Genomic DNA, 72,089 nt, shown 5'->3' with positions numbered 1-72,089 from the left:
GGCTAAGCTGCCTGCCATCCAGGACCTCTACACCAGGCGGTGTCAGAGGAAGGCCCTAAAAATTGTCAAAGACCCCAGCCACCCCAGTCATAGACTGTTTTCTCTACTACCGCATGGCAAGCGGTACCGGAGTGCCAAGTCTAGGACAAAAAGGTTCTCAACAGTTTTTACCCCCAAGCCATAAGACTCCTGAACAGGTAATCAAATGGCTACCCGGACTATTTGCATTGTGTGCCCCCCCAACCCCTCTTTTTATGCTGCTGCTACTCTCTGTTTATCATATATGCATAGTCACTTTAACTATACATTCATGTACATACTACCTCAATTGGGCCGACCAACCAGTGCTCCTGCATATTGGCTAACCGGGCTATCTGCATTGTGTCCCACTCACCACCCACCAACCCCTCTTTTACGCTACTGCTACTCTCTGTTCGTCATATATGCATGGTCACTTTAACCATATCTACATGTACCTACTACCTCAATCAGCTTGACTAACCGGTGTCTGTATGTAGCCTCGCTACTTTTATAGCCTCGCTACTGTATATAGCCTGTCTTTTTACTGTTGTTTTATTTCTTTACATACCTATTGTTCACCTAATACCTTTTTTACACTAATGGTTAGAGCCTGTAAGTAAGCATTTCACTGTAAGGTCTACACCTGTTGTATTCAGCGCACGTGACAAATACAATTTGATTTGATTTGAAGTAAAAGTAGCCAAAAATATAAAATAGTAAAGTAATGTACGGATACCACAAAAAAGTACTTAAGTAGTACTTTTAAGTATTTTTACACCACTGCACAAATGCCTTCCCACCAGTACATTAGCATACTTTACATACTGTTACACATGCACTTACCACATAGTATTCCATACATAAGTTAAGGCCATGCAACCTGAGTGAAGAACACATGTACAGTACATAAACAGATGCATGCCTCATATACAGTTGAAGTCGGAAGTTTACATACACTTAGGTTGGAGTCATTAAAACTCATTTTTCAACCACTCCACAAATTTCGTGTTAACAAACTATAGTTTTGACAAGTCGGTTAGGACATCTACTTTGTGCATGACACAAGTAATTTTTCCAACAATTGTTTACAGACGGATTATTTCACTAATAATTCACTAAATCACAATTCCAGTGGGTCAGAAGTTTACATACACTAAATTGACTGTGCCTTTAAACAGCTTGAACATTCCAGAAAATTATGTCTTGGCTTTAGAAACTTCTGATAGGCTAATTGACATCATTTGAGTCAATCGGAGGTGTACCTGTGGATGAATTTCAAGGCCTACCTTCAAACTCAGTGCCTCTTTGTTTGACATGATGGCCAAGACCTCAGAAAACAAATTGTAGACCTCCACAAGTCTGGTTCATCCATGGGAGCAATTTCCAAATGACTGAAGGTACCACGTTCATCTGTACAAGCAATAGTACGCAAGTATAAACACCATGGGACCACGCAGCCGTCATACCGCTCAGGACGGAGATGTGTTCTGTCTCCTAGAGATGAACGTACTTTGGTGCGAAAAGTGCAAATCAATCCCAGAACAACAGCAAAGGACATTGTGAAGATGCTGGAGGAAACAGGTACAAAAGTATCTATATCTACAGTAAAACGAGTCCTATATTGACATAACCTGAAAGGCCGCTCAGCAAGGAAGAAGCCACTGCTCCAAAACCACCATAAAAATGCCAGACTACGGTTTGCAACTGTACATGGGGACAAAAATTGTACTTTTTGGAGAAATGTCCTCTGGTCTGATGAAACAAAAATATAACTATTTGGCCATAATAACCATCTTTATGTTCGGAGGAAAAAGCAAGCCGAAGAACACCATCCCAACCGTGAAGCACGGGCGTGGCAGCATCATGTTGTGGGGGTGCTTTGCTGCAGGAGGGACTGGCATCATGAGGGAGGAAAATTACGTGGATATATTGAAGCAACATCTCAAGACATCAGTCAGGAAGTTAAATCTTGGTCGCAAATGGGTCTTCCAAATGGACAATGACCCCAAACATTCTTCCAAAGTTGTGGCAAAATGGCTTAAGGACAACAAAGTCCATCACAAAGCCCTGACCTCAATCCTATAGAACATTTGTGGGTAGAACTGAAAAAGCGTGTGCGAGCAAGGAGGCCTACAAACCTGACTCAGTTACACCAGCTCTGTCAGGAGGAATGGGCCAAAATTCACCCAACTTATTGTGGGAAGCTTGTGGAAGGCTACCTGACACGCTTGACCAATTTACAGGCAATGTTACCAAATACTAATTGAGTGTATGTAAACTTCTGACCCACTGGAAATGTGATGAAAGAAATAAAAGCTGAAATAAATCGTTCTCTCTACTATTATTCTGACATTTCACACTCTTAAAATAAAGTGGTGATAATAACTGACCTGAGATTGAATATTTACGAGGATTAAATGTCAGGAATTGTGAAAAACTGAGTTTAAATGTATTTGGCTAAGGTGTATGTAAACTTCCGACTTCAACTGTATTTATGTGGTGGACACTTTATACGGTCACATGATATTGTTGTGGTATGTCACAAAATCATGTTACGACCACACATCAATATTTATTATATATCAATATTTTGCTTAGTGGATGGGTCTCTACAGAACGTCTAAACGGTAGAGCCAAATGGTTACCTGCATAGTAGCAATATCAGAAATAGATAGTGTCAATATAAATAACATACAGTATGTATAAGTATAAGTATAAGAACAATATAAACGATATCAGTGATAGACGAGGTAGTTATATGTACTGTATATAATCAGGGGTAAATGGCTGAGCAGCAGGATAAAACAAAATTGTAGCATGGCGTGTGTGTTAGGAGAGAGTCATGTGAATAAAGGCACTGCAAACCACACATGAACAAGGGAATCTATATTCGGAGAGCCTGTTTCTGTCCTGCCCTTGACTTTGGTGCATGTGATGTCCATAGCCTCTTCGTCACAAAACTCCCTGATCTTGTCAAAAAGATAGTTTGTCTAGCTGTGTCCAGTCATCTCGTGGGTTTACTATCTACTGAAAGTCGCATGTATGGAAAGAGCACATTATAGTGTTTTGATGTTGTGAATGTGCTAACTAATGACCTTTTACGCACTATTTGCTGACTGACACATATACAGAAAGGGGTTGTATGTATTTTCTCTATAAAAGCAGAGACGCGGCTATGTTTGTTAAGCTTTCAACTCTGAACCATTCTTGATGATGTTGATTGCTTCATTTTTGCAAATCTTATGATAAAGTGTTGTTTGAAAGCATCTGCAGTCTCTCTTCCCTTTGATTAGATATCCCACGACAACTTCCAGTCTGACTCAGTAGGCGGGCACACCATCCACTGCTTCCAAGTATATGACTCGCTACTGTTCAGTCTCTGGACAATAAAGTAGACGAGCTCAGGGCGAGGATCTCCTTCCAGAGAGACATCAGGGACTGTAACATACTCTGTTTCACAGAATCATGGCTCTCTTCACATATACTGTCCCTGTCGATACAGACAGCAGGGTTTTCAGTACATCACACAGACAGGAATAAATAACTCTCTGGGAAGAAGAAGGGCGGTGGTGTATGTTTCATGATTAACCACTCATGGTGTGATTGTGATAACGTACAGAAACTCAAGTCCTTTTGTTCATCCATCCTAGAATACCTCACAATCAAATGCCAACCGGATTACGTCCCAAAATAATTATCTTCTGTTTTAGTCACAGCCGTGTATATTCTCCCTCAAGCCGATACCACGACGGCCCTCAAGGAACTACACTGGACTTTATGCAAACTGGAAACCACATATCCTAAGGCAGCATTTATTGTAGCTGGGGATTTTCACAAAGCAAAATTGAGATAAACGCTACCGAAGTTCTATCAACACACTGACTGAAGTACTCGCACTGGGAAAACACTCGACCACTGCTACTTTTTACGGATGCACAATTGAGAGCATCCCGTTGGGCTGTATCACCGCCTGGTACGGCAACTGCACCGCCCGCAACCGCAGGGATCTCCAGAGGGTGGTGCGGTCTGCCCTAAGCATCACCGGGGGCACACTGCATGCCCTCCAGGTCACCTACAGCACCCCCGATGTCACAGGAGGACCAAACAAATCATCAAGGACATCAACCACCTGAGCCACGGCCTGTTCACCCCGTTATCATCCAGAAGGGGAGGTCAGTACAGGTGCATCAAAGCTGGAACCGAGAGCTTCTATCTCAAGGCCATCACTGTTAAATAGCCATCATTAGCCGGCTACCACCCGGCTACTCAACCCTGCATCTTAGAGGCTGCTGCCATATATACATAGACATGGAACCACTGGTCACTTTAATAATGGAACACTAGTCACTTTAATAATATTTACATACTGCTTTACTCATTTCATATGTATATACTGTATTATGTTCTACTGTATTTTAGTCAATGCCACTCTGACATTGCTCGTCCTAATATTTAGATATTTCTTAATTCCGGTATTTTACTTTTAGATTTGTGTGTTTTGTTGTCAATTGTTAGATATTACTGTATTGTTGGAGCTAGGTACACAAGCATTTCGCTACACCCGCAATAACATCTGCTAAATATGTGTATGTGACCAATACAATTTGATGTGATTTGATTTGTGTTATTTCATAGTTTAGATGTCTTCACTATTATTCCACAAAGTATAAAATAGTAAAATAAAGAAAAACCCTTGAATGAGTGGGTGTGTTCAAACTTTTGACTGGTAACTGTATATATATACACGTATATACAGTGTATTAATGGAAACTGAAGATGTCGTACAATGCTGTGTACTACTTGTAACGCTTGTCGTCTGGAGGAGAAGAAGAGGACCAAGGTGCAGCGTAGTAAGTGTTCATATCATTTAATAAAATATGCAACACTAAACCAAACAACAAACACGACAAACGCACAGTCCTGAAAGGTGACACAAACACTAAACCGGAAACAACCACCCACAAACACAGGTGGGAACAGGCTACCTAAATATGATTCTCAATCAGAGACAATGATAGACAGCTGCCTCTGATTGAGAACCATATCAGGCCAGACATAGAAATACAACACAAGGACAACATAGAACACCAGACATAGAATGCCCACCCAAACTCACGCCCTGACCAACCAAAACAGAGACATAAAAAGGATCTCTAAGGTCAGGACGTGACACTACTCCCTTCACAGAACAGCACAAACTGGCTCTAACCAGAATAGAAAGAGGAGTGGGAGGCCCCGCTGTACAACTGAGGAAGAGGACAAGTACATTGGAGTGTCTAGTTTGAGAAACAGACGCCTCACAAGTCCTCAACTGGCAGCTTCCTTAAATAGTACCCGCAAAATACCAGTCTCAACGTCAACAGTGAAGAGCGACTCCTGAATGCTGGCCTTCTAGGCAGAGTTGCAAAGAAAATCCATATCTCAGATTGGCCAATAAAAAGAAAAGATTAAGATGGGCAAAAGAACACAGACATTGGATGGAGGAACTCTGCCAGAGGAACTCTAAGTGTCCCCGAACTGTTGAACTGTAGTATATATATTTATATACTTGTCAGTGTTCCAAATGGGACATTATTTGTCTTTTTACCTACGCAAAGTACTTGAGTTTGGCAGGAGCTCACCAGAACTGAGCACGGGCACCTCAAATTTTCTTCAAATTTTCTTCTGTTTTCTTCTGCACCTCCTATAGAATATTAGCTGAAAATAATTGAGGAGTTCCTTCACCTACATATAAATGGTACCGGCCCCCAAAATGAGTACCGGCACCTATTTCAGTACAAGTCAAGCACTGGCCTAAACATGCATACACCATCAGATGGAATTCGTACAAGGCAGTAGGGAGGGGGTGGGACCGGGAAATGGGATATATATTGACAATAATGAACATTTGATTTGGCACATGCCTTTCTCAGACATCTTACATCAGATCTAGTGCTGACATAAGATCTATTTCATTTAGGCCTAAGCAATGAATTTGATTTATGCTTGATCATTTACAACAACAACAAAAAACTATGAAAACAAGTTGTAAAAAAAATCAGCTTATCCATTTCTAAATGATGGGTGGGTTCTGGCACATGTGTCACTTCGCACTGATACCATGTACGGTAAACAGTAGCTATCGCTATGTAGGCTAGGCTACACTGTGTAGGCTACTCGCCGTTAGCTAGATTGCTAAGACTCACTAGCCAACTTGGCTAGCAAAATAACTGAAATGGCCAAGTAGATGAGAGATGTTGGAGCATTTGCCAAGCTATTTGGTATCAGCGACTTCTCCATGAAAGCGCACTTGATCTCCCGGCCCAGCAGAGAATTACACTCAGCTTCTATTTTGACCCATAACGTGATCTGGACTAATAAAAGGTTGGTGACCACTGTTCTAGTCTATATAGGTTATTACTGTTCTATCAGGGCTTTATGTTCTAGTCAATATAGGTTATTACTGCCTATTGTGATTATTACTGTTCTATCAGGGCTTTATGTTCTAGTCTATATAGGTTATTACTGCCTATTGTGATTATTACTGTTCTATCAGGACATTATGTTCTAGTCTATATAGGTTATTACTGCCTATTGTGATTATTACTGTTCTATCAGGGCTTTATGTTCTAGTCTATATAGGTCATTACTGCCTGTTGTGATTATTACTGTTCTATCAGGACATTATGTTCTAGTCTATATAGGCTGTTACTGCCTATTGTGATTATTACTGTTCTATCAGGACATTATGTTCTAGTCTATATAGGTTATTACTGCCTATTGTGATTATTACTGTTCTATCAGGGCTTTATGTTCTAGTCTATATAGGTTATTACTGCCTGTTGTGATTATTACTGTTCTATCAGGACATTATGTTCTAGTCTATATAGGCTATTACTGCCTATCGTGATTATTACTGTTCTATCAGGGCTTTATGTTCTAGTCTATATAGGTTATTACTGCCTATTGTGATTATTACTGTTCTATCAGGACATTATGTTCTAGTCTATATAGGCTATTACTGCCTATTGTGATTATTACTGTTCTATCAGGGCTTTATGTTCTAGTCTATATAGGCTATTACTGCCTATTGTGATTATTACTGTTCTATCAGGGCATTATGTTCTAGTCTATATAGGTTATTACTGCCTATTGTGATTATTACTGTTCTATCAGGGCATTATGTTCTAGTCTATATAGGTTATTACTGCCTATTGTGATTATTACTGTTCTATCAGGACATTATGTTCTAGTCTATATAGGTTATTACTGCCTATTGTGATGATTACTGTTCTATCAGGGCTTTATGTTCTAGTCTATATAGGTTATTACTGCCTGTTGTGATTATTACTGTTCTATCAGGGCATTATGTTCTAGTCTATATAGGCTATTACTGCCTATTGTGATTATTACTGTTCTATCAGGACATTATGTTGTAGTCTATATAGGTTATTACTGCCTATTGTGATTATTACTGTTCTATCAGGGCTTTATGTTCTAGTCTATATAGGCTATTACTGCCTATTGTGATTATTACTGTTCTATCAGGGCTTTATGTTCTAGTCTATATAGGCTATTACTGCCTATTGTGATTATTACTGTTCTATCAGGACATTATGTTGTAGTCTATATAGGTTATTACTGCCTATTGTGATTATTACTGTTCTATCAGGACATTATGTTCTAGTCTATATAGGTTATTACTGCCTATTGTGATTATTACTGTTCTATCAGGGCGTTATGTTCTAGTCTAGCTATTAATTACAGGCCTATGGGTTATTATGTGTAGGTCTATGTGAGTCATGGATTTACATAGGCCTGCAAGACTATTTCATCTGTAATGTGAAATCACATGTTAGATGGTTTGGTGTGTGCAGTCAATTTCAGTAGGATGTAGTGTAGGCTATGCTTTTATGATCATTTCATGATGATCTGAGCCCCTTAATTTGGGCACACCTACATTTTTGCAGGCCCTGCCATCAATGGATTTCTGCCCACGCCACTGCTTGACAGACTGTTAAATGCAGCTGGGACAGAGGCCACATGTACTGAGTGTCAGAATGCTAACCTCATTAAGTATCTGTCTTCAGAACTTGTCTCTGTCACCAAACATTCTAGTAATGCAATGTAGGCAGGGTATGGAGAGAGGAATCTGAAAGTCATTTTGGTAAACTGTCATTCCCCAAGTCCTGATGAGCAAGAAAAAACGGATTATGTCTCATCTGCATGTAAAACCCAAATAATGTGAAGGAAATATTCTATCAGAAACCTTTCGGGTGGGAGATTATCATAATAGCACAGTAAGAATCTGTCATATGAATGTTCAGTTCATCATAATTTCTTAATCAATTTAATTATTTCAAATGACTGAGCAGGTGAATGACAGAGCTTTATGGTAAATGGTGGAGTAGGGATGAGACATATTTACATTGATATTATAGTCTCCTCCCACATGAGTTTGGCATAGCGAGCCTTACATGGATATACACTACTGTTCAAATGTTTGCGGTCACTTAGAAATGTCCTTGTTTTTTGTTTTTTTTGTTTTGTCCATTAAAATAACAACATCAAATTGATCAGAAATACAGTGTTGACATTGTTAATGTTGCAACTCTGTGTACTACTCCCTTCACAGAACAGCGCAAACTGGCTCTAACCAGAATAGAAAGAGGAGTGGGAGGCCCCGGTGCACAACTGAGCAAGAGGACAAGTACATTAGAGTGTCTAGTTTGAGAAACAGACGCCTCACAAGTCCTCAACTGGCAGCTTGCCACCGGGGCCCGCCGGTGTAACTGCTTACTGACTGTACACTGTAACGTTACTGCATGATTGTAGAGGATTTACTAACGCTTTAGAATGATTTGCTATGCTGACTATGACGTTACTTAGCTAATATGGTGCCGACGATGTGTTGTCCACAAGTGAAGGGAAGAGGTGAGAAGAGGAGAGCGCATGGATGCGAGAAGGAATACAACGTGGCTGTGTGTTTACTCGTGATCCGTGGTGTATTAATTCCGCCTATTCTGTTGAAAAACGTTTCTTAAACAGAAGCAAAATGGGGATAAACATACTTGAATTTGTCCAATATAAACTCTCGTTTGCAACTGTTGGACTAATGATTACATCCTATATCAGCTAGATTGAGGCAAGAGTGTGCAAGGCGGTGTTGAATGTCACTGTCCGTCCATGTGTCACTGTCTGTCACCTCAAATTTGTCTCTCGACCTGTGTGCTAGGTTGTAGCAACCTCATGATGGTTCTAGGGAAAATTTGAGTATCATGTAGTAGCCTAAACCTATCGCTGTTACATTGGACTGGATGAATGGAATATGAATGACAGTCATCCAATATGCTGTAATAGAAACAAGGCCATGCTCATGAAAAAAAAACGTCCTCCCTCATCTTAAATGAGTACTGACCGCCACTGACGTGGTTATAACTTCATCTTATTGGGAGACATTAACTAGCTCTTTTAGACAAAGAGATGTGGATAGAGAACGCATTAACAATCAGACTGATTGCCTGGCAATGAACTGCATGTGAAATCAAGATGTAATAAATGAAATGGAGCCGTCTGTGCATCCAAAGCAGGTGGAATCTAACGAGCAAGCCAATTACAGAGCAGTGCAATGTGATGTGCTGTTCTCACCAGGCACAGAGTTTAATCAAGAATCATTCAATTAAATGCTCAACACACTCAAGTCAGTACCGCTGTGCTGTAAATGAATGTGAATAGTAAATCTAACATCCCTGCATTTTAACAAATGAAGAGATTGAGGAAAGCAATCTATTTAATCGACCACTTTGAACATATATTGTCAGTGAGTGTAAGTGGATTTTCCTTTACATTATCTGTTGTGCTTTTTAAATCAACACACAATGTGTGTTTAGGATCCATGGAGGCATTTTGATTATTCTGTTTGAAAATGGGTTAAACTAAAGGTCATTTTGAAAGGGGAGAGCAATATACCTATCAGTTTTGAGTGTGCCATTTTCAATGTGGGAGAAGTCTGGGATGGACATTTATTTGGTTGCTTTGTACTTTTTGTTGTATTTATGCCAATGTTATTGTATATATAGCATGTGACCTGTAGCAATTATGGGATATTGTGTGTAGATTGATGAAATGAATTTAATACAGTTTAGAATAAGGCTGTAAGGTAAGAAAATGTGGAAAAGTGAAGGTGTCTGAATACTTTCTGAATTCAACGTATATGTAGCAAGGCCCATTAATGTTATAGTATATATAGCATGTGGCCTGTAGCAAGGCCCATCAATGTTATAGTATATATAGCATGTGGCCTGTAGCAAGGCCCATTAATGTTATAGTATATATAGCATGGGGCCTGTAGCAAGGCCCATTAATGTTATAGTATATATAGCATGTGGCCTATAGCAAGGCCCATTAATGTTATAGTATATATAGCATGTGGCCTGTAGCAAGGCCCATTAATGTTATAGTATATATGGCATGTGGCCTGTAGCAAGGCCCATTAATGTTATAGTATATATAGCATGTGGCCTGTAGCAAGGCCCATTAATGTTATAGTATATATGGCATGTGGCCTGTAGCAAGGCCCATCAATGTTATAGTATATATAGCATGTGGACTGTAGCAAGGCCCATTAATGTTATAGTATATATAGCATGTGGCCTGTAGCAAGGCCCATTAATGTTATAGTATATATGGCATGTGGCCTGTAGCAAGGCCCATTAATGTTATAGTATATATGGCATGTGGCCTGTAGCAAGGCCCATCAATGTTATAGTATATATAGCATGTGGCCTGTAGCAAGGCCCATTAATCTTATAGTATATATGGCATGTGGCCTGTAGCAAGGCCCATCAATGTTATAGTATATATAGCATGTGGCCTGTAGCAAGGCCCATTAATGTTATAGTATATATAGCATGTGGCCTGTAGCAAGGCCCATTAATGTTATAGTATATATGGCATGTGGCCTGTAGCAAGGCCCATTAATGTTATAGTATATATAGCATGTGGCCTGTAGCAAGGCCCGTCAATGTTATAGTATATATAGCATGTGGCCTGTAGCAAGGCCCATTAATGTTATAGTATATATAGCATGTGGCCTGTAGCAAGGCCCATCAATGTTATAGTATATATAGCATGTGGCTTGTAGCAAGGCCCGTCAATGTTATAGTATATATAGCATGTGGCCTGTAGCAAGGCCCATCAATGTTATAGTATATATAGCATGTGGCCTGTAACAAGGCCCTTCAATGTTATAGTATATATAGCATGTGGCCTGTAGCAAGGCCCGTCAATGTTATAGTATATATGGCATGTGGCTTGTAGCAAGGCCCATTAATGTTATAGTATATATAGCATGTGGCTTGTAGCAAGGCCCGTCAATGTTATAGTATATATAGCATGTGGCCTGTAGCAAGGCCCATCAATGTTATAGTATATATAGCATGTGGCCTGTAGCAAGGCCCATTAATGTTATAGTATATATAGCATGTGGCTTGTAGCAAGGCCCGTCAATGTTATAGTATATATAGCATGTGGCCTGTAGCAAGGCCCATCAATGTTATAGTATATATAGCATGTGGCTTGTAGCAAGGCCCATCAATGTTATAGTATATATGGCATGTGGCCTGTAGTAAGGCCCGTCAATGTTATAGTATATATAGCATGTGGCCTGTAGCAAGGCCCATCAATGTTATAGTATATATAGCATGTGGCCTGTAGCAAGGCCCATCAATGTTATAGTATATATAGCATGTGGCCTGTAGCAAGGCCCGTCAATGTTATAGTATATATAGCATGTGGCCTGTAGCAAGGCCCGTCAATGTTATAGTATATATAGCATGTGGCCTGTAGCAAGGCCCGTCAATGTTATAGTATATGGCATGTGGCCTGTAGCAAGGCCCGTCAATGTTATAGTATATATAGCATGTGGCCTGTAGCAAGGCCCGTCAATGTTATAGTATATATGGCATGTGGCTTGTAGCAAGGCCCGTCAATGTTATAGTATATGTAGCATGTGGCCTGTAGCAAGGCCCGTCAATGTTATAGTATATATAGCATGTGGCCTGTAACAAGGCCCGTCAATGTTATATTATTTATAGCATGTGGCCTGTAGCAAGGCCCATCAATGTTATAGTATATATGGCATGTGGCCTGTAGCAAGGCCCATTAATGTTATAGTATATATAGCATGTGGCCTGTAGCAAGGCCCATCAATGTTATAGTATATATAGCATGTGGCCTGTAGCAAGGCCCGTCAATGTTATAGTATTTATAGCATGTGGCCTGTAGCAAGGCCCGTCAATGTTATAGTATATATAGCATGTGGCCTGTAGCAAGGCCCATCAATGTTATAGTATATATGGCATGTGGCTTGTAGCAAGGCCCATTAATGTTATAGTATATATAGCATGTGGCTTGCAGCAAGGCCCGTCAATGTTATAGTATATATAGCATGTGGCCTGTAGCAAGGCCCATCAATGTTATAGTATATATAGCATGTGGCCTGTAGCAAGGCCCGTCAATGTTATAGTATATATAGCATGTGGCCTGTAGCAAGGCCCATCAATGTTATAGTATATACAGCATGTGGCCTGTAGCAAGGCCCGTCAATGTTATAGTATATATAGCATGTGGCCTGTAGCAAGGCCCATCAATGTTATAGTATATATAGCATGTGGCCTGTAGCAAGGCCCGTCAATGTTATAGTATATATAGCATGTGGCCTGTAGCAAGGCCCGTCAATGTTATAGTATATATAGCATGTGGCCTGTAGCAAGGCCCATTCATGTTATAGTATTTATGGCATGTGGCCTGTAGCAAGGCCCATTCATGTTATAGTATATATAGCATGTGGCCTGTAGCAAGGCCCATCAATGTTATAGTATATATAGCATGTGGCCTGTAGCAAGGCCCGTCAATGTTATAGTATATATAGCATGTGGCCTGTAGCAAGGCCCATCAATGTTATAGTATATATAGCATGTGGCCTGTAGCAAGGCCCATCAATGTTATAGTATTTATGGCATGTGGCCTGTAGCAAGGCCCATTCATGTTATAGTATATATAGCATGTGGCCTGTAGCAAGGCCCATCAATGTTATAGTATATATAGCATGTGGCCTGTAGCAAGGCCCGTCAATGTTATAGTATATATGGCATGTGGCCTATAGCAAGGCCCATCAATGTTATAGTATATATGGCATGTGGCCTGTAGCAAGGCCCATTAATGTTATAGTATATATGGCATGTGGCCTGTAGCAAGGCCCGTCAATGTTATAGTATATATAGCATGTGGCCTGTAGCAAGGCCCGTCAATGTCATAGTATATATAGCATGTGGCCTGTAGCAAGGCCCGTCAATGTTATAGTATATATAGCATGTGGCCTGTAGCAAGGCCCGTCAATGTTATAGTATATATGGCATGTGGCCTGTAGCAAGGCCCATCAATGTTATAGTATATATAGCATGTGGCCTGTAGCAAGGCCCGTCAATATTATAGTATATATAGCATGTGGCCTGTAGCAAGGCCCGTCAATGTTATAGTATATATAGCATGTGGCCTGTAGCAAGGCCCGTCAATGTTATAGTATATATAGCATGTGGCCTGTAGCAAGGCCCGTCAATGTTATAGTATATATAGCATGTGGCCTGTAGCAAGGCCCGTCAATGTTATAGTATATATGGCATGTGGCCTGTAGCAAGGCCCATCAATGTTATAGTATATATAGCATGTGGCCTGTAGCAAGGCCCGTCAATGTTATAGTATATGGCATGTGGCTTGTAGCAAGGCCCGTCAATGTTATAGTATATATAGCATGTGGCCTGTAGCAAGGCCCGTCAATGTTATAGTATATATAGCATGTGGCCTGTAGCAAGGCCCGTCAATGTTATAGTATATATAGCATGTGGCCTGTAGCAAGGCCCGTCAATGTTATAGTATATATAGCATGTGGCCTGTAGCAAGGCCCATTAATGTTATAGTATATATAGCATGTGGCCTGTAGCAAGGCCCGTCAATGTTATAGTATATGGCATGTGGCTTGTAGCAAGGCCCGTCAATGTTATAGTATATATAGCATGTGGCCTGTAGCAAGGCCCGTCAATGTTATAGTATATGGCATGTGGCTTGTAGCAAGGCCCGTCAATGTTATAGTATATATAGCATGTGGCCTGTAGCAAGGCCCGTCAATGTTATAGTATATATAGCATGTGGCCTGTAGCAAGGCCCATCAATGTTATAGTATATATAGCATGTGGCCTGTAGCAAGGCCCGTCAATGTTATAGTATATATAGCATGTGGCCTGTAGCATGGCCCGTCAATGTTATAGTATATATAGCATGTGGCCTGTAGCAAGGCCCGTCAATGTTATAGTATATATAGCATGTGGCCTGTAGCAAGGCCCATCAATGTTATAGTATATATAGCATGTGGCCTGTAGCAAGGCCCGTCAATGTTATAGTATATGGCATGTGGCTTGTAGCAAGGCCCGTCAATGTTATAGTATATATAGCATGTGGCCTGTAGCAAGGCCCGTCAATGTTATAGTATATGGCATGTGGCTTGTAGCAAGGCCCGTCAATGTTATAGTATATTATAGCATGTGGCCTGTAGCAAGGCCCGTCAATGTTATAGTATATATAGCATGTGGCCTGTAGCAAGGCCCGTCAATGTTATAGTATTTATAGCATGTGGCCTGTAGCAAGGCCCGTCAATGTTATAGTATATATAGCATGTGGCCTGTAGCAAGGCCCATCAATGTTATAGTATATATGGCATGTGGCCTGTAGCAAGGCCCATTAATGTTATAGTATATATGGCATGTGGCCTGTAGCAAGGCCCGTCAATGTTATAGTATATATAGCATGTGGCCTGTAGCAAGGCCCGTCAATGTTATAGTATTTATAGCATGTGGCCTGTAGCAAGGCCCGTCAATGTTATAGTATATATAGCATGTGGCCTGTAGCAAGGCCCATCAATGTTATAGTATATATGGCATGTGGCCTGTAGCAAGGCCCATTAATGTTATAGTATATATAGCATGTGGCCTGTAGCAAGGCCCATCAATGTTATAGTATATATGGCATGTGGCCTGTAGCAAGGCCCATTAATGTTATAGTATATAAGGCATGTGGCCTGTAGCAAGGCCCATCAATGTTATAGTATATATAGCATGTGGCCTGTAGCAAGGCCCGTCAATGTTATAGTATTTATAGCATGTGGCCTGTAGCAAGGCCCGTCAATGTTATAGTATATATAGCATGTGGCCTGTAGCAAGGCCCATTAATGTTATAGTATTTATAGCATGTGGCCTGTAGCAAGGCCCATTAATGTTATAGTATATATGGCATGTGGCCTGTAGCAAGGCCCGTCAATGTTATAGTATTTATAGCATGTGGCCTGTAGCAAGGCCCATCAATGTTATAGTATATATGGCATGTGGCCTGTAGCAAGGCCCATCAATGTTATAGTATATATAGCATGTGGCCTGTAGCAAGGCCCATCAATGTTATAGTATATATGGCATGTGGCCTGTAGCAAGGCCCATCAATGTTATAGTATATATAGCATGTGGCCTGTAGCAAGGCCCATTAATGTTATAGTATATATAGCATGTGGCCTGTAGCAAGGCCCATCAATGTTATAGTATATATAGCATGTGGCCTGTAGCAAGGCCCATCAATGTTATAGTATATATAGCATGTGCCCTGTAGCAAGGCCCGTCAATGTTATAGTATATAGCATGTGGCCTGTAGCAAGGCCCATTAATGTTATAGTATATATAGCATGTGGCCTGTAGCAAGGCCCATTAATGTTATAGTATATATAGCATGTGGCCTGTAGCAAGGCCCATTAATGTTATAGTATATATAGCATGTGGCCTGTAGCAAGGCCCATTAATGTTATAGTATATATGGCATGTGGCCTGTAGCAAGGCCCATTAATTTTATAGTATATATAGCATGTGGCCTGTAGCAAGGCCCATTAATGTTATAGTATATATAGCATGTGGCCTGTAGCAAGGCCCATTAATGTTATAGTATATATGGCATGTGGCCTGTAGCAAGGCCCATTAATGTTATAGTATATATGGCATGTGGCCTGTAGCAAGGCCCATTAATGTTATAGTATATATAGCATGTGGCCTGTAGCAAGGCCCATTAATGTTATAGTAGATATGGCATGTGGCCTGTAGCAAGGCCCATTAATGTTATAGTATATATAGCATGTGGCCTGTAGCAAGGTCCATTAATGTTATAGTATATATAGCATGTGGCCCGTAGCAAGGCCCATCAATGTTATAGTATATATAGCATGTGGCCTGTAGCAAGGCCCATCAATGTTATAGTATATATGGCATGTGGCCTGTAGCAAGGCCATCAATGTTATAGTATATATGGCATGTGGCCTGTAGCAAGGCCCATTAATGTTATAGTATATATGGCATGTGGCCTGTAGCAAGGCCCGTCAATGTTATAGTATATATAGCATGTGGCCTGTAGCAAGGCCCATCAATGTTATAGTAATATAGCATGTGGCCTGTAGCAAGGCCCGTCAATGTTATAGTATATATAGCATGTGGCCTGTAGCAAGGCCCGTCAATGTTATAGTATATATAGCATGTGGCCTGTAGCAAGGCCCGTCAATGTTATAGTATATATGTCATGTGGCCTGTAGCAAGGCCCATCAATTGTTATAGTATATATAGCATGTGGCCTGCAGCAAGGCCCGTCAATGTTATAGTATATATAGCATGTGGCCTGTAGCAAGGCCCGTCAATGTTATAGTATATATAGCATGTGGCCTGTAGCAAGGCCCGTCAATGTTATAGTATATATAGCATGTGGCCTGTATCAAGGCCCGTCATGTTATAGTATATATGGCATGTGGCCTGTAGCAAGGCCCATCAATGTTATAGTATATATAGCATGTGGCCTGTAGCAAGGCCGTCAATGTTATAGTATATGGCATGTGGCTTGTAGCAAGGCCCGTCAATGTTATAGTATATATAGCATGTGGCCTGTAGCATGGCCCGTCAATGTATAGTATATATAGCATGTGGCCTGTAGCAAGGCCCGTCAATGTTATAGTATATATAGCATGTGGCCTGTAGCAAGGCCCATCAATGTTATAGTATATATAGCATGTGGCCTGTAGCAAGGCCCGTCAATGTTATAGTATATGGCATGTGGCTTGTAGCAAAGCCCGTCAATGTTATAGTATATATAGCATGTGGCCTGTAGCAAGGCCCGTCAATGTTATAGTATATATAGCATGTGGCCTGTAGCAAGGCCCATCAATGTTATAGTATATATAGCATGTGGCCTGTAGCAAGGCCCGTCAATGTTATAGTATATATGGCATGTGGCCTATAGCAAGGCCCATCAATGTTATAGTATATATGGCATGTGGCCTGTAGCAAGGCCCATTAATGTTATAGTATATATGGCATGTGGCCTGTAGCAAGGCCCGTCAATGTTATAGTATATATAGCATGTGGCCTGTAGCAAGGCCCGTCAATGTCATAGTATATATAGCATGTGGCCTGTAGCAAGGCCCGTCAATGTTATAGTATATATAGCATGTGGCCTGTAGCAAGGCCCGTCAATGTTATAGTATATATGGCATGTGGCCTGTAGCAAGGCCCATCAATGTTATAGTATATATAGCATGTGGCCTGTAGCAAGGCCCGTCAATATTATAGTATATATAGCATGTGGCCTGTAGCAAGGCCCGTCAATGTTATAGTATATATAGCATGTGGCCTGTAGCAAGGCCCGTCAATGTTATAGTATATATAGCATGTGGCCTGTAGCAAGGCCCGTCAATGTTATAGTATATATAGCATGTGGCCTGTAGCAAGGCCCGTCAATGTTATAGTATATATGGCATGTGGCCTGTAGCAAGGCCCATCAATGTTATAGTATATATAGCATGTGGCCTGTAGCAAGGCCCGTCAATGTTATAGTATATGGCATGTGGCTTGTAGCAAGGCCCGTCAATGTTATAGTATATATAGCATGTGGCCTGTAGCAAGGCCCGTCAATGTTATAGTATATATAGCATGTGGCCTGTAGCAAGGCCCGTCAATGTTATAGTATATATAGCATGTGGCCTGTAGCAAGGCCCGTCAATGTTATAGTATATATAGCATGTGGCCTGTAGCAAGGCCCGTCAATGTTATAGTATATATAGCATGTGGCCTGTAGCAAGGCCCATTCAATGTTATAGTATATATAGCATGTGGCCTGTAGCAAGGCCCGTCAATGTTATAGTATATGGCATGTGGCTTGTAGCAAGGCCCGTCAATGTTATAGTATATATAGCATGTGGCCTGTAGCAAGGCCCGTCAATGTTATAGTATATGGCATGTGGCTTGTAGCAAGGCCCGTCAATGTTATAGTATATAGCATGTGGCCTGTAGCAAGGCCCGTCAATGTTATAGTATATATAGCATGTGGCCTGTAGCAAGGCCCGTCAATGTTATAGTATATATAGCATGTGGCCTGTAGCAAGGCCCGTCAATGTTATAGTATATATAGCATGTGGCCTGTAGCATAGGCCCGTCAATGTTATAGTATATATAGCATGTGGCCTGTAGCAAGGCCCGTCAATGTTATAGTATATATAGCATGTGGCCTGTAGCAAGGCCCATCAATGTATAGTATATATAGCATGTGGCCTGTAGCAAGGCCCGTCAATGTTATAGTATATGGCATGTGGCTTGTAGCAAGGCCCGTCAATGTTATAGTATATATAGCATGTGGCCTGTAGCAAGGCCCGTCAATGTTATAGTATATGGCATGTGGCTTGTAGCAAGGCCCGTCAATGTTATAGTATATATAGCATGTGGCCTGTAGCAAGGCCCGTCAATGTTATAGTATATATAGCATGTGGCCTGTAGCAAGGCCCGTCAATGTTATAGTATTTATAGCATGTGGCCTGTAGCAAGGCCCGTCAATGTTATAGTATATATAGCATGTGGCCTGTAGCAAGGCCCATCAATGTTATAGTATATATGGCATGTGGCCTGTAGCAAGGCCCATTAATGTTATAGTATATATGGCATGTGGCCTGTAGCAAGGCCCGTCAATGTTATAGTATATATAGCATGTGGCCTGTAGCAAGGCCCGTCAATGTTATAGTATTTATAGCATGTGGCCTGTAGCAAGGCCCGTCAATGTTATAGTATATATAGCATGTGGCCTGTAGCAAGGCCCATCAATGTTATAGTATATATGGCATGTGGCCTGTAGCAAGGCCCATTAATGTTATAGTATATATAGCATGTGGCCTGTAGCAAGGCCCATCAATGTTATAGTATATATGGCATGTGGCCTGTAGCAAGGCCCATTAATGTTATAGTATATAAGGCATGTGGCCTGTAGCAAGGCCCATCAATGTTATAGTATATATAGCATGTGGCCTGTAGCAAGGCCCGTCAATGTTATAGTATTTATAGCATGTGGCCTGTAGCAAGGCCCGTCAATGTTATAGTATATATAGCATGTGGCCTGTAGCAAGGCCCATTAATGTTATAGTATTTATAGCATGTGGCCTGTAGCAAGGCCCATTAATGTTATAGTATATATGGCATGTGGCCTGTAGCAAGGCCCGTCAATGTTATAGTATTTATAGCATGTGGCCTGTAGCAAGGCCCATCAATGTTATAGTATATATGGCATGTGGCCTGTAGCAAGGCCCATCAATGTTATAGTATATATAGCATGTGGCCTGTAGCAAGGCCCATTAATGTTATAGTATATATAGCATGTGGCCTGTAGCAAGGCCCATCAATGTTATAGTATATATAGCATGTGCCCTGTAGCAAGGCCCGTCAATGTTATAGTATATATAGCATGTGGCCTGTAGCAAGGCCCATTAATGTTATAGTATATATAGCATGTGGCCTGTAGCAAGGCCCATTAATGTTATAGTATATATAGCATGTGGCCTGTAGCAAGGCCCATTAATGTTATAGTATATATAGCATGTGGCCTGTAGCAAGGCCCATTAATGTTATAGTATATATGGCATGTGGCCTGTAGCAAGGCCCATTAATGTTATAGTATATATAGCATGTGGCCTGTAGCAAGGCCCATTAATGTTATAGTATATATAGCATGTGGCCTGTAGCAAGGCCCATTAATGTTATAGTATATATGGCATGTGGCCTGTAGCAAGGCCCATTAATGTTATAGTATATATGGCATGTGGCCTGTAGCAAGGCCCATTAATGTTATAGTATATATAGCATGTGGCCTGTAGCAAGGCCCATTAATGTTATAGTATATATGGCATGTGGCCTGTAGCAAGGCCCATTAATGTTATAGTATATATAGCATGTGGCCTGTAGCAAGGTCCATTAATGTTATAGTATATATAGCATGTGGCCCGTAGCAAGGCCCATCAATGTTATAGTATATATAGCATGTGGCCTGTAGCAAGGCCCATCAATGTTATAGTATATATAGCATGTGGCCTGTAGCAAGGCCCGTCAATGTTATAGTATATATAGCATGTGGCCTGTAGCAAGGCCCGTCAATGTTATAGTATATATAGCATGTGGCCTGTAGCAAGGCCCATCAATGTTATAGTATATATAGCATGTGGCCTGTAGCAAGGCCCGTCAATGTTATAGTATATGGCATGTGGCTTGTAGCAAGGCCCGTCAATGTTATAGTATATATAGCATGTGGCCTGTAGCAAGGCCCGTCAATGTTATAGTATATATAGCATGTGGCCTGTAGCAAGGCCCATCAATGTTATAGTATATATAGCATGTGGCCTGTAGCAAGGCCCGTCAATGTTATAGTATATATGGCATGTGGCCTATAGCAAGGCCCATCAATGTTATAGTATATATAGCATGTGGCCTGTAGCAAGGCCCATTAATGTTATAGTATATATGGCATGTGGCCTGTAGCAAGGCCCGTCAATGTTATAGTATATATAGCATGTGGCCTGTAGCAAGGCCCGTCAATGTCATAGTATATATAGCATGTGGCCTGTAGCAAGGCCCGTCAATGTTATAGTATATATAGCATGTGGCCTGTAGCAAGGCCCGTCAATGTTATAGTATATATGGCATGTGGCCTGTAGCAAGGCCCATCAATGTTATAGTATATATAGCATGTGGCCTGTAGCAAGGCCCGTCAATATTATAGTATATATAGCATGTGGCCTGTAGCAAGGCCCGTCAATGTTATAGTATATATAGCATGTGGCCTGTAGCAAGGCCCGTCAATGTTATAGTATATATAGCATGTGGCCTGTAGCAAGGCCCGTCAATGTTATAGTATATATAGCATGTGGCCTGTAGCAAGGCCCGTCAATGTTATAGTATATATGACATGTGGCCTGTAGCAAGGCCCATCAATGTTATAGTATATATAGCATGTGGCCTGTAGCAAGGCCCGTCAATGTTATAGTATATGGCATGTGGCTTGTAGCAAGGCCCGTCAATGTTATAGTATATATAGCATGTGGCCTGTAGCAAGGCCCGTCAATGTTATAGTATATATAGCATGTGGCCTGTAGCAAGGCCCGTCAATGTTATAGTATATATAGCATGTGGCCTGTAGCAAGGCCCGTCAATGTTATAGTATATATAGCATGTGGCCTGTAGCAAGGCCCATTAATGTTATAGTATATATAGCATGTGGCCTGTAGCAAGGCCCGTCAATGTTATAGTATATGGCATGTGGCTTGTAGCAAGGCCCGTCAATGTTATAGTATATATAGCATGTGGCCTGTAGCAAGGCCCGTCAATGTTATAGTATATGGCATGTGGCTTGTAGCAAGGCCCGTCAATGTTATAGTATATATAGCATGTGGCCTGTAGCAAGGCCCGTCAATGTTATAGTATATATAGCATGTGGCCTGTAGCAAGGCCCATCAATGTTATAGTATATATAGCATGTGGCCTGTAGCAAGGCCCGTCAATGTTATAGTATATATAGCATGTGGCCTGTAGCATGGCCCGTCAATGTTATAGTATATATAGCATGTGGCCTGTAGCAAGGCCCGTCAATGTTATAGTATATATAGCATGTGGCCTGTAGCAAGGCCCATCAATGTTATAGTATATATAGCATGTGGCCTGTAGCAAGGCCCGTCAATGTTATAGTATATGGCATGTGGCTTGTAGCAAGGCCCGTCAATGTTATAGTATATATAGCATGTGGCCTGTAGCAAGGCCCGTCAATGTTATAGTATATGGCATGTGGCTTGTAGCAAGGCCCGTCAATGTTATAGTATATATAGCATGTGGCCTGTAGCAAGGCCCGTCAATGTTATAGTATATATAGCATGTGGCCTGTAGCAAGGCCCGTCAATGTTATAGTATTTATAGCATGTGGCCTGTAGCAAGGCCCGTCAATGTTATAGTATATATAGCATGTGGCCTGTAGCAAGGCCCATCAATGTTATAGTATATATGGCATGTGGCCTGTAGCAAGGCCCATTAATGTTATAGTATATATGGCATGTGGCCTGTAGCAAGGCCCGTCAATGTTATAGTATATATAGCATGTGGCCTGTAGCAAGGCCCGTCAATGTTATAGTATTTATAGCATGTGGCCTGTAGCAAGGCCCGTCAATGTTATAGTATATATAGCATGTGGCCTGTAGCAAGGCCCATCAATGTTATAGTATATATGGCATGTGGCCTGTAGCAAGGCCCATTAATGTTATAGTATATATAGCATGTGGCCTGTAGCAAGGCCCATCAATGTTATAGTATATATGGCATGTGGCCTGTAGCAAGGCCCATTAATGTTATAGTATATAAGGCATGTGGCCTGTAGCAAGGCCCATCAATGTTATAGTATATATAGCATGTGGCCTGTAGCAAGGCCCGTCAATGTTATAGTATTTATAGCATGTGGCCTGTAGCAAGGCCCGTCAATGTTATAGTATATATAGCATGTGGCCTGTAGCAAGGCCCATTAATGTTATAGTATTTATAGCATGTGGCCTGTAGCAAGGCCCATTAATGTTATAGTATATATGGCATGTGGCCTGTAGCAAGGCCCGTCAATGTTATAGTATTTATAGCATGTGGCCTGTAGCAAGGCCCATCAATGTTATAGTATATATGGCATGTGGCCTGTAGCAAGGCCCATCAATGTTATAGTATATATAGCATGTGGCCTGTAGCAAGGCCCATTAATGTTATAGTATATATAGCATGTGGCCTGTAGCAAGGCCCATCAATGTTATAGTATATATAGCATGTGGCCTGTAGCAAGGCCCATCAATGTTATAGTATATATAGCATGTGCCCTGTAGCAAGGCCCGTCAATGTTATAGTATATATAGCATGTGGCCTGTAGCAAGGCCCATTAATGTTATAGTATATATAGCATGTGGCCTGTAGCAAGGCCCATTAATGTTATAGTATATATAGCATGTGGCCTGTAGCAAGGCCCATTAATGTTATAGTATATATAGCATGTGGCCTGTAGCAAGGCCCATTAATGTTATAGTATATATGGCATGTGGCCTGTAGCAAGGCCCATTAATGTTATAGTATATATAGCATGTGGCCTGTAGCAAGGCCCATTAATGTTATAGTATATATAGCATGTGGCCTGTAGCAAGGCCCATTAATGTTATAGTATATATGGCATGTGGCCTGTAGCAAGGCCCATTAATGTTATAGTATATATGGCATGTGGCCTGTAGCAAGGCCCATTAATGTTATAGTATATATAGCATGTGGCCTGTAGCAAGGCCCATTAATGTTATAGTATATATGGCATGTGGCCTGTAGCAAGGCCCATTAATGTTATAGTATATATAGCATGTGGCCTGTAGCAAGGTCCATTAATGTTATAGTATATATAGCATGTGGCCCGTAGCAAGGCCCATCAATGTTATAGTATATATAGCATGTGGCCTGTAGCAAGGCCCATCAATGTTATAGTATATATGGCATGTGGCCTGTAGCAAGGCCCATCAATGTTATAGTATATATGGCATGTGGCCTGTAGCAAGGCCCATTAATGTTATAGTATATATGGCATGTGGCCTGTAGCAAGGCCCGTCAATGTTATAGTATATATAGCATGTGGCCTGTAGCAAGGCCCATCAATGTTATAGTATATATAGCATGTGGCCTGTAGCAAGGCCCGTCAATGTTATAGTATATATAGCATGTGGCCTGTAGCAAGGCCCGTCAATGTTATAGTATATATAGCATGTGGCCTGTAGCAAGGCCCGTCAATGTTATAGTATATATGTCATGTGGCCTGTAGCAAGGCCCATCAATGTTATAGTATATATAGCATGTGGCCTGCAGCAAGGCCCGTCAATATTATAGTATATATAGCATGTGGCCTGTAGCAAGGCCCGTCAATGTTATAGTATATATAGCATGTGGCCTGTAGCAAGGCCCGTCAATGTTATAGTATATATAGCATGTGGCCTGTATCAAGGCCCGTCAATGTTATAGTATATATGGCATGTGGCCTGTAGCAAGGCCCATCAATGTTATAGTATATATAGCATGTGGCCTGTAGCAAGGCCCGTCAATGTTATAGTATATGGCATGTGGCTTGTAGCAAGGCCCGTCAATGTTATAGTATATATAGCATGTGGCCTGTAGCATGGCCCGTCAATGTTATAGTATATATAGCATGTGGCCTGTAGCAAGGCCCGTCAATGTTATAGTATATATAGCATGTGGCCTGTAGCAAGGCCCATCAATGTTATAGTATATATAGCATGTGGCCTGTAGCAAGGCCCGTCAATGTTATAGTATATGGCATGTGGCTTGTAGCAAGGCCCGTCAATGTTATAGTATATATAGCATGTGGCCTGTAGCAAGGCCCGTCAATGTTATAGTATATATAGCATGTGGCCTGTAGCAAGGCCCGTCAATGTTATAGTATATATGGCATGTGGCTTGTGGCAAGGCCCGTCAATGTTATAGTATATGTAGCATGTGGCCTGTAGCAAGGCCCGTCAATGTTATAGTATATATAGCATGTGGCCTGTAGCAAGGCCCGTCAATGTTATATTATTTATAGCATGTGGCCTGTAGCAAGGCCCATCAATGTTATAGTATATATGGCATGTGGCCTGTAGCAAGGCCCATCAATGTTATAGTATATATAGCATGTGGCCTGTAGCAAGGCCCGTCAATGTTATATTATTTATAGCATGTGGCCTGTAGCAAAGCCCATCAATGTTATAGTATATATGGCATGTGGCCTGTAGCAAGGCCCATCAATGTTATAGTATATATAGCATGTGGCCTGTAGCAAGGCCCATCAATGTTATAGTATATATAGCATGTGGCCTGTAGCAAGGCCCGTCAATGTTATAGTATTTATAGCATGTGGCCTGTAGCAAGGCCCGTCAATGTTATAGTATATATGGCATGTGGCCTGTAGCAAGGCCCATCAATGTTATAGTATATATAGCATGTGGCCTGTAGCAAGGCCCGTCAATGTTATAGTATATATAGCATGTGGCCTGTAGCAAGGCCCGTCAATGTTATAGTATATATAGCATGTGGCCTGTAGTAAGGCCCGTCAATGTTATAGTATATATAGCATGTGGCCTGTAGCAAGGCCCATCAATGTTATAGTATATATAGCATGTGGCCTGTAGCAAGGCCCGTCAATGTTATAGTATATATAGCATGTGGCCTGTAGCAAGGCCCGTCAATGTTATAGTATATATGGCATGTGGCCTGTAGCAAGGCCCGTCAATGTTATAGTATATATGGCATGTGGCCTGTAGCAAGGCCCATCAATGTTATAGTATATATAGCATGTGGCCTGTAGCAAGGCCCGTCAATGTTATAGTATATATAGCATGTGGCCTGTAGCAAGGCCCATCAATGTTATAGTATATATAGCATGTGGCCTGTAGCAAGGCCCGTCAATGTTATAGTATATGGCATGTGGCTTGTAGCAAGGCCCGTCAATGTTATAGTATATATAGCATGTGGCCTGTAGCAAGGCCCGTCAATGTTATAGTATATGGCATGTGGCTTGTAGCAAGGCCCGTCAATGTTATAGTATATATAGCATGTGGCCTGTAGCAAGGCCCGTCAATGTTATAGTATATATAGCATGTGGCTTGTAGCAAGGCCCGTCAATGTTATAGTATATGTAGCATGTGGCCTGTAGCAAGGCCCGTCAATGTTATAGTATATATAGCATGTGGCTTGTAGCAAGGCCCGTCAATGTTATAGTATATGTAGCATGTGGCCTGTAGCAAGGCCCGTCAATGTTATAGTATATATAGCATGTGGCCTGTAGCAAGGCCCATCAATGTTATAGTATATATAGCATGTGGCCTGTAGCAAGGCCCATCAATGTTATAGTATATATAGCATGTGGCCTGTAGCAAGGCCCGTCAATGTTATATTATTTATAGCATGTGGCCTGTAGCAAGGCCCATCAATGTTATAGTATATATGGCATGTGGCCTGTAGCAAGGCCCATCAATGTTATAGTATATATAGCATGTGGCCTGTAGCAAGGCCCATCAATGTTATAGTATATATAGCATGTGGCCTGTAGCAAGGCCCGTCAATGTTATAGTATTTATAGCATGTGGCCTGTAGCAAGGCCCGTCAATGTTATAGTATATATAGCATGTGACCTGTAGCAAGGCCCATCAATGTTATAGTATATATGGCATGTGGCTTGTAGCAAGGCCCATTAATGTTATAGTATATATAGCATGTGGCTTGTAGCAAGGCCCGTCAATGTTATAGTATATATAGCATGTGGCCTGTAGCAAGGCCCGTCAATGTTATAGTATATATAGCATGTGGCCTGTAGCAAGGCCCGTCAATGTTATAGTATATATAGCATGTGGCCTGTAGCAAGGCCCATCAATGTTATAGTATATATAGCATGTGGCCTGTAGCAAGGCCCGTCAATGTTATAGTATATATAGCATGTGGCCTGTAGCAAGGCCCATCAATGTTATAGTATATATAGCATGTGGCCTGTAGCAAGGCCCGTCAATGTTATAGTATATATAGCATGTGGCCTGTAGCAAGGCCCGTCAATGTTATAGTATATATAGCATGTGGCCTGTAGCAAGGCCCGTCAATGTTATAGTATATATAGCATGTGGCCTGTAGCAAGGCCCGTCAATGTTATATTATTTCTAGCATGTGGCCTGTAGCAAGGCCCATCAATGTTATAGTATATATAGCATGTGGCCTGTAGCAAGGCCCATCAATGTTATAGTATATATAGCATGTGGCCTGTAGCAAGGCCCATTCATGTTATAGTATTTATGGCATGTGGCCTGTAGCAAAGCCCATTCATGTTATAGTATATATAGCATGTGGCCTGTAGCAAGGCCCATCAATGTTATAGTATATATAGCATGTGGCCTGTAGCAAGGCCCGTCAATGTTATAGTATATATAGCATGTGGCCTGTAGCAAGGCCCATTCATGTTATAGTATTTATGGCATGTGGCCTGTAGCAAGGCCCATTCATGTTATAGTATATATAGCATGTGGCCTGTAGCAAGGCCCATCAATGTTATAGTATATATAGCATGTGGCCTGTAGCAAGGCCCGTCAATGTTATAGTATATATAGCATGTGGCCTGTAGCAAGGCCCATCAATATTATAGTATATATAGCATGTGGCCTGTAGCAAGGCCCGTCAATGTTATAGTATATATAGCATGTGGCCTGTAGCAAGGCCCATTAATGTTATAGTATATATGGCATGTGGCTTGTAGCAAGGCCCATTAATGTTATAGTATATATAGCATGTGGCCTGTAGCAAGGCCCATTAATGTTATAGTATATATGGCATGTGGCCTGTAGCAAGGCCCATCAATGTTATAGTATTAATCATGTATTTAACATGTACCCAGTTCCTTCTGCCATTTAACATGTACCCAGTTCCTTCTGTCATTTAACATGTACCCAGTACCTCCTGTCATTTAACATGTACCCAGAGTTTCCTGTAGATAAAAAAATCACTGATTCCACTTCACAAATGATTTGAGTCATCCACATTAATGAGATGCTTTGACTTATGGATGTCAGATGTTAACCTGCAGATATATAGCTGTAGCAGTCGAACAATTACTTTGATGATCCGCAGTGCCATGAAAATGTGTCTTTGAGATGATTTTATTGTATGTTTGCCCAAGGCAATTAAATCAATATATCTTAACTGTCAGCAGGCAGGCCCAGTGCCACAGCCAAATGAAATGCTTAGAGTCAGATAATAAAAGCCTTTTGACACCTCATTTGGGAAATGATTTAGCAGGTTGGATTCCTGTCCCCACACAAAATACTTCAATTTGGTATTATAAAACACTTTTAAAAAGCCTCCTGCCTTCCAGTGGCTTCCAATGCATCAGGATCCTCATAAATTAATAAGGCGTGCAGGAGCATGCACATTGTCCCTGTGATGAGTAAATGAGAAGCCATTAGTTCCATAAAGAGTGCACTTTTATGAGGATCAGTAAGCACTATAGGCTAATTCAGATGAGAACCAGTGTAATGCTGCTGATTACAGGGGATTTATCATACAGCCAGACACAGATATAATGTCATGTCCCCCTGTGAATGTGTGCTGACTTCACCTCTTCTCTAATCATAGTCCTGTTTCTCTAAACTGGACAGTTGCTGCACCATCTCACATATCAGGTGGCTGTGTGTTTCCCTCAGAAATGACGCCCTTGATTATAAAACAGATGATATACAGTATTGTTGAAAATACATAATTTACTGTACTGACTCATTGGTTTGGGGAACAAATGTTGAATTCTAAAACCATAGCGGTTTCTTACAATTCTAAGGAGACTAATGCCATTCTCACAAGTCATTAAAGTAAGGGATGCAATCATTAAAAGGATGTGCCATAGAAACGTTGTGATTTCACTCAAGGCAACTCTGATGCAATGTGCATTCCCCAATTCAAATAATCAGACACATGACAATGGCATAAACAGAACAGTAATTGGAAATCAGACAACAGAGGAACAATTTATCCGGTTCATACCATTTTTATTCCATTTTTTTTTACAGAAACATTAAACATTTAAAAACAACATAACTATCATTTCAGTTTTTGATCATTACATATAACAATTTTATTATAAAATAACCATACAATAGGCTGAAATAATAATACAAAATGGCAGAACTTGTGCAACACATGTTAAATACAAAGGTAACCAGGCAGGAAGTTTCTTTGATACATAACGCATTTTTAATGAATCCATACAACTATATGTTCATAAATCCATAGCATAACAGTAACCCTGCTCTGTACAAAAATTAACAAACTAAAAACTACAGCATGCCTGAAATAAAACATCTTCTGTCTTGCATTTTCCAACATTGTCCATCTTTAAACTATCGGCATAACATCAGTGAGAGAACAGGCTATTTACTTGGAATGGTAACCTTGTTCTTCCCTGACGTCTGACCAACATCGTAGGCTACATCGTTTAGGGAATAGCTAGCGTTTAAGCATTTATAAAGTTTGAGCCTCGAGGAACAGTATGTCATTAAGCTAATGTATGGCTATCAGCATTGCTAACTGTTTTGCAAATTAATTTCTATTGTCACACTGTGTAAGATTTATATTAATGTAGCAATGCTGCATTTCACAGTTAAAATGGATCTTACTGAAATGTTGCAGTGATTGTTCCATATCTGGAAAAAAATTGGTTAAAGTTATTGAGCAATTTTATCTCTAAGGTTTGAACATAGGGATCTGATCTTTGGGAAATCGCTCTACTTTTCACAATAAATTTAGCCGATTGCCACATAATAACGTTAGACTTTTAATAATACTTTCAGAAATATAATTGTATCAAAGCACATGATTTTCCTTCAAATGTTTATCCCATTTGGTAAATAAATGTCTGTAAATTGTAGTTCATCTATTTCATGAAGTAGGAAGCACAGCCATGATAAGTAAATGCCTTTTTTCTGTAACAAACCTTTTCAACTGTTGTTGACTGAAGCTGTACATTAGTTTATATAATCTCATTGTCTCTCTTTTACAAAAGGGAGTGGTGGATGATACAGAGAAATGCCACTCCAGGTGACATTGGAATGACTGAAACGCCAAGGTCACACAGGACAGACTACCCAAAAGATCAAAGGTTAAGGGGCGGTGAGATGTCACAGGTCTGCAATAAACTCATGTCAAGGCAATGGATTTCCAATGGATTTTTGTCAGCTGTGGGCAGTCAACAACAATATATATTGTACGGTACATGTGGTCCAATCCTTTACACCGTAGGACATAAACCAGAAAGCACCTTGTCATTCTGTACAGATATAAACAACAAGAGGATCTATGGATAACTGTTCTTCATGTCCCCTAACACGTCTGCTACACTGCTTTAAGACACCAACAAGCTGAAGGAAGGGTTGAACATGTAATTGAATGAGAGCTACCACCTGTTGACTTCAATTTGCATAACAACAACGTGTGGTGACCCGAAGGTCAACCTGCACTACTCTTAATGACACAAGCCGTTTAGATTACAAACTAATTATACTCAATTATTCAGCTAATGGGAATAACATTTCAGATGTCCAATCTATGACGTATTGACGTAGTTTATGATGAACGGTTGATAGGTATTTGATATGTTTATGTGTCAAGAGGGCCCAGTATCAGTCATATTAAACATGACACAATATCCACTGAATATGAATGAGCATTGAGTCACACAGTTGTTAATTGACCAACATGTTGTGGTGCTTCGTGTTAACTAAGTGTTATTTGCAGTGCTTCATTTGCAGAGCAATGCTTCCAGCTGGGACAGTGTTCATTGGAGATCATCTTTCCTGATGTAGTGGTACAATGGAACAAGAGATGACCGGACCAAAGTGGCAGACTTCAGTCGAGCTACTAGGCTTTGTGTTGTCCTCACTCACTCCAGAAAAAAAGCAGCTTTTCAAAAATAATACATTATGATTAATAAGAACATGATAAATATACAACAATTTGTAGCACAATGCTATTGTGTTGATAGAATGTCAGATTTCTTCTAGGTGTAAATAGATAAGGAGTTTGATAGCATAAATGGTTGGTTTTGACGCCCGCCTTGCCAACCCCCCCTCACCATAGTCTCTACCTTAGATAAGCTTGATTTGTCTGCATTGGAATTAAATAAAGCGAACGGAGGAAAACATTATCTGAACATGAACACTGTAAGTCTTATTGATCCTGCTCTTAAGTAGTGCCTGATAGTGACAAATACTGTTCAGGCTTTGAACTGAGAACACAGCAAGGTGAGCAGAACTCCATAATACATCTACTATAGCTAGGATACATCTTTGTGTTTACTCTGCAATGCTTAAAAGATTTGTGGGCTATTTTAAATAACATTTCTCTAGAAGTATTCATTTTAAAATGAAAATTCCTGTATTCATAAAATCTATCTATGAAATATCAACATTTGTAGCAGCAATATATTATCAAGCCAATTAGGGACTCATTTAATGAGTAATTCCTTCCTGATATGTCATCATCACCACCTGGTTTTACCAAGCTGAGGACTAGGTCACACCATACATTGGCTTGGTAACACTGCCAGTCCAGATGGCACCTCATTCAACGTTTCACAATTTCCATGTTTTAGACATAAAACCGTATATTTGAAACAAAAATGGATCATGTTCTCTCCGGTGGATATAAGCCAATTTAATTCAGCCTTTCCTCATTGTGGAATGAATAGAAGACATTAGCTGCTCCTCGTCAGTGCCAGACAGGGACTTAGTTTGGAGCTGGTTGTTTATATCAGACGATGGATTAGAGAGAAAGGGGAGAGAGAGAGAGAGAGAGAGAGAGAGAGAGGGGGAACAGGATACCAGTGCTACTTTGTGCTGTTGACTAGCTGCCAAAAGGCCCCAGATTTCCCTGACAGAATGGCCTGTCTCTAGCGCCAACAGGAACAGCTGGGAAAAACCACTGGAAATGTACAAACTGCTTTCCTCATAAAGGCAAAGACAGTTGGCTACTTTGGACTGGAGGAGAAAATGTGATCATTTGCATAAAAAAATAATGCACACACTTCATTTTCCTCAACTCTGACTGGTAGTTATGAGATCACAAGTTGTCACAAAAGGCTAAATGAAAAATGACCTTCAGATACAGTACAAAGAAGTTGTTAAGTTGTTAGGTTGTCTTTCAGATTTTTCTATCCATTTCGTTACAGTAGGACTGGTGTAAATATTGCTATTACCACATGGTGTGGTATCCTACATCTTTAAAATAGATTTGGAATTGACTGAGCACAGTTACGATTAGCATGTAGGCTACTGCACTGATCCATAAAACAAACACTGAATGACATGAACCATAAATAAGACAGTTAATGGATCAACATTAAGTGATTTTTAAAATCCAGTTTAACGTATTGTTTTGTCTGTAATTTGTTCAGTCTTTTCTTCGGAAATTCCAAAACGCTTAATTGGCTTAATGACCTAAAATCAATAGATAAAAATTCAAAACTTCTTATAAGGATCACTATTCTTACTTCTAAATGTCAGAAACACTGAATGTGAATTAAGAGCATTTCTCAGTTCTTAGTAACAAGATAATGAACACAATTAGTGCTATCATCCAGCCATTGCTGTAAATGGCTTGAAGTGTTAACCTATTGATTATAGTTAATTACAGTAAGTCACGTTAAGCATTTTCATGTTTAAGCGGTTCTGAAAATCACATTCACTATCCTCAAAACAGTACCGGAGTTAGAAATTTGATACATGTAAGTCACACATTTGCAATTTTAAAGCCAAACCTGGTATCATAATTGCCAGTAAAAAGTACATGAATAAATTGTGGTTTTATGAAAAAATCTAATATACCAACATGGTATGGAAAAACCCTTTAGATTCATTCTTGTTCTTAAATATAGACTCTTAATAATTTCCACTGGATACGGAGGCACTTTGTTTTATCATAGTGAAAATCATACTTCACACACATCCGCATTGTCTCTCATACACATTTAACATTAGAGATATGGTCTACTCCAATAAACTGTATGGACTGTGCTAGAGAGAGAGAGAGAGAGAGAGAGAGAGAGAGAGAGAGAGAGAGAGAGAGGCACGGACACCCAGCAATAGAGAATCCATCCCCAAAATCATCTCTGCACAGTGCAACACACACACTTCCCTACAGTTCATTCTCTCACATCACATCCACATAAAGACAAAAAACAAAACAACCATCATATTTCCTCCTTAGGACAACTGCTTGTATCTCATACAGACGGCATACAGTATCTCCATCAAGCCACGTTTAAATATATGGACAATCAAATGTACAACTATGCACAGAACACATAAGAAGTGTTCCTATGGATTATTCTCCAACAGTCTACACCTCTCTGTGGACAGCTGAACCAACATTGTGATATACAGCAGTCATCGTAGACAGTGAAAAGATCACGTACGTACATATCTTCCGACGAGCTAATGGACTCATTCTGGTGTTCACTGTTTGTGGTGGTGTTATAACAGTGAATCATTTAAATTCATATTTATTTAAAGGCCCAGTGCAGTCAAAATGTGATTTTCTGGTGTTTCATATATATTTCCACACTATGAGGTTGGAAAAATACTTTGAAATTGTAAAAATGATAATAATGCCCTTTCAGCCTGTTTTGATGGGAGGGAGTTTTGGCCTTCCATGGTCAGATCACCAGGTGGTAAATTAGTTAATAGACCAATAAGAAAGAGAGTTCCAAACCTCTCTGCCAATAACAGCTCATTTTCAGTTTTCCCCTCCCAGTCAGACCACTCCCAGACAGTCTTAGCTAAATTTTGCTTTTTATTTATTTTTGGCCAATTTAATTGAAAACAATAACAGTAAAGTACTTAATTGTTATCCAGAAATGATTTGATATTGTGATAAAAATGGCTGCATTAGACCTTTGAACACAGTCTCAGGTGGTGTAACACTTCATGCCTTCCCCGTTGCCTTAGACCCATGGAAAATGTGTGCTGGTTTGGAATATATCCGGCCTCTTATTACTGTAGTTAACCAAACAAACACAAAGACACCACCAACCTCTGGGGCTGAAAGACACAATCCTCATCTGCTGTAGTAGACACAATGTTATTATGCAAATCCCTCAAAACCAGAGAAATTGCTTGTGGTGGCAGATTGAATTTGATTATTCATTGTTCATTTCCAATAAGCAACAAGTAATCGAATCATTTTGAATGATTTGTTGCAATGGTACTAAAGGGTAGGCTAACTGTTGCTGTAAGTATTATCTGACATGAGACGGAGGTCTTGAGGACCATAAATCAACGGTCAGATAGTAGTAGAGAGAGACACTTATTCAACTGACTTCTGTCAGTCAGTTCATCAAGGCATCGACAAAAACTAAACATGTGAAGAGTTGAAAGCACTTATAAATTCCTGATCCATATTCCTGTTGGAATGGAGGTGTGAACTGAACAACGCTCCCAGTGTTCTAAGAGGCCCTCAGGGGTGGTCTGATCAAAACAAACAACAGGGAAATCACAGGGCTCTGTCGGGCAGAAAACCACCAAAACAGCACAGATCCTTCTCCTCTAGTGGCACGCTTTGGAGACACTCCACAGGTCTTAGGTGGGACTTCCCTCTCATTCGCTTTGGGGCTTGGATAGTGGGACTTCCCTCTCATTCGCTTTGGGGCTTGGATAGTGGGACTTCACTTTTTCCCCCCACATCCATTGTAAATGTCAACCGTGTACAGAGGGAGCAGAGCGACAGACTGTGTAGTAGAGCAAATGATGACCTCTGACCTCAGAGAGGTGACATGTAGCGGGGTTGCTGGCTGGCAGTGTGGTGGGGGTCCATTGGGGTGTTATCAGATGGCTGGAGACTGGGGGATGGTGGGCGTTGCTGGCTGGTAGAGGTAGTGATGGAGGTGTGAGACAGACAGACAGAGTGGCAGACAGTTTAGTTCCAGTTCCCGCAGCACTATAACAAGTGGGCCTCTATCCGTAGCCAGTGCAGTCCTTGACGTATGTAGCGCACAAGTTCTATCATGCTGCTGTGTTGGCTCAAAGGTTCCATCATTGAGTCCAGCTCCTGAAAGAACTCTGTGGAAGAAGGCGAAGAGGAGAGAGTGAGTGTTTAGGTGTGTGTGTGTACAAGACAAAGACTGACAGACAGGTGTAATAGCAAAATGAAGGCCCTGTTTTCCATTCCTCTCTTACCTCTCTCCTATACTCTCTTACCCTCTCCGAACATCTTTTCCCCTCTTCGAACCTCTCCTACCCTCTCCGAACCTCTCTTCCCTCCCTCCTAACCTCTCTTGCCTCCCTCCTACCCTCTCTTCCCTCCCTCCTAACCTCTATTTCCTTCCTCCTAACCTCTCTTTACTCCCTCCTAACCTCTTTTTCCTCCATCCTAACCTCTCTTCTCCCCTCCTAATCTCTCTTGCCTCCCTCCTAGCCTTTCTTGCCTCACTTCTAACCTCTCTTACATCTCTTCCCTCCACCCTAACGTCTGTTCCCTCTCTTCCCTCCCTCCTAACCTCTCTTTCCTCCCTTCTAACCCCTATTCCCTCCCTCATAACCTCTCTTTCCTCCCTCCTAACCTCTCTTTCCTCCCTCCTAAACTCTCTTCCCTCCCTCCTAACCTCACTTGCCTCCCTCCTAACCTGTCTTCCCTAACCACCCTCCCTCCTAACCTCTCTTCCCTCCCTCCTTACCTCACTTCTCCCCTCCTAACCTCTCTTTCCTCCCTCCTAGCCTTTTTTGCCTCACTCCTAAACTCTCTTCCATCTCATCCCTCCCCCATAATCTCTCTTTCTATTTACCCTCCCACCTAACCTCTCTTTCCTACCTTCAAACAACTCTTTCCCCCATCCTAAACTCTCTTTCCTCCCTCCTAACAACTCTTTCCTCCCTCCTAACAACTCTTCCCCTCTCCGAACCACTCTTGCCTCCCTCCTAACCTCTATTCCCTCCCTCCTAACCTCTCCTCTATCTCTTCCCTCCCTCCTAACCTCACCACCCTCCAAACTAAACTCTCTTCCCTCCCAACTACCTCTCTCCCCTCCCTCCTAACCTCTAATTCATCCCTCCTAACCTTTCTTCCCTCCCTCCTAACCTTTCTTCCCTCCCTCCAAACCTTGCTTGCTCCCCTCCAAACATCTCCTCCATATCTTCCCTCCCTTCTAACATTTCTTCCCTCTATTGCCTCCCTCCTAACCTCTCTTCCCTCTCTTCCCTCCCTCCCACCTAACCTCTCTTCCCGCCCTCCAAAACTCTCATCCCTCACTCCTATCCTCTCTTCTCCACTACTAACCTATTTTCCCTCCCTCCTATTCTCTCTTCCTTAACCTCTCTTGCCTCAATCCTAGCCTTTCTTGCCTCCCTCCTAACCTCTCTTCCCTATCTTCCCTCCCTACTAACATTTCTTACCCCTCTTCCCTCCCTCCTTGCCTCTCTTCCCTCCTTCATACCTCTCTCCCCTCCCTCCTAACATCTCTTTCATCCCTCCTAACCTCTCTACACTCTCTTCCCTCCCAACAAACATCGCTTACCTCTCTTCCCTCCCTCCTAACCTATTTTCCCTCCCTCCTAATCTCTCTTACCTCTCATCCCTCCATAATAACTTCTCTTCCCTCCCTCCTAACCTCTCTTCCCTCCCTCCTAACCTCTCTTCCCTCCCTCCTAACCTCTCTTCCTTCCCTCCTGACCTCTCTTCCCAACCTCCAAACCTATCTTCCATCCCTTCTAATCTCACTTCCCCTCCCCCCCTACTAACCTCTCTTCTCTCCCTCCTAATCTATCTTCCCTACCTCCAAACCTCTCTTGCCTCCCTCCTAACTTCTCTTCCCTCCTTCCTAACCTCTCTTCCCTCCCTCCTAACCTCTCATCTCTCCCTCCTAACCTCTCTTCCCTCCCTCTTGACCTCTCTTCCCTCCCTTCTAATCTCACTTCCCCCTCTCCTCCCCTCCTAACCTTTCTTCCCTCCCTTGCCTCTCTTCCCTCCCTCCCCTCCCTCCTAACCTCTCTTCTCTCTCTCCCCTCCCTCCTAACCTCTCTTCCCTCCCTCCAAACCTCTCTTGCCTCCCTCCTAAACCTCTCTTCCCTCCCTTGCCCCTCTTCCCTCCCTCCTAACCTCTCTTCCATACAAACCTCTCTTGCCTCCCTCCTAACCTCTCTTCTCTCTCTTCCCTCCCTCCTAACCTCTCTTGCCTCCCTCCTAACCTCGCTTCCCTCCCTCCTAAGCTCTCTTCCCTCTCTTCCCTCCCTCGTGACCTCTCTTCCCTCCCTCCTGACCTCTCTTCCCTATCTCCAAACCTCTTTTCCCTCCCTCCTGACCTCTCTTCCCTATCTCCAAACCTCTTTTCCCTCCCTCCTTACCTCTCTTCCCTATCTCCAAACCTCTTTTCCCTCCCTCCTAACCTCTCTTCCCTATCTCCAAACCTCTTTTCCCTCCCTCCTTACCTCTCTTCCCTATCTCCAAACCCTCTTTTCCCTCCCTCCTAACCTCTCTTCCCTACAAACCTCTCTTGCCTCCCTCCTAACCTCTCTTCTCTCTCTTCCCTCCCTCCTAACCTCTCTTGCCTCCCTCCTAACCTCTCCACCCTCCCTCCTAAGCTCTCTTCCCTCTCATCCCTCCCTCCTGACCTCTCTTCCCTCCCTCCTGACCTCTCTTCCCTATCTCCAAACCTCTTTTCCCTCCCTCCTAACCTCTTTTCCCTCCCTTCCCTACCTTCTAACCTCTCTTTCCTCCCCCTGACCTCTCTTCCCTACCTCCAAACCTCTCTTCCCTCCCTCCTAACGTCTCTTTCCTCCCTTCTAACCCTACTTCCCTCTCTTCCCTCCCTCCTAATCTCTCTTCCGCCCCCCCTAACCTCTCTTCCCTCCCTTCCCTCTCGTTCCTCCCTCCTAACCTCTCTTCCCTCTCTTCCTCCCTCCTAACCTCTCTTCCCTCTCTCCTAACCTATCTTACCTCCCTCCAAACTTCTCTTGCCTCCCCTAACCTATCTTCCCTCCCTCCTAAGCTCTCTTCCCTCTCTTCCCTCCCTCCTAATCTCTCTTTCTTCCCTCCTAACCTCTCTTCCCTCCTTCCTAACCTCTTTTCCCAACCTCCAAACCTCTCTTCCCTCCCTCCTAACCTATCTTCCCTCTATCCTAACATCTCTTCCCTCCCTCCTAACCTCTCTTCCCTCCCTCCTAACCTCTCTTCCCTCCCTCCTTACCTCTCTTCCCTCCCTCCTAACCTCTCTTTCCTCCCTTCTAACCTCACTACCCTCCCTCCTAATCTCTCTTCCGTCCCTCCTAACCTCACTTCCCTCCCTTCCCTCTCTTCCCTCCCTCCTAAGCTCTCTTCCCTCCCTCCAAACCTCTCTTGCCTCCCTCCTAACTTCTCTTTCCTCCCTCCTAACCTCTCTTCCCTCTTCCTCCCTCCTAACCTCTCTTCCCTCTCTCCTAACCTCTCTTACCTCCCTCCAAACCTCTCTTGCCTCCCCCTAACATATCTTCCCTCCCTCCTAAGCTCTCTTCCCGCTCTTCCCTCCCTCCCAATCTCTCATTCTTCCCTCCTAACCTCTCTTCCCTCCTTCCTAACCTCTTTCCCAACCTCCAAACCTCTCTTCCCTCCCTCCTAACCTATCTTCCCTCTCTCCTAACCTTTCTTCCCTCCCTCCTAACCTCTCTTCCCTCCCTCCTAACATATCTTCCCTCCCTCCTAAGCTCTCTTCCCGCTCTTCCCTCCCTCCTAATCTCTCATTCTTCCCTCCTAACCTCTCTTCCCTCCTTCCTAACCTCTTTCCCAACCTCCAAACCTCTCTTCCCTCCCTCCTAACCTATCTTCCCTCCCTCCTAACCTATTTTCCCTCTCTCCTAACCTCTCTTCCCTCCCTCCTAACCTCTCTTCCCTCCCTCATATCCTCTCTTCCCTCCCTCATATCCTCTCTTCCCTCCCTCCTATCCTCTCTTCCCTCGCTCCTAACCTCTCTTCCTCCCTCCTAATAAACAGTGGGTGATTGAGTGCTGGAACGGCTCAATCCTAAAAGTAACAGCTCTGGTGATCAGTATGTGCTGAAAGGCCCACCTAGGCCTTATGGTGACATAACTGGGCGATTCCAATCTCATTTCCACCAAAGACACCATCCAACAGGCTCTAATTGAGCTCATTATGAGTGTCGACAGAGAGGAGGAGAGGTGTAGAGAGGATCAACTTCTAATGGATACTTCTGAGGCTGTGAGAGTGAGTTCTTGCCTCACACAACCACGTAACCTGCCCCTCTAATCAGCTAGGCTCAGGAAATGACAGAGACAGGACACATCAAACCCTCCATACACAGTCAAGAGGGGTGTCCTCCATATATCTCTGCTGGTCTCTCTCTAGCCTGTACATTCACTCACTAATGACAGTAAATGGGTCAAGGCTTAGGGCTCCTTTATTCTCCATATCGCCACAAAAGAATACAGAACACATCAGTCCATATTGAGGCCATCCTGAGGGTGATGAAAGAATCTGACTGGCCTTGGTTCCTAACCAATAGGAATAATTATTCATATATAATTACTGAATGCAAGGTAGATGAATGGGAATACATGTATTAACACAAATCTATGATATTATAACAAAAGAGTAATGGATGTTGTATGTAACTATTACTGCTACATCAGCTACAGTTACCACCCTACCCGGTATCTACAGCACAATTTATTCTACTAATGTACAAAATCTGCCATTTCTGCCATCTCCTATACAAACATCCTGTTGTAAAACAGAGAGCCTGTGTCCAGTCTCCAGTCTCCAGTACCTTGGCTCTCTGTGGCCAACTTTTCTGCTGTGTCCCAGTGCTCGTAGCTCCGGAGAATGTTGTTGGTGATGTTGACGTGGCTTGCGGCCATCTGGTGAATGCGCTGGGGGATGGCCACGTTGCCGGAGGCCCCGGAGCCCGCAGGGCCCGTACTGCTGCTGCCCCAACTGACTGGGGAGAGACTCAGAGACAGGGGCGACGGGGTGCCTGTGTTCCTGGGAAGACAAAGACACAATACAGGGATCAGGGGTTAGAGGTTGGAAGTGAAAGGTCAGATCACCACCACAGAGATGATAGCGTACTGTATAACCACTGGACACCATGGATTTTGGTATCCTGGGCAAAACAGTTACTTACAGAAACTAAGAAAAAAAGGTAGTGGAGAGACATTGGGGGGATGAGGGGAGGTGCAACTCAATATTAGGAAGGTGTTCATAATGTTTTGTACACTAAGCGATGAAAGTTAATTATACATACAAAGAGTAAAGTACTTTATATTATTTACATAGAGTAAAGTGAATTATATATACAGGGAGTAAAGTGAATTACAGTGCATTTGGAAAGTATTCAGACCCCTTGACTTTTTCCACATTTTGTTACGTTACAGCGTTATTCTAAAATGGATACATATATGTTTTTTCCTCATCAATCTACACTCAATACCCTATAATGACAAAGTAAAAACAGCTTTTTAGAAATGCCTTATTTACATAAGTATTCAGACCCTTTGCTATGAGACTCCAAATTGAGCTCAGGTGCATCCTGTTTGCATTGATCATCCTTGAGATGTTTCAACAACTAGATTGGAGTCCACCTGTGGTAAATTGAATTGATTGGACATGATTTGGAAAGGCACACACCTGTCTATATGAGGTCCCACAGCTGACAGTGCATATCAGAGGAAAAACCTAGACATGGGGTAAAAGGAATTGTCCGTAGAGCTCTGAGACAGGATTGTGTCGAGGCACAGATCTGGGGAAGGGTACCAAAAAATTCCGCAGCTTTGAAGGTCCCAAAGAACACAGTGGCCTACATCATTCTTAAATGTAATAAGTTTGGAACCACCAAGACTCTTCCTAGAGCTGGCCGCCTGGCAAACTGAGCAATCGGGGAGAAAGACCTTTGTCAGGGAGGTGACCAAGAACCCGATGGTCACTCTGACAGAAATCCAGAGTTCCTTTGTGGAGATGGGAGAAACTTCTTAAAGGACAACAATCTATGCAGCACTCCCACCTATCATGCCTTTATGGTAGAGTGGCCAGACGAGTCTCATAGCAAAGGGTCTGAAAACTTATGTAAATAAGGTATTTCTGTTTACATTTTTTATACATTTGCTAAAACCAGTTTTCGCTTAGTCATTGTGGGGAATTGTTGAGGATAATTTTGTTTTTTAAATCCATTTTAGGCTGTAAAGTAGCAAAATGCGGTAAAAGTCAAGGGGTATGAATACGCTCTGAAGACACTGTATATACAGAGAATAAAGTGAATTATATATACAGATACAAGGAGTAAAGTAAATTATATATACAGGGAGTAAAGTGAATTATATATACAGTTGAAGTCGGAAGTTTACACACACACACTTAGGTTGGAGTCATTAAAACTCGTTTTTCAACCACTCCACAAATTTCGTGTTAACAAACTATAGTTTTGGGAAGTCGGTTAGGACATAGACTTTGCGCATGAAACAAGTAATTTTTCCAACAATTGTTTACAGACGGATTATTTCACTTATAATGCACTGTATCACAATTCCATTGGGTCAGAAGTTTACATACACTAAGTTGACTGTGCCTTTAACTTCTCTAGGGTAGGGGGCAGCATTCGGAATTTTGGATGAAAAGCATGCCCAAATTAAACTGACAGCTACTCATCCCCAGAAGACAAGATATGCAAATTATTAGTAGATTTGGATAGAAAACACTCTGAAGTTTCTAAAACTGTTTGAATCATGTCTGTGATTACAACAGAACTTATTTAGCAGGCGAAACCCCGAGGACAACCATTCATTTTTTTTTTTTTGAGGCCACTCTCTTTTCAATGGGCTTTCATTCGGAATCCAGATTTCTAAGGGACCTTCTTGCAGTTCCTACCGCTTCCACTGGATGTCAACAGTCTTTAGAAATTGGTTGAGGTTTTTTCCTTTGTGTAATGAAGAAGTACGGCCATCTTGAACGAGGGTCACTTGAAGTGTCCTGTTTGTTAGAGGCGCGTGACCAGAAAGCTAGCTACAGTTTGTTTTAATCCTGTATTGAACACAGATCATCCCGTCTTCAATTTTATCGATTATTTACGTTACAAAATACCTAAAGTTGTATTACAAAAGTAGTTTGAAATGTTTTGGCAAAGTTTACAATTAACCTTTGAGATATTTTGTAGTCACGTTTCACAAGTTGGAACCGGTGTTTTTCTGTATCAAACGCGCCAAATAAATGGACATTTTGGATATATATCGGCGGAATTAATCGCACAAAAGGACCATTTGTGATGTTTATGGGACATATTGGAGTGCCAACAACAGAAGCTCGTCAAAGGTAAGGCATGAATTATATTTTTATTTCTGCGATTTGTGTCGCGTTCCTGCAGGGTTGAAATATGCTTCTCTCTCTTTGTTTACTCTGTTGCTATCCTCAGATAATACCATCGTTTGCTTTCGCCGAAAAGCTTATTTGAATTTTGACATGTTGGCTGGATTCACAACCATTGTAGCTTTAATTTGGTATCTTTCATGTGTGATTTAATGAAAGTTAGATTTTTATAGTAATTTATTTGAATTTGGCGCTCTGCATTTTCTCTGGCTTTTGGCCAAGTGAGACAGTAGCGTCCCGCCTAAACTCAGATTTTTGGATATAAATATGAACTTTACCGAACAAAACATACATGTATTGTGTAACATGAAGTCCTATGAGTGTCATCTGATGAAGATCATCAAAGGTTAGTGATTAATCTTATCTCTATTTCTGCTTTTTGTTACTCCTCTCTTTGGCTGGAAAAATGGCTGTCTTTTTCTGTGACTTGGCTCTGACCTAACATAATCGTTTGGTGTGCTTTCGTCGTAAAATATTTTTGAAATCGGACACTGTGGCTGGATGTACAACAAGTGTATCTTTAAAATGGTGTAAAATACTTGTATGTTTGAGGAATTTAAATTATGGGATTTCTGTTGTTTTGAATTTGGCGCCTTGCAGTTTCACTGGCTGTTGACGCGGTGAGACACTACCGTCCCACATACCCTAGAGAAGATAAACAGCTTGGAAAATTCATGGCTTTAGAAGCTTCTGATAGGCTAATTGACAACATTTGAGTCAATTGGAAGGGTACCTGTTGATGTATTTCAAGGCCCACCTTCAAACCCAGTGTCTCTTTGCTTGACATCATGGGAAAATCAAAAGAAATCAGCCAAGACCTCAGAAATAAATAGTAGACCTCCACAAGTCTGGTTCATCCTTGGGAGCAATTTCCAAACGCCTGAAGGTACCACGTTCATCTGTACAAACAATTGTACGCAAGTATAAACACCATGGGATCACACAGCCGTCCTACCGCTCAGGAAGGAGACACGTTCTGTCTCCTATAGATAAACGTACTTTGGTGCGAAAAGTGCAAATCAATCCCAGAACAAGAGCAAAGGACATTGTGAAGATGCTGGAGGAAACAGGTACAAAAGTATCTATATTCACAGTAAAACAAGTCCTATATCGACATAACCTGAAAGGCCGCTCAGCAAGGAAGAAGCCACTGCTCCAAAACCGGCATTAAAAAAGCCAGACTACGGTTTGCAACTGCACATGGGGACAAAGATCGTACTTTTTGGAGAAATGTCCTCTGGTCTGATGAAACAAAAATAGAACTGTTTGGCCATCGCTATGTTTGGAGGAAAAAGGGGGAGGCTTGCAAGCCGAAGAACACCATCCCAACCGTGAAGCACGGGGGTGGCAGCATCATGTTGTGGGGGTGCTTTGCTGCAGGAGGGACTGGTGCACTTCACAAAATAGATGGCATGAGGAGGAGGAAAATTAGGTGGAAATATTGAAGCCACATCTCAAGACATCAGTCAGGAAGTTAAAGCTTGGTCGCAAATGGGTCTTCCAAATGGACAATGACCCCAAGCATACTTCCAAAGTTGTGGCAATATGGCTTAAGGACAACAAAGTCAAGGTGTTGGAGTGGCCATCACAAAGCCCTGACCTCAATCCTATAGAAAATTTGTGGGCAGAACTGAAAAAGCGTGTGCGAGCAAGGAGGCCTACAAACCTGACTCAGTTACACCAGCTCTGTCAGGAGGAATGGGCCAAAATTCACCCAACTTATTGTGGGAAGCTTGTGGAAGGCTACCCGAATCGTTTGACCCAAGTTAAACAATTTAAAGGCAATGCTACCAAATACTAATTGAGTGTATGTAAACTTCTGACCCACTAGTAATGTGATGAAAGAAATAAAAGCTGAAAGAAATAATTCCCTCTACTATTATTCTGACATTTCACATTCTTAAAATAAAGTGATGATCCTAACTGGCCTAAGATAGGGAATTTTTACTTGGATTAAATGTAAGGAATTGTGAAAAACTGAGTTTAAATGTATTTGGCTTAGGTGTATGTAAACTTCCGACTTCAACTGTATAGGGAGTTAAGTGAATTATATATACAGGGAGTAAAGTGAAGCATGGAGGAGGAGGTGCTTTTTCAAACAGTCATGAAGGAGTTCCCACATATTTTGAGGACTTGTTGGCTGCTTTTCCTTCACTCCGCGGTCCAACTCATCCCAAACCATCCATATTGGGTTGAGGTCGGGTGATTGTGGAGACCAGGTCATCTGATGCAGCACTCCACCACTCTCCTTCTTGGTCAAATTGCCCTCACACAGCATGGAGGTGTGTTTTTTGGGTCATTGTCCTTTTGAAAAACAAAGTCCCACTAAGTGCAAACCAGATGGGATGGTGTATCGCTGCAGAATGCTGTGGTAGCCATGCTGGTTAAGTGTACCTTGAATTCTAAATAAATCACAGACTGTCATCAGCAAAGCACCCCCACACCATCACACATCCTCCTCCATGCGTTACGGTGGGAAATACACATGCAGAGATCATACGTTCACCCACACTGCGTCTCACAAAGACATGGCGGTTAGAACCAAAAATCTCCAATTTGGACTCCAGACCAAAGGACAGATTTCCTATGGTCTGATGTCCATTACTCATGTTTCTTGGCCCAAGCAGACTGTTCTTTGATGTCCTTTAGTATTGGTGTCTTTTAGTATTGGTGTCCTTTACCACTCTCTGTCAGGGTTAACTACTTTCCGTCAGCTGTACCACTGTGCGTCAGGCTGTACCACTGTCCGTCAGGTTTAACCACTGTCCGTCAGGTTTAACCACTGTCCGTCAGGTTTAACCACTGTCCGTCAGGTTTAACCACTGTCCGTCAGGCTTAACCACTGTCCTTCAGGCTTAACCACTCTCCATCAGGCTTAACCACTGTCCCCCAGGCTTAGACACTGTCATTCAGGCTTTGCCACTGTCCGTCAGGCTTAACCATTGTCCGTCAAGCTTAACCACTGTCCGTCAGTGTCACACCCTGGCCTTAGTTATCTTTGTTTTCATTATTATTTTAGTTAGGTCAGGGTGTGACATGGTGAAGTATGTGTTTTTGTATTGTCTAGGGTGTTGTATGGTTTAGGGGGTTAAGTAGAGTAGATGGTTTAGTGTTCAGTGTAGGTGTCTAGGAAAGTCTATGGTTGCCTGAATTGGTTCTCAATTAGAGACAGCTGGTTATTGTTGTCTCTGATTGGGAGCCATATTTAAGGCAGCCATAGGCTTTAGCTGGTTGTGGGTAATTGTCTATGTGTAGTGTTTGTGTCAGCACTATTTATATGTATAGCTTCACGGTCGTCAGTTTGTTATTTTGTTAGTTTGTGTATAGTTGTTCGTTTCTTGTTTTTTCTCTCTTCTTTAAATAAAGAAGATGTATTTTGCACACGCTGCGCCTTGGTCCAATCTATCTCAAGAAGACGATCGTGACAGTCAGGCTTAACCACTCTCCGTCAGGCTTAACCATTCTCCGCCAGGCGTAACCACTGTCCGTCAGGCTTAACCATTCTCCACCAAGCGTAACCACTGTCCGTCAGGCTTAACCACTCTCTGTCAAGCTTAACTACTGTCCGTCAGGCTTAACCAATCTCCATTAGGTTTAACCACTGTCCCTCAGGCTTAACTACTGTCCGTCAGGCTTAACTACTGTCCGTCAGGCTTAACTACTGTCCATCAGGCTTAACTTCTGTCCGTCAGGCTTAACTACTCTCCGTCAGACTTAATCACTAATACTGATTTGATTTTGTATTATCGGCAAACTAGGGCTTATCTCGGCTTGACAATCATGGCTTGATTTTCTGTCAGCCGGCTTGAGACATCAATCAGAGGACATATTCATCAGTTTTTTAGTGCCAAACACAAACAATCAAGCTCCAGGTCCTGTAATTCAGCACTAAATTGAATGGCACTCCCCCCGTGAAGTTAAATTATGATGCTCTGTCAACAGCTTGCCTCTCTCGGCTCCCTTTCTAATAGTTTGAGGCTTTTGCTGAAATAAACAAACCCTTGATGGTGAAAAAAAACAATAAGGAAAAAAGATTCATGATTGTCAAGGACAGAACAAACAAACTGTGGGAAAGGCCAGAGCAGAGTGTAATCTAATGCTGATTACAGTCCGCAGGTAGCGGAGCTGACACGGGATTAAAAAGGCCAGTTGGTGGCTAATGTGACCATGGTGAACTGGAGGAGGCTGCAGGAGCCCTAGGAGCCAGTAGGATCTGAGGCTAATTGCTTCTGACAGCGCCTCTCACAGCAGAATAGCAGAAGCTGGTCAGTGCTTTGGCTGAGGGCTAGATCCCAGCCCTTGAAAAGACAGGCTCAAGGGAGCTCAGTCACACACAGAGGATGGCTCACCACCAACTGCCAGACACACTGACGAGCCCCACAGTAGCCCCATGGTATCCCCACAGTAGCTCCTCATTAGCTCCACTGTAGCTTCATGGTAGCTCCACGGTAACTTCACGGTAGCCCAACGGTAGCTCCACAGTAGCTTCACGGTAGCCCCATGGTAGCCCCACGGTAGCTTCACTGTAGCCCCATGGTAGCCCCACGGTAGCTTCACTGTAGCCCCACGGTAGCCCCACGGTAGCTTCACTGTAGCCCCATGGTAGCCCCACGGTAGCTTCACTGTAGCCCCACGGTAGCTTCACTGTAGCCCCACGGTAGCTTCACTGTAGCCCCACGGTAGCCCCACGGTAGCTTTACTGTAGCCCCATGGTAGCCCCACGGTAGCTTCACTGTAGCCCCACGGTAGCCCCACGGTAGCTTCACTGTAGCCCCATGGTAGCCCCACGGTAGCTTCACTGTAGCCCCACGGTAGCTTCACTGTAGCCCCACGGTAGCTTCACTGTAGCCCCACGGTAGCCCCACGGTAGCTTTACTGTAGCCCCACGGTAGCTTCACTGTAGCCCCACGGTAGCTTCACGGTAGCCCCATGGTAGCTTCACTGTAGCCCCACGGTAGCCCCACGGTAGCTTCCCTGTAGCCCCACGGTAGCCCCACGGTAGCTTCACTGTAGCCCCACGGTAGCTTCACTGTAGCCCCACGGTAGCGCCACGGTAGCTTCACGGTAGCTCCACGGTAGCCCCACGGTAGCTCCATGGTAGCCCCATGGTAGCTCCACAGTAGCCCCACGGTAGCCCCACTGTAGGCTGCGAACTCAAACCCAAACACACAGGGTGGATCAGTTAGGTTCAGTTGCCATGGAAAATGCAGAAGAACAGTGAAGCGGTGAGCTCATCCCACCAGTGTGATGTGCTGAAAGCTGGAAGTCACATTGACAGAGGCTCTCTGTCATGACCTTTGTCTGAACAAAGCAGTCAGCATCTGAGAGGGTTAGCTTGTTGCTTGGCCAGGAGTAGGCACATACATTGTTCTGTTCAGGGAGATATCTGGTATAAAGAATGCATTGTAATGCAACATTAGATGACTGAGGTGAAATGTTACTCACTTTCCATTGGCTCCCCATGGCGAAGGTACTTGGGAACTTTTAGCCGAGTTCTGGAATGGAAGAGGTTTGTGAGAATAGGACATTTGGCAGCACCACTATACAAACACATTGCACAGCTTAGAAAAGCTATCACAGCAATACAAACAGCGTCTCTAGAATAATATGCAACATAATTAATTAAAACAGGTATGTAGATAATTGATACACATAGTTTGCATACTAACCGCGAAAAAATGTATGTTTTTTAATGACCACCATGCAAAGCTAATGAGTACACGCAACTCAACACAAATATAAATTCAATTTATACATTTCAATTAGCTGTACGTGTTCTACAGCTATCACTCTTTTTATTCATAGAAGTTAGAATTAGAGTTAGAATTTGGAGTTAGAATTATAGTTAGAATTTGGAGTTAGAATTAGAGTTAGAATTAGAGTCAGAATTTGGAGTTAGAATTAGTTAGAATTTGGAGTTAGAATTAAAGTTAGAATTTGGAGTAAGAATTAGAGTTAGAAGTTAGAATTAGAGTTAGTTACCTTGAAATACTCCATCAGGGAACGGGAATACTTTACTGCATGGTCCTTCTTTAGTTTGAACATTCTCAAGTACAGGAGGGATAAACAGCGATTGCTATGGAGATAAGAGCATAATAACATTCCATTAAATACAGGACCTACACTAATACAGTATATCTGGTATTGGCAACATAACAGTCTGTGTATCAATTACAGTCATTAAGCATCAAATAAATAACTAAGGAAAATGTGTTTTCTAACACATTAACTTGACATATCCATGATGCATGAATATTTCATATTGGTGTTATGAAATCTACCTCTCTAATTGCTTAAAAAATAAAAGCTAGAAAACAGAGGCAATAGTCAGACACCAGATGCTTTGGACATATGCACCACCCCATGACATGACACCAGCACTCTGGCATTAATAAGTCATTACCACACTACACTTCCTAGTTTCTCCCAATCTAAACCACATCAGCATGTTCTTACACGCACGCACGCACGCACGCACGCACGCACGCACGCACGCACGCACGCACGCACGCACGCACGCACGCACGCACGCACGCACGCACGCACGCACACACACACACACACACACTTTGCCCTCTAAAACAAATTATACACGGATGGATCGTGTCAACCAGTGTCAAATATTTGAATATAATCTCTAATGATGTCTGAACGGTTTACTAACACAGGAATTATGACCTGGGAGTCTCACTCCTACTCTCATCACTGTCTACACTGCTATGACTGAGAGCATAACCATAACATTCTAACAATAACATTCTAATTCTAACCATTCCATTCTAACCATAACATTCCATTCTAACCATAACATTCTAATTCTAACCATGACATTCTAACCCTGACATTCTACTCAGATTATACAATCAATATGACAGGCAGCATATCCCCTGTAGCTGTGTGGTTAGTATACTGTAGATGTTCATAGGCTGTTGCTAGCCGCCAGGAAATCTTTCATTATCCCTAATAGCTTAATGAAATACAAGAATAATGATCCCCTTTAAGCTGATTAAGTGCTTTAGCAGTGTTTTAAAGCTCCCTTCAAGATACATCCGATTGTCGGGGAGGGATGGCTGAGTGGAGATTTAAATCGTGTTTGAGCGAAGCGGCGGATTTAGCATCTAACGGGTTTGGAAGCCAGCTGGATTTTCTTAAATCAACCCAAACACCCTCACAGGCTAGAGATCCTTGTCCGTCATCATACCCATCAGAGGAATGATGGGTTTCCTTCAACCACACAGAGGTTCACATCAGAAACTATATCAAGGGAAAACTCACCACAATACAGCTAATTTCTTCTCGGCTACTGTTGCTGAGTGACTTGTAAAGTTCTTTAACCTCATGGCATATCTTCAAAAGCAGAAAAGACAAAAACATAAATCAATTAATTAATTAATTTCAGTTCAAATAACAAAAAGAGAGGATGACTCAATGTCCATAAAGCCAGGGGAGCATCCATAAAGCCAGGGGAGCATCCATAAAGCCAGGGGAGCATTCATAAAGCCAGGGGAGCATCCACAAAGCCAGGGGAGCATCCATAAAGCCAGGGGAGCATCCATAAAGCCAGGGGAGCATCCATAAAGCCAGGGGAGCATTCATAAAGCCAGGGGAGCATTCATAAATGGGGGCGGCAGGTAGCCTAGTTGTTACCGCGTTGGGCCAGTAACGGAAATGTTGCTAGATCGAATTCCCGAGCTGCCAAGGTAAAAAATCTGTCGTTCTGCCCCTGAACAAGGCAGTTAACCCACTGTTCCTAGGCCGTCATTCTAAATAAGAATTTGTTCTTAACTGACTTGCCTAGTTAAATAAAGGTTAAATAAAAAAAATTATAAAGCCAGGGGAACATCCAAAAAGCCAGGGGAGCATCCATAAAGCCAGGGGAGCATCCATAAAGCCAGGGGACCATCCATAAAGCCAGGGGAGCATCCATAAAGCCAGGGAAGCATCCATAAAGCCAGGGGAGCATCCATAAAGCCAGGGGACCATCCATAAAGCCAGGGGAGCATCCATAAAGCCAGGGGAGCATTCATAAAGCCAGGGGAGCATTCATAAAGCCAGGGGAGCATCAATAAAGCCAGGGGAGCATCCATAAAGCCAGGGGAGCATTCATAAAGCCAGGGGAGCATCCATAAAGCCAGGGGAGCATCCTTAAAGCCAGGGGAGCATCCATAAAGCCAGGGGAGCATTCATAGAACTGCCGACCTTATGTCATTTTCTGTGTCTAATCGTTTTTGAGGAAAATATTTCAATCACCGGTGTATGAATCCATGTGTCATATGAGGAGTTACAAGGTCCATCTATTTTCATTTTCACTGCCATTAATAAAATGAGGTCCGCTAATTGCCTTGACTTGTGGGGTAGACTGGAGCAGGGCTGGATTTAATGATGCTCATTTTCACGGAGGGCAGGTAGGGATTGCTGGCCTGAGTGGGGGTGGGAGGCAGGGAGGGAGGGACACATTGGTGGGGACACAAACCTGATGAGTTCAACTGTCTCAGAGTACATAGTGTATGGAGACTTGGCCTCCAGCGGGTCCCGTTCCATGGCGTTGCCACATTCTATGAAAGACAGCGCCCCATCAGCGTAGTTAACAGCTTTGCCATACTTCTCCATCTGTGAAGAAATGACGGAGACATCGAATATGATCCGCATTAGAGTCACAACACTACAAGGCCACAAAATATTCTCCTCACATGAATTATTTTCCAAAGCCTCAGAGTTCTTGTGAAAACAGATATTAAGCTGATTTAATCAGAAGGAAAAATAACAATGCTACATTAATGTTCGGGAAACGGAACATTCTTTTGATCTTCTTCAATTTTCTCAAATACATTACTAAAAATACAAACTCACAAAGACCCAAAACACAAAACCAAAGAGCCTATGACAAATAAGAAGCTCATGAGCACACAAGTGTAAAATATAATATATTTACACACCACTCTCCACTGAAAGCACCTCTCAAGCAGGTTCTATCCATTTCAAGTAAGCCACTTTTACCACATACGACCGGGCTGGTGGAAGATTCATTACAGCTCAACGATTACAGTCATGTAACAAGGGCAATCAATTCCTTTCATTTTGTATTCATGGATGACTTTACCTCGCAGATCAGATTTATGGCCAAGTGGATGTAACTTCCAATAAAGGACAATGTCTGTGGAGATAATTGCTGGAATCCAATTATTAGGGCACTATGAGTGTGTTGGTAAATCACGTCCGCCGCCTGGGCTCAAGGCCCTCTTTGAGGACATTGAAGAGGTGTGAAAGAGACAGATCCCACATCATCACTTAAAAAAGACTACAGATCTCCACAAGGGCTCTCCTCTGTACACCTAGCAGTATTCTTCAGCTAGGACCAGTGTCTGTATGTCTGTCTGTCTGTCTCTTATTAAGACCAGTGTCTGTCTGTCTGATATTAAGACCAGTGTCTGTCTGGTATTAAGACCAGTGTCTGTCTGTCTCTTGTTTATTAAGACCAGTGTCTGTCTGTCTCTTATTAAGACCAGTGTCTGTCTCTTATTAAGACCAGTGTCTGTCTGTTATTAAGACCAGTGTCTGTCTGTTATTAAGACCAGTGTCTGTCTGTTATTAAGACCAGTGTCTGTCTGTTATTAAGACCAGTGTCTGTCTCTTATTAAGACCAGTGTCTGTCTGTCTGATATTAAGACCAGTGTCTGTCTGGTATTAAGACCAGTGTCTGTCTGTCTCTTGTTTATTAAGACCAGTGTCGGTCTGTCTCTTATTAAGACCAGTGTCTGTCTCTTATTAAGACCAGTGTCTGTCTGTTATTAAGACCAGTGTCTGTCTGTTATTAAGACCAGTGTCTGTCTCTTATTAAGACCAGTGTCTGTCTCTTATTAAGACCAGTGTCTGTCTCTTATTAAGACCAGTGTCTGTCTCTTATTAAGACCAGTGTCTGTCTGTTATTAAGACCAGTGTCTGTCTGTTATTAAGACCAGTGTCTGTCTCTTATTAAGACCAGGGTCTGTCTGTTATTAAGACCAGTGTCTGTCTGTTATTAAGACCAGTGTCTGTCTCTTATTAAGACCAGTGTCTGTCTCTTATTAAGACCAGTGTCTGTCTCTTATTAAGACCAGTGTCTGTCTCTTATTAAGACCAGTGTCTGTTTGTTATTAAGACCAGTGTCTGTCTCTTATTAAGACCAGTGTCTGTCTGTTTGTTATTAAGACCAGTGTCTGTCTCTTATTAAGACCAGTGTCTGTCTGTTATTAAGACCAGTGTCTGTCTGTCTGTTGTAGAGACCAGTGTCTGTCTCTTATTAAGACCAGTGTCTGTCTCTTATTAAGACCAGTGTCTGTCTGTTTGTTATTAAGACCAGTGTCTGTCTCTTATTAAGACCAGTGTCTGTCTGTTATTAAGACCAGTGTCTGTCTCTTATTAAGACCAGTGTCTGTCTGTTGTAGAGACCAGTGTCTGTCTGTTATTAAGACCAGTGTCTGTCTCTTATTAAGACCAGTGTCTGTCTGTTATTAAGACCAGTGTCTGTCTGTTATTAAGACCAGTGTCTGTCTGTTATTAAGACCAGTGTCTGTCTCTTATTAAGACCAGTGTCTGTCTCTTATTAAGACCAGTGTCTGTCTCTTATTAAGACCAGTGTCTGTCTCTTATTAAGACCAGTGTCTGTCTCTTATTAAGACCAGTGTCTGTCTGTTTGTTATTAAGACTAGTGTCTGTCTCTTATTAAGACCAGTGGCTGTCTGTTTGTTATTAAGACCAGTGTCTGTCTCTTATTAAGACCAGTGTCTGTCTCTTATTAAGACCAGTGTCTGTCTCTTATTAAGACCAGTGTCTGTCTCTTATTAAGACCAGTGGCTGTCTGTTTGTTATTAAGACTAGTGTCTGTCTCTTATTAAGACCAGTGTCTGTCTGTTTGTTATTAAGACTAGTGCCTGTCTGTCTGTTATTAAGACCAGTGTCTGTCTGTCTGTTATTAAATGCTATGCAGCTGTAACTGATGTGAAATGGCTAGCTAGTTAGCAGTGGTGCGCGCTAATAGTGTTTCAATCGGTGACGTCACTCGCTCTGAGACCTTGAAGTAGTTGTTCCCCTAAAAGCCGCAGCTTTTATGGAGCGATGGGTAACGATGCTTTGTGGGTGTCAGTTGTCGATGTGTGCTGAGGTTCCCTGGTTCGAGCCCAGGTATGGGCGAGGAGAGGGACGGAAGCTATTCTGTTACACAGCAGGAATATTTATTCTCTCATTGGCTGAGTCAGACATGCTGCTTGCTAATTGCACATTGGCATGTGTTTGTAAATGGTATTATCACATTGGTCTGTAGCTATATATATTTGTGATGTCATGTAACTGACTAAAACAGAGTATGTTTATTGCCTTGCTCAGACAATGTCAAATGTAAGGAGTTTAGTATGTGTAATATATTCTCTACCAAAGTAAATGCTGTATTAAATGTTTTTAATACATTTTGTGGTGGCTAATAAAACAGCAGCTTACCAGTGCATCTGCTTTGTGCTTCAGTTTCTTGGCTTCCTGCATGTAGTAGTCTGCAGTGTGAACTCTGTGGAGAACACATACATTGAGAATATGTCAGTCATGTCAGTTATGTTGGAAATATAAATCTGTTTGCAGTTGTGTGACTGCCTGGATTGCTTAAGGATAATGTTGTCCTCCAAACGCTGAATATGTTTCATTTTGAATGATCAATACAGAGGAACTCGACTTTGTAATCACATCCCACACATACGTCAACTTCCCTGGGTTCTGTTCTGTTCCATTTTAATCATGTTTGAGACTTAAATTAGTACATACATCATGTCATTCAATCTGTCAGTGCATCATGTCATTCAATCTGTCAGTACATCATGACATTCAATCTGTCAGTACATCATGTCATTCAATCTGTCAGTGCATCATGTCATTCAATCTGTCAGTACATCATGTCATTCAATCTGTCAGTGCATCATGTCATTCAATCTGTCAGTGCATCATGTCATTCAATCTGTCAGTACATCATGTCATTCAATCTGTCAGTACATCATGTCATTCAATCTGTCAGTACATCATGTCATTTAATCTGTCAGTGCATCATGTCATTCAATCTGTCAGTGCATCATGTCATTCAATCTGTCAGTACATCATGTCATTCAATCTGTCAGTGCATCATGTCAATCAATCTGTCAGTGCATCATGTCATTCAAATTTGTCAGTACATCAGAGACAAAAAACACAATATGTGTTTTTGAAGTGTTTGGAGAAGTTAGTTAGTCATACATACTTGTTATTGAACGTTAGCTTTGGTCTTCTTGGCTCCATGTGGTCCATGGACAGAGATGAGGGGTTGGACCAAAGGTCGGAATCAGATTGACCATTACCATGGAAACTGCCAGATGGTTTGCTGTGGGTATCTTCCTCCTGTGAGATGGAGGGGTCAATTAAAATGCTAATTAGCATCCAGCAGTAAGTCTAATAATACTGTAAGGATTCATCTTGGTGATTTGGACTGCCGTTACGTTGTGGCTATGGTGTATTTTTTTCTGTCCTGGCTTTAAACATATTCAGCCATTTCCCTCTCTTCAAGGCTGTTTATAACTCCTTTCAAAGGGTAATTAGATTAAATTTGCAAAAACACAGGAAATAGTGGTAGAAGCCTGGAGCAGAGAAATTATCTGCAGCAACAGCACCGTCTTCCAACTTCTCTGCACAATGAATTGTAGAAGACACGTTCTCTTAGCAAACGGAGTGGACGCAAAAGTTTCACACTTTAAAATAATAGTGTAAACCATCCATTTAAAAAATGTTGCCCGGTAATTGATGATGATAGCAGTACAAAAGTAATAAATACCATTTTACTGTATAATAACACCGAAGGACAACAGCTTGCCCCTACTTACACTGCTTGTCTTGGAATGTGAGAAGAATTTGCTCTCTCCTTTGCTGCGGTGCTTGTGTGAGGAAGAGGAGGATGAGGAGGAGGAGGAGAAGGGGGGCAGAGAGCAGCTGAGGGTGGGTAGTAATAAGGCGCCACTAGCGCTGCCCTCCTGGCTGAAGGAGGAACACTCGCTGGTCCTGCGCTGGCGGACGGGGGGCTCGTCGGAGAGCGGCGACAGCAGGGGAGGCAGCAGCTCTCTCTTCCTGGGCTGTTTCCTCAGAGAGCTGGGATTAGACAAATACAGAAACATTTACGAACGCCAATGTATTGCTTATGAAGTGTTATGACATCCTTATGTAGGTACCTTTCAAAGTGATACCAAAACAGACATAAGAGAAGAAAAATACTTGGCCTGCCCCCCACCCCCCAATACTGTGAGTTCACAGCTTTTGTAATGCAAACCAGTCTCAACTGCTATGTCATCAAAGTGGTGGATGGATGAAAAAAATGAGAAGTGTCTTGACTGTCTGAGGTATTTGTAAAATTGAGAAGTACAGGCATTATGTGCAGGCCTGAAAGAAAGCAGCTGGCCTTAGAACATTCTGTTTGTTAGAATGAATGATTATTTCTGCTTTTATTATAAGACTAATTCAATGCAGCACTATACCGGTAAGGCATAAAGTACATATTCTTCTCAGTATCTGTTGGGTTTCATAAAAGAGCATATCCAACTGAAAATCTCTTGGAAAAAAAGATCAACCAATGGAACCAAGATTTAAAAAGAACTGACGTTGGCATAAGATGGAGTGAAAGTTTGAGCATAACTAATCCAGTATAAACTAATATATATAGAATGTATTACACAAAATTCACAAATGTAACAGTACAATGGCAGAGTCATGTCTCAAGTGTACAACTAATAATGATTCAATAATCCATGCTTTCTAGGAATGCTATAAAGTTCAAAAGTTGTGGGCGGAGCTAGAAAGTTACAATATAAACATACTTTAAATCTGCCTGTGTGCATATTTCAAGACATGACATATGGGGGGTGTAGTGAGATACCAATGGGCTGTAAAATTATTTTCTCATCACTCATCAAAAACGTATACTAAAAATTAGGAAGTCAATCAATCCGCCATCCTTAATACAATGAAAAAAATCGAATGATTTGTTATTGAAATAGCATGGGCGACTGAGAAAAACAAATTGGTTCAATTTAAGGCCATGTGGCAAACATTAATGCAGGCACTAGGGATGGGGTTGTGACAGGCGGGTCTGGACAGATGAGACGTAGTCATTGTTTGTATGTGTCTGTAAGTTGTCGGTACGTATGTATACGTTGGTTTCGTTCTTTGGATTTTTAAAAAAGAACGAAAAGGAGTATATCAATGATAATTCATATAATTGAAACATATCCTTTTGGCTTGGTTTAAAACCATAAAAAAACGTTTCATTTTTCCACATTATTTTTTCAGTGCCTGACCCTCTAAGGAGGCAGCCTAGAAATAGGACTAGAAATAGCCCTGTAGTGCACTGAGGGGTCAGAATATTGATTGATCAGGCAGTGGAACGGCAGTTTGTTGAGACAGAAAGCACTTAGATTCACAGTCCTTCTAATATCCACTCATGCTCCAGAAACCTGGCCCCTCAGAGGGGAACCCAGCGGACTGCAGTTTGGATCCATGTGAGTGGGTTCTCGGTATAGCTGTGTGTGTGTGTGCCCGCGTGGGGCTTCTATTAACAATAATATTTTATCCATTTCTCCATGTTAACAGATAAGAGACAGGTAAGGAAGTTGCCGTTAAATAGTTTCCTCAAAGTCATTATTGAGTTTAAAAACCAGCAAGAATGTAAAGTAGCAGCGAGAAGCCTCGCCTCCCTCCTACAGCTACAATATTTTTCACATTGTTTGCAACAACAGATTATTTTCGCCCCCGTTCCCTAAACTCATGGGGATTTTATATATGAGGGAGAAAAATGCTTAGCTGGCGCAAGAGCGCCTAAAGCAGTAACGGGGGAAACGCAGTCAGAAAACCTCATTAGGATTATGTTGCTCAGGTTATTTGTCAACAGCAGCATATTTTGTCTTGTTTCACAGGCCTGAAAATGAGCAGAACCCTGGTCGGTTTAACGGAATTAATAAAAAGCATCAACTGATTAAAAGGCTTTGAGGTTGTCTAAATTCAACTGATTTAAAGGCTTTGAGATTGTCTAAATTCAACTGATTTAAAGGCTTTGAGGTTGTCTAAATTCAACTGATTAAAAGGCTTTGAGGTTGTCTAAATTCAACTGATTTAAAGGCTTTGAGATTGTCTAAATTCAACTGATTAAAAGGCTTTGAGGTTGTCTAAATTCAACTGATTAAAAGGCTTTGAGGTTGTCTAAATTCAACTGATTTAAAGGCTTCAGTCCAGACCAAAGGGTTCAATATTTCTGCACTAGATACCCGTGGCAGCTCATATATCACAGTGCTGGGAAATCATATTAAATATATGCAGTGATTAGTGGTAAAGCTCAGCTAGCGAACACTCCATCCTCCGGACTCACTACACTCGACCCCCCGACCCTTGTCACCAGCGTCCCTTTGATGAGCAGTAGGTCTCCGCAGCGCTAATTAAATATCTAAAATTAGCTTTGGCGCCCTTGTCGGTGTCATGTTACCTTAAAGCTGTAGGACACAGGACACAGGACACAGCAAAGAGCTAGCAGCAGCTAAGGGTATACCATACTAGAAACATCACTGCTCCTGTACCTCCCAGCATCCTCTCTGAGGAGGATCTACACTGGTTGGACGTAGCCATTCACAACACATACAGTACTACCACCCATCAGAGAAAAACAACAGCCTGTAAGTACACTGTGGACATCCATAATGAATGTGTTCATCCCTGTAACCATTTACAGTACATAAGAGGATGCTCTACACATTCCTTTTCTCATCCAGTAACCATAGTGATGAGTTAAGTAAGTACTGCACTGTGAGCGGTTCGGCGACACTTACTCTTTTGTGCTAATGTTCTTGTGGTTGTGAATGGGTGAGATGCACGGGGGAAGAAGCATGGAGTCTTTCTCCAACCGTAACTTCTTGCTCCCGCCGACAGCGTTACAATGGTCCGACTGAAGAACACACACACAAACAGCACAGTCAGCATTGAACATACTATCAGCACTTTCTCACTGCTCCTCCATGGACACACTCCAACCACTATCCTACAAACCAATACCAGTTAGTACCTAGAGAGAAAAAGAGTGAGAAAGGTTCTGCACTTGCCTTGTGTTTCCTCTTGGCCTTGCTAGGGTTTTTTTCAACAGGGGTAGACTGTTGACTGGCGGGGGACTGGTGTCTGTGCTTGGTGCTGGGTTCCCAGTGTTCCTGGGGCTCAACCTTCACAGGAGGGGGCTCAGGGGGGTCCTGTCCTGGGATTCTAGACAGGAAGCTCAGCTCGATCTTCACCCACAGTGACTTGATGTCCTCAAAGTCCCTGAGAGGGGACAGCAGTTCGTTCTGGACGATGGGGACAGGGGATAAGAGGGGGTCTTCCAGTAAGCCCCCAACCACACCAGGGTCTGGGATAGAGATGGAAGTGCTGCAGGTGCTGGTAAGGCTACTGACACTCAGGATATTGCTGTTGCAGTCCTTGGCTGCTTTGAGAGTCTGCAGGCTGCTGGGACCTGGGCAGGGAGGGTTAGGGACCTTGATCAGATCCTCTGGTTCAGAGTGGCACTCAGACGACGAAGACTCCGTCTCGATGAACTCCTTGGACTTGGGGAGGATCCTGCTGGGCCCCCTGTGCTTCTTCTTGTCCAGGACTGGGGCTGGGGGAGGATGAGCTGGAGTAGAAGTAGTGGTAGTGGTGGTGCGAGGTTCCTTCCTAGGGGCAGCTTTCCCACTGGTGCCCTTGGTCCTGGACTTGGGCGGCTCCAGAAGAGGCGGAGTTTCCTTCTCCTTAGGGGTAGTGCTGATGGAGGGGTTGATGGGCTTGGACCAGGAGCTGTGTTCTTCCAGGCTGGATGAGCGCTCCACTTTCTTTGGCTGCTTCTTTCCAATACTGCGTCTGGCTGGGGCCGGCTCCACCGCCGCCGCTGCTGGGGACTTTGAACTCTTGCCCTCTGAGACCTTTGGTCCAGTCTTGGGCTTGGCCTTCTCTCGGATGGGGCTGAGGAGGACCCGTTCCTTGGCGTCGGTCTGGGCCAGCAGGACGGTGGGCCCAGGCTTGCTCTTTCCTGGGGCCAGGTCCTGGCTCCCAGGTGCCTGCTGGCTGTGGTCAGGCTGGGAGCTGCAGAGCCCATGGCTCTCTCTCTCTGGCTGGGTACTGATAAGTGCTTTGTTGTGTGGGGTCACTTTGTTCAGCCACTTATCCAGCTGCCATTTGTTTGTTGATGGAGGTTCAGGCTGTGTGAGAACAAAATAAGTAGCAAGGACAAAGAATATACAGTTAGATAGATCCACGTTTGGTTTGATAGTAGACTACATAGCTTCATAAAACACTGTGTTGACTCATGAAAGTAAAATGTGATAATTCAATTGTCTCTTCAGAGTTATATGCTATCAAACCAACGAGCCAATGTCCTGATGAAGAGACCATTAAAATAGACAGAAACTCATGAATGACTGAGTAGTGCTCCCATATTGTCCTTGTGCTAGTCTCCGACCATGCCATCTCACATCATTTGTTTTGTACCATTATGCCCCACGACAAATAGAAGTGTTTCATATGAAATCATAAATACTGTCCTGAATGATCGAAATGATAGCAAATCATTCGGAAAGGAAGTGTTGGAAATGAATTGACTAAGGAATTAAAACCACTGAGTATAAAACAGGGGATAACACATACTTTCCCTTTCACTCTTCCTCTCCGAAAGGCTCAGCCTTTAAATCCCATCTAACATGGCTTCCGGAAAACTCCTGTGTTTTTAGTAAAACATCAGTGGAGTGCACTTAGAGAGGGAATGAGACATCCTTAAAGACAGACAGGCCCTTTTCCTGGCCCACCTGGCTGTTCCCATTGGCTCTTCCCTGGTAGACAGGAAGTCATATGGCCTGTAGAGGGTGCCCAGATGCACTGTGGTAAATATTTACCCGGGTCTAACACTCAGTGCTCCTCTGTGGAATACTACTCTGCCTGGCTCTTGAGCTGCTTAAGCTGCCATGCAAGTGTCGAAGTCACTTCACTACCATCAACTGCAACAACCGGGAAAGAGGGAAAGTTGCTACTAAGTCGGGTAGTTTAATCCTATCAAAATAATAGTGATATTAGAGTAGATGGGGGGTTTTCATCCCTGGATCAAAGTGTTGTACTAGTGGTATTAGTGTAATATATATTTTCTGTAGCCTAAAATAATAGGATCAATGTTTTTCCCTATAATATAACACTGGTTGAGTATTGGTTGATAGCACAGTAAAAGAAATATGACTGTCCCGGTTGGTTGGTACAATACAGTAAGGAGCGATTGTGTTATACCTCTGGGGTGGCGGTCCGGGAGACCCCGTTACACTCGCTGTCACTGGAGCTGCTCTCACTGTCTGAATCCGACTCGGAGCTGCTCTCTGATTCACTGGAGCTGGCCGAGGCGCCGCTAGAGTGGCCCGGGTCACTGGTCCGAGACGTGGCCACAGGGATGCTGGGTAGGAGAGATTGAGAGAAAGAACGAGAGAGAAGAAAGAGATAGAGAGATAGAGAGAAAGAGAGAGAACATATAGAGAAGGACAGAGAGGAAAAAAGTATATATTTTTGTATAGATAAACATTTACTGTGTGATAGACAAAGCTTTACTGTAGCCTCATATTCCAACAGCACTACCTAGTCCTCTGTGACCCCGGACTGATCTCATTCCACTGGCGTGTGTGACTAATGCACTGATGCGCTGTGACGCAGATTTCTTTTGTGTCATCATTTTGCTAAGAGCAGCCTTGTGCTCTGCCTCATGTTCGGCGCCAGCCACACGCCCGGCCTTGTGCTCTCTCTGCTCAGCACGCTCAGCAGCGACACAGAGTTGGACGAGATGAGTCCGCCTGTCATTGACATGACTCCCAGATCCACACAGCCTGAAGACAGCTGGAGACAGCCCCATCAATCACACAGCATCTCTCTCTCTCTCTCTCTCTCTCTCTCTCTCTCTCTCTCTCTCTCTCTCTCTCTCTCTCTCTCTCTCTCTCTCTCTCTCTCTCTCTCTCTCTCTCTCATTAAGAGAATAATGCATCTGACATCTGATTATCAATTTCATCAAATACAACATATACAGTGACAAGAAAAAGTATGTGAACCCTTTGGAATTTGAAACGTTGTCATGTTTTTATTCAACACACCATGTAAACATTAACAGTGCAGGGTGAAAAAAGTATGTGAACCCTTGGATTTATTAACTGGTTGACCCTCCTTTGGCAGCATTAACCTCAACCAAACGTTTTCTGTATTTGCGTATCAGACCTGCACAACGGTCAGGAGGAATTTTGGACCATTCCTCTTTACAAAACTGTTTCAGTTCAGCAATATTCTTGGGATGTCTGGTGTGAACCGCTCTTGAGGTCATGCCACAGCATCTCAATCGAGTTGAGGTCAGGACTCTGACTGGGCCACTCCAGAATTATTTTCTTCTGTTGAAGCCATTCTGTTGTTGATTTTCTGTTGTTGTCCTGTTGCATCACCCAACTTCTGTTGAGCTTCAATTGACGGACAGATAGCATAACATTCTCCTGCTAAATGTCTTGATAAACATGGGAATTCATTTTTCCGTCAATGATAGCAAGCTGTCCAGCCCTGAGGCAGCAAAGTAGCCCCAAACCATGATGCTCCCTCAACCATATTTTACAGTTGGGATGAGGTTTAGATGTTGGTGTGCTGTGGCTTTTTTTCTCCACACAACTCAACTTTAGTTTCATTTGTCCACAGTGTATTTTGGAACATATCCTGGAACATCCAGGTGCTCTTTTGCGAACTTCAGACGTGCAGCAATGTTTCTTTTGGATAGCAGTGGCTTCATCCGTGGTGTCCTCTCATGAACACCATTCTTGTTTACTGTTTTACATATCGTAGACTTGTCAGCGGAGATGTTACCATGTTCCAGAGATTTCTGTAAGTCTTTAGCTGACACTCTATGATTCTTCTTAACCTCATTGGGCATTCTGCACTGTGCTCTTGCAGTCATCTTTGCAGGACGGCCACTCCTAGGGAGAGTAGCAACAGTGCTGAACTTTCTCCATTTATAGACAATTTGTCTTACTGTGGACTGCTGAACATCAAAGCTTTTAGAGATACTTTTGTAACCCTTTCCAGCTTTATGCAAGTCAACAATTCTTAATCTTAGGTCTTCTGAGATCTCTTTTGTTCGAGGCATGGTTCACATCAAGCAATGCTTCATGTGAATAGCAAACTCAGATTTTGTCAGTGTTTTTTATATTGCAGGGCAGCTCTAACCAACATCTCCAACCTCGTCTCATTGATTGGACTCAAGGTTAGCTGAGTCCTGACTCCAATTAGCTTTAGGACAAGTCATTAGCCTTGGGGTTCACATACGTTTTCCAACCTACACTGTGAATGTTTAAATTATGTATTCAATACAGACAAGAAAAATACAATAATTGGTGTGTTGTTTGTTTCAGGACACTGTGCTTGTCTATTGTTGTGACTTAGAGGAAGATCAGATCAAATTTTTTGACAAATTTATGTCGAAATCCAAGTAATTCCAAAGGGTTCGCATACTTTTTCTTGCAACTGTAACTGCAGAACAAAGGAAATTGACATCATGCTTTATAATAAGCAATTTATTCTCCCTATTGAAAGTGTCAACACTAGACTAGCTGAAGAAGATGTTGCAGGGGAGTATGGTACTGTGGGCCTGCTGGAGAAGGTAACAGCTCTAGCGGTTGATGATAAATGCCTTCAGGAGGCCGTTTGCTTTCTCACCACCTACGTACTTCATATTCCACACTCTTTCAACTCTCTGTCATGCTACTGGTTCATCTGTTGGATCCGCTTTATAACACAATAAAACCCATACTACTGAACACAGGAGGATGGTGGCACGTTAATTGTGGAGGATGGGCTCGTGCTAATGGCAGAAGCGGAATTGGTGGAATGGTATAAAATACAACAAACACGTGTTTGATGCCATTCTATTGGCTCTCTTCCAGACATTATTGTGAGCCGTCCTCTCCTCAGCAGCCTCCACTGCTACTGAAGCCATCTAAAGACGCTCCATCCACTATAGTCTAAAGAACGTTATAGAGGACCTGAGACACACTGGACAGGACAGTGGAAATTAAACATGATGTGTAATGATGGGGGTCTTTTTGTCAACACCCCATTGATGATTGTGTTTTTCTGGAACAGGGTGAGGGGGCATATGGCAGCTTGGAGATCAAATCTGGGACATAGCCGTGGCACTAGGCTCTGGGACATAGCGGTGGTACTAGGCTCTGGGACATAGCCGTGGCACTAGGCTCTGGGACATAGCCGTGGCACTAGGCTCTGGGACATAGCCGTGGCACTAGGCTCTGGGACATAGCGGTGGAACTAGGCTCTGGGACATAGCCGTGGCACTAGGCTCTGGGACATAGCCGTGGCACTAGGCTCTGGGACATAGCCGTGGCACTAGGCTCTGGGACATAGCCGTGGCACTAGGCTCTGGGACATAGCCGTGGTACTAGGCTCTGGGACATAGCCGTGGCACTATGCTCTTGGACATAGCCGTGGCACTAGGCTCTGGGACATAGCCGTGGCACTAGGCTCTGGGACATAGCGGTGGTACTAGGCTCTGGGACATAGCCGTGGCACTAGGCTCTGGGACATAGCGGTGGTACTAGGCTCTGGGACATAGCGGTGGCACTAGGCTCTGGGACATAGCCGTGGTACTAGGCTCTGGGACATAGCCGTGGCACTAGGCTCTGGGACATAGCCGTGGCACTAGGCTCTGGGACATAGCGGTGGTACTAGGCTCTGGGACATAGCCGTGGTACTAGACTCTGGGACATAGCCGTGGCACTAGGCTCTGGGACATAGCCGTGGCACTAGGCTCTGGGACATGGCGGTGGTACTAGGCTCTGGGACATAGCCGTGGTACTAGGCTCTGGGACATAGCGGTGGTACTAGGCTCTGCAGTGAAACAGTGCCATGTGTCAAATAACTACACTGTGCCATGGACCAATAGCTATTTACTAACGTCCAGCTTGTCTGAGCCAGGTCAAGTCCTTAGAGGAGTAGCTAACTCTCCTGCCCCCAGGGCTTGCCTAGCGGCCGTTTGGTTCCAAAGCAGGATTCTGAGGCTCACAGCCAGTTCAGGTTAATAATTAAAGATAAAGGAAGAGGACAAGGCCCTGTGGGTAATATTGTGTGGCATGGTGTTTCTATGCCCTGCCCTAGCAGTGCCCGCCGCTGCCCGTTGCTAGTAGGATGGCAGAGTAGGAGGAGGACATGGCATCTTGCTCTGCTCACGTGTTAAAGCCCAAGCCCAAGAGGCTCCTGGGAGCTGGTCTAGCACAGCACCACTGACTGTCTGTCTATCTGTCTGTCTGTCTGAGCCAGCACAGCACCATTGTCTGTCTGTCAGTCTGTCTGATCTCTCCTTCATTAGCTGAGGATGGTGCCAGCAGAAAGAGAGCCAGCACTAGAACAAGCCAACAGTAAAGGACCATCAATCTACACACATCACTCTGAGATAACCCTAGCTGAAATGATAAGGCAACCATTGACAGATCCATGGCGTACTAGGAATAGTTTTAAGAATACCCTCTTTTTCTACATTCCAAATACTTTTTATGTAAGTAGAATTACTGTGGCTTTCTCCAATACCCAAGTGTTGTCCATGTCATTCTCTGGAAGAAGAAACGTAATTAGTATCCTAGGTTCCATTAAACTGTTTAAAATAGACTTCTAGGAGACATTCTTTCTTTCACCACTCAGTCTCTCCAAGTAGTGCTTGCGCATGTAAGTAATTCATAAAAGGGAAGGGCTAATGTTCTACTTGAAAGCGTGAAGAACAACAGCGTAGTAAGGTCACTTAATTTCCTTTGTCCACTTGTTGGAGGTGAGCCTCAGCTGACAGCTGATAGAATCCTGTGGTGAATTGTGGGAAAATAAGGGGCTGGTGTCTTTTGAACAATGGCTGCTGTCTGCTTTCAATGTGTTCACCTCGGTCTAGCCCACTAACCTCGGACCTGCTAACAGGCTCTGCTCTCAGAACACCCTCCTAACCTCTCTAACCTGTCTCTGTTATCTCAGTGCTCGCAACAATGAGCTGCCTTTCTCACAGCAGACTATAAAGACATTTAGAAAAAACATCCTCCTCTGTCCATGGAACTGGCTGCTCCATCCAGAGTGATGAAATTCATGGCAGGCAGGGGGAAAATAATGACTCATTTGCTGCCGTAATACATCATCCCAGTTCAGATGAAGGTTATTGACATATAACAGAGAAAATAAAAAAACAGTTGCATACGTCTCTAATGCATACAACTACTATAATGTCTTTCAATCACTGGCGTTCAAAGGGCCACACGCATCTCACACATTTAGATTTGAACACCAAACGTGGCACTATTAATCTGCTATAATTTAAGTAAATAAATGTCATTCATAATTAATGGGTTTTCCAATTTCTTCCTCATTCCAAAACAAACTGGATGGAGGGCCTTCAAGAACCGACTGGGAGTGGAGGAAGCAAGTGTCTCACAGCAGAGAGACAGTAGCCCAAGGCAAACCCCAGACAAATCCCAGGCTCCACACAAGGACCTCTGGGAATGTGATAGGAGGGTACTCCAAAATCAACAGCTTCTAACTCACCACACAGTTCACACACAGTTCCAGTGCATATATTTAACCATTTATGCCAGCTAATTAATTTGAGTCTTCAAGATTCTTCTAGGAGCTGTCCAGATATAGATTCACAGTGAGTTTTAAAGAGGGGGCAGCTCTACTGTATCATTCCATTGAGTCACATTATCAGATTATCTACAGTTATGTACAACTGTTTGAACAAGACGCTGCCAGACAGACCCAGACAGAATCCTGATGTAGTCATTACACAAACCAAACGACTTGGAGCATTCATTAAACATTTAATAAATAAGTCAAGTTAGGATATTTCAAACTGTTTACACCATAAATATTCAATGTTTAGTAATGAAGCAATTTTCCAGGCCAGTGCAATTTGGAGAAAAAAAAATGATATTTACAACTCACAATATTTCTCACTCACTCATATACATACATACATACATACATACATACATACATACATACATACATACATACATACATACATACATACATACATACATACATACATACATACATACATACATACACACACACATAATACATACATATATACATACATACATACATACATACATACATACATACATACATACATACATACATACATACATACATACACACACACATAATACATACATACATACATACATACATACATACATACATACATACATACATACATACATACATACATACATACATACATACATACATACATACATACATACATACATACATACATACATACATACAGACATACATACAGACATACGGGAGCAATATCTCTCTATCTCCAATAGGATCATCAAGGCTCACAACAAGGCCAACCTCCAGTGATCCCGCTGCCAGGGGCTGGCTGAATTGGCAACTTTAGGAACAGTCTGCTATCGATGTGTGATTTTCTCCTTCTATTTACACTGATACCATAATCCTCGATCAATACGGCCAATAGACAGAGGCCGCTGGCGGAATTGATGAGGCGAGTGGTGGAGGAGCTAGCCTTCAGCCTCAGACAGTGGAACTAGAGAGAGAGACAGCAGAAAGAGAAAGAAGAGACAGATCTATCAAAAGAAGAGGCAGGCAGGGCTGGAGGCTAGCCCCTGAAGGTGGTGGGTGGTGGAGAAGAATCATTAAATCAGACCTGGGTACAGACAGAACACATCTACATTTTGGAGGAAGCCAGCTGACTGGCTGCTGTAACAGTGAGCCAGTTCAGACGTGCCAGTTCCTATTGATCCGGCTGACTGGCTGCTGTAACGGTGATTCAGTTCAGACGTGCCAGTTCCTATTGATCCGGCTGACTGGCTGCTGTAATGGTGATTCAGTTCAGACGTGCCAGATCCTATTGATCCGGCTGACTGGCTGCTGTAACGGTGATTCAGTTCAGACGTGCCAGTCCATATTGATCCAGCTGACTGGCTGCTGTAACGGTGATTCAGTTCAGACGTGCCAGTCCCTATTGATCCAGCTGACTGGCTGCTGTAACGGTGATTCAGTTCAGACGTGCCAGTTCCTATTGATCCAGCTGACTGGCTGCTGTAACGGTGATTCAGTTCAGACGTGCCAGTCCATATTGATCCGGCTGACTGGCTGCTGTAACGGTGATTCAGTTCAGACGTGCCAGTCCCTATTGATCCGGCTGACTGGCTGCTGTAACGGTGATTCAGTTCAGACGTGACAGTCCATATTGATCCGGCTGACTGGCTGCTGTAACGGTGAGCCAGTTCAGACGTGCCAGTCCATATTGATCCGGCTGACTGGCTGCTGTAACAGTGAGCCAGTTCAGACGTGCCAGTCCCTATTGATCCGGCTGACTGGCTGCTGTAACGGTGATTCAGTTCAGACGTGCCAGTCCCTATTGATCCGGCTGACTGGCTGCTGTAACGGTGATTCAGTTCAGACGTGCCGGTCCCTATTGATCCGGCTGACTGGCTGCTGTAACGGTGATTCAGTTCAGACGTGCCAGTTCCTATTGATCCGGCTGACTGGCTGCTGTAACGGTGATTCAGTTCAGACGTGCCAGTCCCTATTGATCCGGCTGACTGGCTGCTGTAACGGTGATTCAGTTCAGACGTGCCAGTCCCTATTGATCCGGCTGACTGGCTGCTGTAACGGTGATTCAGTTCAGACGTGCCAGCTCCTATTGATCCGGCTGACTGGCTGCTGTAACGGTGATTCAGTTCAGACGTGCCAGTCCCTATTGATCCGGCTGACTGGCTGCTGTAACGGTGATTCAGTTCAGACGTGCCGGTCCTTATTGATCCGGCTGACTGGCTGCTGTAACGGTGATTCAGTTCAGACGTGCCAGTCCCTATTGATCCGGCTGACTGGCTGCTGTAACGGTGATTCAGTTCAGACGTGCCAGTCCATATTGATCCGGCTGACTGGCTGCTGTAACGGTGATTCAGTTCAGACGTGCCAGTCCCTATTGATCCGGCTGACTGGCTGCTGTAACGGTGATTCAGTTCAGACGTGCCAGTCCATATTGATCCGGCTGACTGGCTGCTGTAACGGTGAGCCAGTTCAGACGTGCCAGTCCTTATTGATCCGGCTGACTGGCTGCTGTAACGGTGATTCAGTTCAGACGTGCCAGTCCCTATTGATCCGGCTGACTGGCTGCTGTAACGGTGATTCAGTTCAGACGTGCCAGTCCCTATTGATCTGGCTGACTGGCTGCTGTAACGGTGATTCAGTTCAGACGTGCCAGTCCATATTGATCCGGCTGACTGGCTGCTGTAACGGTGAGCCAGTTCAGATGTGCCAGTCCATATTGATCCGGCTGACTTGCTGCTGTAACGGTGATTCAGTTCAGACGTGCCAGTTCCTATTGATCTGGCTGACTGGCTGCTGTAACGGTGATTCAGTTCAGATGTGCCAGTTCCTATTGATCCGGCTGACTGGCTGCTGTAACGGTGATTCAGTTCAGACGTGCCAGTCCCTATTGATCCGGCTGACTGGCTGCTGTAACGGTGATTCAGTTCAGACGTGCCAGTCCATATTGATCCGGCTGACTGGCTGCTGTAACGGTGAGCCAGTTCAGATGTGCCAGTCCCTATTGATCCAGCTGACTGGCTGCTGTAACGGTATTTCAGTTCAGACGTGCCAGTCCCTATTGATCCGGCTGACTGGCTGCTGTAACGGTGATTCAGTTCAGACGTGCCAGTCCATATTGATCCGGCTGACTGGCTGCTGTAACGGTGAGCCAGTTCAGATGTGCCAGTCCCTATTGATCCGGCTGACTGGCTGCTGTAACGGTGATTCAGTTCAGACGTGCCAGTCCCTATTGATCCGGCTGACTGGCTGCTGTAACGGTGATTCAGTTCAGACGTGCCAGTCCCTATTGATCCAGCTGACTGGCTGCTGTAACGGTGATTCAGTTCAGACGTGCCAGTCCCTTGCTTCTTCCTTATTTGTTTGTACTTTCTAATGATTTAAACATCTATTGCTGATGAGGCGCTGGGCAACCCTGAGCAGGTTACATTACCATTCCCTCTTACCCCCAGAATCCCATATTCTGGAGGAAGAACTGTCATTTTCTACTCTTCAATAAAGTCTAATCCTTAATTATAGATGAAGAAATTTGAGCAGGTCTATAGAGATGGAAACCTATGCTGCTCGCTCTCTCTCGCGCTCTCTCTCCAATTTATTCAACTTAAGGGGCTTTATTGGCATGAGAAACATGTTTCCATTGCCAAAAGAAGTGAAATAGATACTAAACAAAGGTGAAATAAACAATAGAAAATTAACAGTAAACATTACACTCACAAAAGTTCCAAAGGAATACAGCCATTTCAAATGTCACAGTATGTCTATATACAGTGTTGTAATGATGTGCAAATAGTTAAAGTATAAAAGGGAAAATAAATAAACATAAATATAGGTTGTATTTGCAATGGGGTTAGTTCTTCACTGGTTGGATTTGTTTTTGAATTCTTTATGGGTCTGTGTAATCTGAGGGAAATATGTGTCTCTAATATGGTCATACATTTGGCAGGAGGTTAGGAATTGCAGCTCAGTTTCCACCTCATTTTGTGGGCAGTGTCTTCTCTTGAGAGCCAGGTCTGCCTTCAGCTGCCTTTCTCAATAGCAAGGCTATGCTCACTGCCACTGTGTACTCTCTGTTTAGGGCCAAATAGAATTCTAGTTTGCTCTGTTTTTTTGTAAATTATATCCAATGTGTCAAGTAATTATCTTTTAGTTTTCTCATGATTTGGTTGGGTCTAATTGTGTTGCTGTCCTGGGGCTCTGTGGGGTCTGTTTGTGTTTGAGAACAGAACCCCAGGACCAGCTTGCTTAGGGGGCTCGTCTCCAGGTTAATTTCTCTGTAGGTGATGGCTTTGTTATGGAAGGTTTGGGAATCGCTTCCTGTTAGGTGGTTATAGAATTTAACAGCTCTTTTCTGGATTTTGACAATTAGCGGGTATCGGCCTAATTCTGCTCTGCATACATTATTTGTGTTTTACATTGTACACAGAGGAAATCTTTCCAGAATTCTGCATGCACAGTCTCAATTTGGCGTTTGTCCCATTTTGAGAATTCTTGGTTGATGAGCGGACTCCAGACCTCACAACCATAAAGGGCAATGGGTTCTATAACTGATTCAAGTATTTTTAGCCAGATCCTAATTGGTATGTCGAATTTTATATTCCTTTTGATGGAATCGAAGGCCCTTCTTGGCTTGTCTCTCAGATTGTTCACAGCTTTGTGGAAGTTACCTGTGGGACTGATGTTTAGGCCGAGGTATGTATCGTTTTTTTGTGTGCTCTAGGGCAACGGTGTCTAGACCTTTTTTGGAACACAATTATTTTGGTCTTACTGAGATGTACTGTCAGGGCCCAGATCTGACAAAATCTGTGCAGAAGATCTAGGTGCTGCTGTAGGCCCTCCTTGGTTGGGGACAGAAGCACCAGATCATCAGCAAACAGTAGACATTTAACTTCAGATTCTAGTAGGGTGAGGCCGGGTGCTGCAGACTGTTCTAGTGGCCTTGACAATTTGTTGATGTATATGTTGAAGAGGGTGGGGTTTAAGCTGCATCCCTGTCTCACCACCCGGGCCTGTGTAAAGAAATGTGTGTGTTTTTTCTAATTCTAACCGCACACTTGTTGTTTGTGTACAAAGATTTTATAATTTTGTATGTTTCCCCCAACACTACTTTCCATCAATTTGTATAGCAGACCCTCATGCTAAATTTAGTCAAAAGCTTTTTTATATCAACAAAGCATGAGAGACTTTGCCTTTGATTTGGTTCGTTTGTTTGTCAATTAGGGTGTGCATGGTGAATACGTGGTCTGTCGTACGGTAATTTGGTAAAAAGCCAATTTGACATTCGCTAAGTACATTGTTTTCGCTGAGAAAATGTACGAGTCTGCTGTTAATGATAATGCAGAAGATTTTTCTTCAGGTTGCTGTTGACGCATATCCCACAGTAGTTATTGGGGTCAGATTTGTCTCCACTTTTGTGGATTGTGGTGATCAGTCCTTGGTTTGAAATATTGGGGAAGATGCCAAAGCTGATGCTGATACAGCCAATTGGAATTTGTGGTCTGTATATTTTATTATTTCATTTAGGATACCATCAACCCCACAGGCCTTTTTAGGTTGGAGGGTTTGTATTTTGTCCTGTAGTTCATTCAAGGTAATTGGAGAATCCAGTGGGTTCTGGTAGTCTTTAATAGTTGATTCTAAGACTTGTATTTGATCATGTATGTATTTTTGCTGTTTGATCTTTGTTAGAGAGCCAAAAAGATTGGAGAAGTGGTTTATCCATTCATCTCCATTTTGGATAGATAACTCTTCATGTTGTTGTTTGTTTAGAGTTTTCCAATCTTCCCAGAAGTGGTTAGATTCTATGGATTCTTCAATAACATTGAGCTGATTTCTGACGTGCTGTTCCTTCTTTTTCCATAGTGTATTTCTGTATTGTTTTAATGATTCACCATAGTGAAGACATAGGTCTCTATGTTTTTGGTTGGATAGGTTTCTCAATTTCTTTCTTGGGTTTGTGCATTCTTCATTTTTTTTGCTGTTGTTGTTTAATTTAACCTTTTTTTAACTAGGCAAGTCAGTTAACTACACATTCTTACTTACAATGAAGGCCTACTGGGGAACAGT

At 42.8% G+C, this 72,089-nt stretch overlaps 1 protein-coding gene across 1 annotated transcript; it reads right to left on the bottom strand.

The window, feature by feature from the left end:
- Nucleotides 1–34,946: 34,946 nt before the first annotated feature.
- LOC120062162 (AF4/FMR2 family member 2-like) lies at nucleotides 34,947–61,226 on the bottom strand. Its single transcript, XM_039011969.1, has 13 exons — nucleotides 61,123–61,226; nucleotides 60,663–60,822; nucleotides 58,469–59,590; nucleotides 58,199–58,314; nucleotides 55,217–55,478; nucleotides 54,601–54,737; nucleotides 53,820–53,883; nucleotides 50,821–50,957; nucleotides 49,623–49,694; nucleotides 48,330–48,423; nucleotides 47,793–47,842; nucleotides 39,760–39,974; nucleotides 34,947–35,068 (listed from the first exon to the last, which is right to left on the bottom strand). Exons 1-13 carry the CDS (start codon nucleotides 61,224–61,226, stop codon nucleotides 34,947–34,949), a joined length of 2,655 nt encoding a protein of 884 aa, XP_038867897.1.
- Between the last annotated feature and the right edge of the window lie 10,863 nt (nucleotides 61,227–72,089).

This window comes from Salvelinus namaycush, chromosome 17, assembly GCF_016432855.1.
Source record: "Salvelinus namaycush isolate Seneca chromosome 17, SaNama_1.0, whole genome shotgun sequence".
In the NCBI taxonomy this organism is placed as follows: Eukaryota; Metazoa; Chordata; class Actinopteri; order Salmoniformes; family Salmonidae; genus Salvelinus; species Salvelinus namaycush.
The sequence above is the reverse complement of the archived record's forward strand: the minus strand, read 5'-3'. Positions and strand labels throughout refer to the sequence as shown.

What these genes read in the sequence shown, in the direction of transcription:
- LOC120062162 (XM_039011969.1), bottom strand. Translation starts at nt 61,226, where the DNA reads ATGTCAATGACAGGCGGACTCATCTCGTCCAACTCTGTGTCGCTGCTG. An exon ending in AGGCCAAGAGGAAACACAAG is followed by an intron (nt 58,315 to 58,468) that starts GCAAGTGCAGAA and finishes TGTGTTCTTCAG; the next exon opens with TCGGACCATTGTAACGCTGT. An exon ending in AAGCTAACGTTCAATAACAA is followed by an intron (nt 53,884 to 54,600) that starts GTATGTATGACT and finishes TGTTCTCCACAG; the next exon opens with AGTTCACACTGCAGACTACT.